Here is a 72,089-nt window from a genome sequence, read left to right as displayed (position 1 = left end):
CAGAATGCCAACATTTTTAGCTGATATAATGATGTGGGTACAATGTTATAGAACCATGAAAGCCACATTTTAGAGACAAACAAGTCCTAAGTCCTTCCAAACAAACTCTCGAGACCACATTTGATACACTTACTTCTGTTATAGTAAGAATTGTGAAATTTTAGGTCACTTTGGGCCGGAAAGTGGTCACAGACTTTCTAACTTGTGACCAAGGAATAATCTAGGCCATTAAAGGAGCTTCTTCATTATTGTAAGCATGTTCCTTTTCAATCTACAAAGTCTATAAATCACACAGATGTAACTGTCCACATAGTCCGAGCATCACAGGACTTCAAAGAATTCTGCTTCAAAGCCAGAGGCAGCCTGAGTGTCTTGAATCCGTCTTTGACTCTTCCACCTTAAAAAGCCTTCACATTCAAATGGTTATCAAATGAATAGCTCTGGCCTATTCCTTCTCACATTTGTTTCTCTGTTTCCATTTGCTCTGCCACAAGCATAGTCCTCCCAGGTATCATCTGTGACTAAAGTTCAATTTTCTCCTCTGGTTTTCCCCTTCATTCCAGTCTTTGAGTCCCTACTCACTTATCTCCTTGTACTGCCACTCCATGCTGAACCACATCATGCCCAGAAATCCATAAGCCACGTTCTCCTATAGAAAAAAAACTTGATGTCCTGACTGCAAAGAGAGATTCTGAACTGAATCACCTAGGATGGTGCCCAATCATTGTTAATTCTTTAGAAATTTTTCAGGTGCACTCAATTCATGGCCAGGTCTGAGAAAAGCTGATGATCCTCACATGTCAGTCTATAAGTCCTATGGCTCTTCTCCTTTCCAGTGCTTTTCTGTTCCTCCCTTAGATACCATTTGCTTCTAACAGCCCTTAGCACATGTTGTCTTAACTTACTAAAGCTCCTTCACCCTTGATCCTGCAGAGAAAACAGGAAAGAGCTCACCCATACTCTTGGGGCAGTGACTCCCTAGCCTGGAAGCTGAATTCCTGGCCCTGCCATATTCCAAGGAAATGTATGGCCAAGAACACCTCAGCAGGATAGGTTGGTGCTGAAACTTTGTCTCCACAGTACAGACACACTTGCTCTCTCTCTTCTTCCCTACCCTCCTTACTCTAGTCTTCCTAGAGAATGCACTTGTAAGTCCTCACTACAGGCTTGTTTATGAAGAAACCAAGCTAAAGAAAAACAGTCTTAGCAGAATTAGTTCATAACTTGGTTCCACAATATTTCCTGCAATTATTCATCATCCCCAAGGGAACTATTTTTCTCCTTCTCTGCCTCTGCTTCCTCCGTGCTGGAGTTGAAGACATGTACCACCACTGCCTGGCTTTAAAACAAAGTTCTTAATTCTGTGTTATTGGTTATTTATTCAAATATATCCTAGATAAGAATAGTTGTGGTGCCTACTCCCACATGATTCTCCTGTTATTTCCATCTACACTAGAGGCCTCTTTTCTACATCAATCCTTGCAACTTTTAAAACCAAGTTCTACCCCAATATCTTCCTTTGACAACAGCAAAGGTGACCTGGACTAGTGAGTCACTCTTCATGAAACCTGCTGTGGCCTGTGTACAGCATATTATGAGGCTATCTTTTTTATATGCAATCTTAAGATCAGTCTCACTCATTAATGCATCCAACTAGTATTTGTGTAATGGCTATGCTCATCATATTCAGAATGAAATGGTAAATGAGTATATTCTTGCTTCTATGCTAAAGGTAGACGTATAAGATAATCACACAAATAATTGTTGATTTATGACAAGAAATATGTAAAAAGGAATACGATGTAAGACATCACTATGGAACAAATATTCTTATCTAGAATATATTTGAATAAATAACCAATAACATAAAATTAAGAAGTTCTTTTTAAGCCAAGAAGTGGTAGTGAATGCCTTTAACCCCATCACTTGGGAAGCAGAGGCATGTAGATTTTGGGGACTTTGAGGCCAGAGCCAATTTTAAGACAGCAAGGACTACACAGAGAAAGCACATCTTGAAAAACCAAAAATTCTTTTTAAAGCAATTTTTATTAGACATATACCACCTCACAGAACACTATACACAATTTTTATGTAACTATGTATTATTTATTTTTTGTTTTTAATAGATTTTTTCATACAATATATTCTTATTACAGTTTCCCTTTCCATAACCCCCTAGAGCCTTTCTACCTTTCCTCCCACTCAAATCCTCACCCTTTATTTCCTCCTCATTAGAAATCAAACATACATCTAAAATAATAATAAAACAAAATAAGATAAAATAAAAGTAAACCAACTGAAATAGAACAAAGCAAACAGAAAACAAGAGCCAAACAACAAGTGCAAGAAACATATAGACACAGAGACACACATTTGCACACACAAAAATTTCATAAAAACACAAAACCAGCAACCATACATAAGGTACATGCAAAGGACCTGTGAGGTAAATAAAATAAAATAAAATAAAATAAAATAAAATAAAATAAAATAAAATAAAATAAAATAAAATATGGAATCAAGGAAACAAGATCTTCTAAACATAGCAAGACCAATCTGCATATGCACTTGAAGCAACAGAGTGTCATTCTTTTAGTAGGTTTTTTGTGGATTTTGTTTGGTTGACTGATTTTTGTTTTATTTTGTTTTGGGGGGTGGGTTTTGCTGTTATTTGGGTTTCATTTTACAGAGTTTTATTTTGTTGGCTTTTGAAAGAAGGCATTAATATAAGCTCCAAGGTTACATCAAGCCTGAAATTGTCTTGCCTTGCCTGTAGGTTACTGAGGTTGCAAGAATATTCTACCACATCCAGCTTCATTAACAGGTATTCAAGGACCTCACATTATGCACAGTGCCAATCTGTTACCTAACATGTAACAGTACCTGATTTATTATCTTCTACATGTGCTTGGTTCATAAATCTCCATTCATAGAAATGTTAGCATAATATTAGGAATATATTCATCGCACACAAAAACACTTCTTCCTTCTCATTTTCACCTTCTTTCCATAGAATTCAGGTTCTCAAAACCAAGAGATATTCTTTAGTCATCAAATGAGTAAGGGCTCAGTTTGAGTTGCTGTGATTTTTAGCAACTCTTGGTTGTGTTTGGAGACCAAGAAGACAAAAGCATCAGAATGGAATTTTCACATTAAAATCATCTTGTGTTAGGCTAATGGCCAGCAGCCGTCACTAACTGCTTCTGAGTTCTGGGTCTTCAGGGAGATTATACTATAATTATGAAAACTCCCTGCTGTTTTCCATCCATAGACTTTAACTACTAAGAAGATTTTACAAGGAAGAAGCAAATATATTAATTGAAAATGAGGAATCCTAACTACTTAATCAATTATACTGATCAGTTCATAACAAAAACTATCACATTTTATCTCACATGGAAAATATTACTACCTAAACATTGAAAATGAATATTATGCATTTATAGCCTTAAAATGCACAAATATTTATAATATAAATATTCTCTTAATATATTATAATGCATCTATGTAGATTAATTTTGTTATAATTTCTAATATTATCAATAAATATGTAAATGTAAACTAATATAACAAATATGATTATACCAGATGCCAATACAATTTGAAGTATTGTTTAAATGAAACAGCTATTTCTATAATTCTAACCTGAATCTTGGAATTTAAAATATGCTGAAGTGACATAAAATAGGAATGTAAAATGGGAAAAATAATGAGATGTGGTAAATTAAAGGGCCAAGGAGGCTTTTGAGTTTATTGTATATGTTCATTAAAGGTCAATAGAGAGAAATAGTGGATAATTATATATTCTCATTTTAGTCATTTCCTAAACATCAAGCCAGCATAGTCACAAAGCCAGGTTGCTAGTGTAATCTCCCTTCCATATGGTATTGTGTGTACATATTAATATTTTAATAGGGCACCAATTTTAATCATGTGAGTACCAAATATTAAATTTTAAAGTTTTAATTCTTTTCCTATTGGTTCCTCAATCTTGACACTCACAATTGTGTCATAACTGTACAGACTAAAACGAAAGGCAGTCACACACAGAAACAAACAATATTGATACTCAACAGGCCTCAAGAACAAAATCTAGTGCAATAGACTGAGATCCAAGCCACTCTCCCAACAGTTCATTTGCCATTTTGAATTGACAATATTCTTTCATTATTAGCTACAGAAATAGATGCAGCTATGAACTTACTTATAAGAAGTGAGACCTAAAGAAGACTTTTAGAAAGAAGTATGCATACAAAGTACGTCCCCACACAGGTAACAGTGACAGAATGAGGGACTGTATGTTCCTGATACTGTCATCAGAGCATCTATCCTGAGGGCCCTGGGCATTAGTTAATGGTGTCTGCCAGTTCTGTTTTGTTGGGAACACCACTTTCCCATTGCACACCTGAGTTTCTCCACACTAATACTCGATTCTTTCCTGCTTCTTCAAAGCAAGAGAATAAAACTTTACTGAATTACAATGACTACTTTGATTTAGCTATATTTTTAAAATAATTGATTCTCAATACCAGCATTTCAATCAATAATGACAAATTATCAGGTTAACACTTCATGAGGGATGTGACAATATGCTGATGTAAGAAAGAGTTTACCTCACTTAAGATGATATTTTCTAGTTCCATCCAGTTGCCTGCAAGTCTCATGATTTCCTTGTTTTCAATAGCTGAGTCATATACTATTCTTTAAACGTACCACAATTTCATTATCCACTCTCCAGCTGAGGAACATTTGAGTTGTTTCCAGTTTATGGCTATTATGAATAAAGCTGCTATGAACATAGTTGAGCAGGTGTCCTTGTAGTATAGAGAAGCATCTTTTGGGTATATGCTCAGGAATGCTATAGCTGGGTCTTGAGGTAGACCTATTCCCAATTTTCTAAGAGAGCTCCAGATTGATTTCCATAGTAGTTATACAAACTTGCACTCCCACCAGCAATGGAGGAATATTCCCCTTTCTCTGTATCCTCCCCAGCATGTGCTGCCACTTAAGTTTTTGAACTTAGCCATTCTGAATTGTGTAAGATGGAATCTCAGAATCATTTTGATTTGCATTTCTTTGATGACTAAGGACACTGAGGATTCCCTTTTTAATTGGATCTGTAGTTCTTCTTTGGCAGCTCCTATCATCTCCAGTTACTTCCATCCACCCACACACACACTTTTCCACAAGACTTCCTAAGCTCTGCCCAATGTTTGACCGTGAGTCTCTGCATCAGTTTGGATCCACTGCTGGTGGAGCCTCTCAAAGGACACCTATGTTAGGCTCCTGTCTGAGAGCATAGCAGAATATCATTTATAGTGTCAAGGGTTAGCTCTCTCCCATGAGGTGGACCACAGGTTGGGCCAAGCATTGGTTGGACATTCCCTCAATCTTTGCTCTATCTTTATCCCTGAACATCTTGTAGGCAGGATAAATTTTAAGTTGAAGTTTTTGTGGGTGGGTTGGTGTTCCTCTCCCTCCACTAGGAGTCCTGTCTAGTTTGAGAGTGACCTTTTTAGTCTCCAAGACCCCTGCTACTAGGAGTCTCTGCTAAAGTCACCCTCGTATCTTTCCAGAAGCCTATACTGTCCTAGTTCTCCAGCTTGTTACAGAGATGCCTCCACCCATAGTTTCTCTTCTCTCTACAGGACTTCTGCCCTCTACCCCATTCAAACCACCAGGTATAATCTCTACCTTCTTTTCTCTCTATGTTACTTCTCCTAGCTTGTTCCCTCTCTTCAACTGCTGAATTTTTATTTGGGCTATATGGTATGTTGGTGTTTAACGTCTTGAGTTCTTTATATATTTTCAATATTAGCCCTTTGTCAGATGTAGGGTTGGTGAAGAATTTTCCTAATCTTTAGGGTGTTGTTTTGTTTTATTGGCAGTGTATATTGCCTTATAGAAGCTTTGAAGTTTCATGAGATCCTATTTATTAATTGTTGATCTTAAGTCAGAGCTGTTGGCATTCTGTTCAGGAAGTTGTCTCTTGTTCCAGTGAGTTCACCTCAATACCCAACTACCACACCTGGACATACACCTAAAAGCTGTTCCATCACACAACAAGGATATTTGCTTAACTATGTTCCAGAAACTGGAAACAACCCAGATATCCCCCAAGCAAGGAATAAATAAAGATTACGTGATACATTTACACAATGAAATACTATTAGAAACAAGACAATCATGAAACTTGAAGGCAAATGGACGAAACTAGAAAATATCATCTTGAATGCAGTAATCCAGATCCAGAAAGACAGACGTGGTATGTATTAACTTGGAAGTGGATTTTAGCCATACAGGATAGCCATATTATAATTTACAGACCCCAAGAACCTAAGTAACATGAGAGCCCAAGAGAGGATGCTTGAATCTCACTCAGAATGGGAAATATAATAGACAGCAGAAATGAATAAGAGAGCATACAGGGTAGGAGTTAGTGTTCAGAGGAAATGAGGATAAGGATCAGATATAGGGAGTACATGGTTGGGAGGTCAGAGGCTTGGAGAAAGAAGAGGAACCGATGGCAGTGGTGGTGGTTGGGAATCGCCAAGACAAACTGAAGACCTATGAAGGCGTAGGTTTCTAGGAGGATATGGGTGTGACTATAGCTAAAACTCCTAGTAGCAGGGGTCACAGACCCTAAAGAGGCCACCTTCCAGCTAGATAGGACTTCTAGAGGAGGGAGAAGACCACCAAACCACCCACAAAATTTTCATCCCAAAATTTACCTTCTCTACAAGATTGCAGGAATAAAAGTAGAACAGAGATTGAGGGATTGTCCAACCAAAGCTTGGCCCAACCTGAGACCTACCCAATGGGAGAGAGCCAACTCCTCATACTATTAACAATGCTCAGTTATGCTTGCAGATAGGAGCCTAGCTAAGTTGTCCTCTGAGAGGCTCCGCCAAGTAGCAGATCTCAACAGATGATGAGACTCACAGCCAAACATTAGGCAGATCATGGGGAACCTTGTGGAAAAGTGAGGAGAAGGATAGAAGGACCCAGAGGGGACAAAAACCCACAAGAAAACCAACAGTCAACTAACCTGGGCCCAGGGGGGCACACAGAAACTGAAGCATCAAAAACTATGATTCATGAACTAAATCTAGGTCCTCTCCACATAAGTAGCCAATGTGCAGTTTAGTCCTTAAGTGGATCTACAAGTAAGGGGAGCAGGAGCTGCCTCTAACATGGGCATTGTTGCCTGCTTTTCAATCAGTTCTTTCTGGCGTGGCTGTCTTGCCTGACCTAGTGGAAAAGGATGTGTTCAGTCCTGATTCAACTTGATGTGCTGGTGTAGATTGGTGGTGGTGGTGGTGGTAGTGTGTGTGTGGTGTGGTAGGGAGAAGTTCCTCCTCTTTCTGAGGAGAAGGGAGTGGAGGAGGTGGAAAAAGAGCAAGGGTGGAACCAGGAGGAGAGGATCAAGGGGGGCTATGATCATGATGTAAAGTGAATAAATTTTAAAAAGAAAGAAAAGAAAAGAAATGGAAAAGTTACTAGCCTCAAACAATGATGTTGAATGTGTCTATTTTTACAAAAGCATTATAAAGAGCTCTCTAACAGCCCCAAACATTGCCGATATGTTTTGCCCTTTCTCTTTCCCTCTCCCTTCCTAAACTATTAAATTACATTCCTAAAGCTAGCCCCCAAGGTCTATTCCTTTATTTGGTCACTGACTCATTCCTGAGAATAAACACCAAAGTCCAACAATCAAAATTTATAATTTGGCTACACTGGCTAACCAGTCCAATCAAGATTTTGCAACTCATCCCAGTACAGCCTTTGCTTGTTTTCTCCTTAAGAACCCACTCCTGCTAAAACAACTGTTTCTGCCTTTGTCCTAGGAAGCCCCCAACACACACTTGCTTATATCATCAGGATAATAAATTTCATCTGTACTGAGAACTTTGTGTCTGGGTGTGTTCTGCACCAACTCCAAGGCAAACCCTCTGACAGCCTAGTAAATGTCTAATCTCATTAACCTAGAAATGAAATGCTCACTGGCCACTTAGTAATAATGTACAGCATAATTTTCCTCATGACTGTTGAAATATTATTGTAAGTTTTTGTTAATTACCTAGTAAATTTTAGCCACAGTAGACAGAATGAAAGTGATGATGATTGGGGCAAAGGTTTAAGTCTAATAATATGGTAGAAAAAGTCTTGTATATGCTATATATGTAGGATTATGGTATTTGTATGTGCTGATGATAAAATGATGCTAGAAACCAGGTAATGGTTAGCATCACTGTGCCCCCAAGAGAGCTCACTGAGCTATGGTGACTAACAGAGGCTCACTGAAGTTCACTGGGAAAGGTTCTCAGAGTTCATGTAATTGTCAATCCCAGCAGGTTTGCTCAAAAGAGATTCATACTTGAGTTGCTTTCCCTATGCAAATTAGACAACTCAAGAATTTTTTAATAACAATGGAGTTTTAATTGGCATATTAAATCCCTACTTCCCACACTCAGCAAGCCAAGGCACTCCTCCAGTGACTGTGATTAAGCCTTTTGCAGAATTATGAAGCTGGAGAGGTTTGTAAAAGAAAGAGGGGTTGAACAGCAGGGGGGAGATTTAGTCAAAGATGTCATGGCTTGAGTTCTAACCCCACAAAATCTATTTTCCAAAATTAAAAAAAAAGAAGAAGAAGAAAAAGAAAAGGCTTAGGAAGTTGGCGTAACAATACATTTGATGCAACCCTGCTTTTTCTGGAAGGATTGATTCATGACTACTGTTTGGAAAGTTATAATCCAAAAGAAAATTATTAAAGTCATATGGCATCTCTTTCAGTTAAAATGTTTTATAACTTTCAATCTCTGGGTGACAGTAATAGTCATTTGCAGTTTTTATATTAAAACACAGAATTCCTTTATGTTCTTTAAGTTCCAAAGACACCACTTATATACATCTCTGTTTGTATTGTAGGAGCAAAATTAATGCCATATCCTGTATGTAAGTTATATTCTACAATTAGTGGTGGTCTGTATGAGAACTTGTCTTCTGGGTGCTGTTCTCCCTGGATTCTGGGAATGACACCTGCCAGCACTCTCCAGTGATCCTCTGAGATAAAACAACTTCCTTGCAGATTCAGCCTCCTGGACCCAACCTTCTGGAAAGTCTGCATTCCTGAGACTCACAGCTTTCCCTGGAGAACCGGTCTCCACCCAACTTGCCCAAAGGACTGCATTCCTGAGACTCATCGCCCCAACTTATGGTTTTTTTCCTTACTTCCCTATGACCCCCACTCCTAATTACAGTTTTTCCTTATAAAGCAATTACTCTTAAAGCTCCAGTATCACTCTTCCTATGCTGTTCCATCAAGAAGGATTGTGATCCGAAGCTCTGATCCTGTAATACAGGACCCTGTGTTTGTTGCATTGGTACCAAGTCCTGGTGGTCTTTCTGGGGGGGGGGGGTCTAGTGATCTGGGTAATCTCAGCATAACAGTATGAGTGAAGGACTAGTGATTAGATGGTTGAAAGGTTGAATGAAAAGCAAAAATAAAGCAAAATCTGTAATACGTTTCTGAAGTAAATGTTTTCCAGCATACAGGATAATTTTCAGCTTTCTTTGTGATAAATGCTTGAGATTCTTGTAGTATGTCATCTCTTTAAACATAAACATATGTGTATATATATATATATATATCAAAATAATATTGATTCTATATGTTAATAGGCAAATACATAATAAATTAGTAACCATTGTGATAAAGATCATGATACACTGGTAGCCATTAAATTCAATTAATAGAACTTCATTAAAATGAAGTCAAGACAGAAAAAGAAGGAAAGAAAGAAAATGAGAAATGATTTCAAAAGCTCACTCTGAATCCCACATGAAAGGAGCCTCAGACGTAAACGTGGAACCATGAAGATACCTTTCAGGACTCAAGCTGGAGTGGAAGGTAGCTCCAACCACCATGCTGGACCATGGTGTCCCACCCACAGTGACATGGCATAAAGAACCAACACTTGTGTTCTCTGTTGAGTGCTTATCTTATCTAGAATATATCTGAATAAATAACCAATATGTTAAATTAAGAACTTCTTAAGCACTACCATCACTTGGGAAGCAGAAGCATGTAGATTCTTTGTGACTTTGAGGCCAGCCTGATCTACAGAACTAATTTTAAGACAGCAAGGACTACACAGAGAAAGCACATCTTGAAAAAACAAAAATCTTTATAAAGCAATTTTTATTAGACATATACCACCTCACAGAACACTATACACAATTTTATGTAACTATGTATTATTTATTTTTTGTTTTTAATAGATTTTTCATACAATATATTCTTATTACAGTTTCCCTTCCCACAACTCCCCTACATCCTTCCTACCTTTCCTCCCACTCAAATACTCACCTTTTATTTTCCCCTCATTAGAAATCAACCATGCATCTAAAATAATAAAACAAAATAAGATAAAATAAAAGTAAACCAACTGAAATAGAACAAAACAAACAGAAAACAAGAACCAAACAACAAGTGCAAGAAACATATAGACACAGAGACACGCATTTGCATACACAAAATTTCATAAAACACAAAGCCAGCAACCATACATAAGGTATATGCAAAGAACCTGTGAGGTAAATAAAATAAAATAAAATATGGAATCAAGGAAACAAGAGCTTCTAAACACAGCAAGACCAATCTGCATATGCACTTGAAGAGACTGTTACTCTTTTAGTAGGTTTTCTGTGTTTTTTGTTTGGCTTTTCTTAAACATTTAGGAGGATGTTTTCTGTGCTGTTGTCTTATTTTTTGATGGTTTCTTTTTTTTTATTCCTCTTGAATTTTATTTTTTATTCTTGTCATTTTTTAATTTTATCTCATTAGTATTTTTGCTTCCTATTTTTTACTCCTTTTTTCTTGTATTTTTTACTCACCTATTTACCTTTTTTCCTTTTAAATACTCACATTTTTGTTATTACTTTTTTTAAGTTTTCAGTTTTTAAAAGTATTTTCAGGGTTGACAAATCTTATGTTTCCACTTTCTCTTTAGTCTGCTGTTCTTTTCTCTTCTTTGTATTCTTTCATACTCTCATCTTTTTTCCCTTTTCTTTATCTATTTAACTGTCTACCCTCACCATTGCTTCCTTCATTTCATCTACCATTTCGAGACTTTAAATCATTCCCAACTCCATAGTACATCCTACACTGGTTTTGCAATGTTCATTTCTCTGCTCATTGTTGATGGACTAGAAAAATGCTGTTGACTTGAAGTGTCTTTTTGTATTTCGTATGTCTTGCTTTTGTCTGTGCTACAGTAGTTTGTTTCTTCCACAGTGAGTGGCACTGCTAGTACGACTTGAACCAAAAAGAACAGGATTTCAATAAGAAGAATCTCTACAAAACTCTATAAGTGATATCCAAATCATAATACAGAAGACAAACACCATGATTCCTCCCCCAAAACATGACTACTCAACACCCAGAGATGCCGAAATGGTAAACTTCCAGATGAAATCTTTAAAGGTTGTGTGGTAAAAATGATCAAGGAACTAAAATAGAATACATATAAGCATAGGAATTCAATCTAGAAGAATCTAGAAGAAAGTGGCAATAATATTAGATGATTGGTCATGTGTTTTTATAATGGTCCCCATCTGTTGCAAAGAGACATTTACTTGATAATCAGTGAAGACTGTGGTTATGAGGACAAATATATTTAGAATGAAGTTAGGGATTTTGCTGGTTTAGTAAAAGGTCAGTTTCAAGTTCTCCTCCAAGATCGATGACTTCACTTAGCCCTGGGTAGTTTGCTGAGTTTTCAACACCAGGCATGATTTTCTTCTTGTTGAGAGTATCTTAAGTCCAGCTAGAGAGCTGCTGGCTGCCTTCATGGTATGTGTGTCATTACTACAGTGTTAGGGTTGTCCTGCTCGGCTGGTTGTTTTTGTGGTTCATAGGCATCATAAATAGGTTAGGACTACCAATTATTTCTCTCCTTTGGCATGGGACCTTCTGCAAGTAGAGTTATATAGAAAAGTTTAGAGAAAGTAAAAGAAGGTGAGAAATCATTTAAGAGCACTGTAGGTACCTTCTATCTTACTCCTATGCACTATTCCAGCCCCAGAGTTCACTGTACAATACTCACAACACATTCAAGAAAGATCTACTGTGCTCACTGACAGTGCTAGCTAAAATACTGGTAAGATGTTATGTTCTCAAAAAATAGGTTGTCTTTGAGAAATAATAATGACCTATGCTAAGGAAAGTACAGTTCTCAAGAGTATGAAATGGTCACTGAGAGGGAGACTTGAACTACCACACAATATCCTGACTACACTACACTAAGAAGTAAGAAACAAAGCCACCTGCTCAGACTTCACCAAAGAATGAAGGGCCATTGGGGGACATAAGATAGCCATGCTTCAAATGAAGCTCTAAGTGACTGACAATCTTTTCAGAAACACAGGGAAACAACCAACAAGGGGCAAGCCAACTTCTCCCTTTCCCTAAGCATAAGTCCTGTGCTACCTAAAAATCTATGCTCACACAGGACACACACAAACAACACACACACACACACACACACACCCCACACCACTTGTGTTGTTTATTCTGTAAACTATGTTTCTTGTCACCCCATATAAGGTAATTACAGACCAAATAAGCTTTACCAAACAAGTCCAGTTTTGTAAGATAAGAAATTTCAGAAGCATGAGTTTGAGGTTACTTATAAGAGAAGGAAAATATTATAGATGCCTACATAGTTGAAGATTCTTCTTTCTTCTTTTCTGGCAGCATGTTAAGCATTTATGTATTCCCAGATGGTTGAGGGGCTTTGTGAGCCTTCACCTCACCACACTTGATAATACTAGCAGGCCCGATATCACATGATCCATATGCAGGTAACTACAGCTGTCTTGATGGAAATAATATTCTACACAGAGGAAAAGGCCATACACAACCACTCCATCAGAACATTTATTTGTGGAAGTTAATATTCTTAAGAAGATATAAGTTGTTTGGAGGGAAGTATATCTCCCTGGAAGTTCTAGAGGATTATTTTTTGTCATGACCCCTCCAGTGGAGTCTATGTGACAAATGATACTGCACAATCTGAGGCGAAGACCCTTACCCAGGGAAAGCCTCCTGGAATAGGTCTGATGTTCCTGCCAGGAGTAACTAATTGCAGTTTTTCTTCTTACTACTCATTGTTTTTGAACATTCTGTCTAATCTACCTTTTTATCAGAACTTTTCAAATGTAACTGCATTGCTGGGAGACCCCTAACTTGAGACTGCAGCCAAGGGTCATTCAGGTAGTTTTACCACTAAGTTCCATTCCACTTGTTAATAGAAACATGGCTAAGAACTAACCATAGTTTATATTATGACTTACAAATAAAGTGTTTAAGAAAGCTTCAGATAGTGAAGGAAGAGCTAAGAAAAAACTGTCTTGACTCACAGATGTTTGGCATAATGAGAGAACACTGACCTTTGATAATGAGGGCACATGCATACTGATACCAATCTATTGACTTAGGAATGATGATTCAAGACTGATGACAACATTATTACTTTGCATCCTGTATTTTGCATTGTATGAAAAAAATGTAGCCATGAAAAACACTCCCCATTTCAAAAACGTTTATAAAAACCTAGTTTCATTGTCTGCAAAATACACTCAGATTCAAACTGTACCTCTGGGTTTGTCTCTGTTGGTCACTCAGCCAACTGATGCTTCAAGAACTCTCATTTCCAAGGACCTATTCCTGACTGAGACAGACCACAGCAATTTTGTGTTATAATAACTGATAACCAAAAAGATCCATGCATACTGCCAATGGAGAAAAGTAGTCACTAGCTACTCAGCTGACAAACCTATCAACCATAACCATGACCACTCAGGGATAATATTTCCTGGGGTTGCAATAATAGCATTTACAACATGGGTGTAAACAATAGCTATCTAATTAGACTTAATTCATGCTCAGAAGGAAAAAAACCATGCCTCATAATGTAAATACAGCCAACAACCATGGGTAGTAAGGTTATAGATCTAAGAGACAAACCTACTAGAGTCACTTTCCTCAATCAGTCTAATCGCTAACAGTCTTCTTAATGTTTATGCATATACTCATAGATAGATTTAGCACTCACTCTTCATCAAAGATGCTTCTTTTTGTGGCAGAGGGAGAACATTACCAAGAGCCACAACTGGGTGAAATGCAGAGGGCAATTAGCCTCAGCTGATACGTGTACAATGCAACTCCTATATTTAAGACTCAGAGAACACCTTGGAAACAGGACAGAAATATTGCAAGATTCAGAAACCTAAGACATCTGGTGCAGGATAGTGTCTTCTAAATATTACAGAGAAACAGAAACGGCATCCATGAAATCTCAACAACATTGTTATCTAAATAAGACCTGAATAATGACAGCATCAACTTACGTGCCAACATGGATGGGGAAAACTCAGAAAGCTCCACCTCTACATAGTTACAGCAATTAAACCCCAATGAGAGAAAGAAAATCAGTCTTCTCCAGGGACCAGATCCCTGAGAGGGACTAACCTTAAACAAATGCATATGAGCAACACTAAATGTACTCAGCAGGTTGTACATATATACATGCACCCACACATGCACACATAGAATGCAATAATAATTAAAGAAGGGATCACAGTTTTGAGAGGAAATAGTGAATAGGAAGGGGGTGAAAATGATATAAGTACAGTAGTCCTGTATGAAAGTCTCAAAAATATTAAAATAATACAAAAAATCTCCCAACATGATACCTTCAAAAAACTGAAGGGCAAGAGTGGCAACCTGGCTACCTTGCCACCTACATATGGACTTTCTGTGTCTTAACACTAGGGAAATTCTCAGGAGAGCAAAAATTTTAATTTATGGGCTTTTTTCCCCCTCTCTAACACACATATAGATAAAAATTCTTCCTCACCATCTGTTGTGGTTTGGACAACAGTTCCTCATGTTTCATGACTAACTGCATTACTTTGGAGAATTATGAAAATTGGGAGGCTATCTGCAAGAAGTGGATCACTGGGACATGCTCTTCATCATAGTTTGCCCCAGCCCATTACTACCTCTCTTTTTAGATCCATTGTTCTGTGATGTAAAAAACTTGCTCCATAGACTCTGGTTGTCATGTGTTGTCTTACCATGGGCCAAGGACATCAACTGCCAATCCTATACACCACAACACCCTTAACTAAATTATATCAGACATTTTATCATGGTGGCAAACATCTAAGACAATATCCTTTGATTTTTCTAAGTGTTCATTCATCCGCAAGCCATATGTTTCACAGCCCAAGATGACAACAAAGTAGAAAAAGTAAAAACTATATTTTTCCAACCCAAATCCTTACTTTCAGGGATATAGAAGACAAAAACAGAAAGACTATTCCAGAAATAATCACTAGTAAACAAAATATAAGTTTCCTGTTGAACTATTATGAGTTCTGAGAATCAGTGCCTCACTAGACATTTTTGTTACAACATGCAGCAAGTATAAAATTTGAAAGTGGTTAGAAACTCATACTAAGATTTGACAGAGTAATTAACATATAATATTAAAGCCTCTAGTTGGAGTGTCTATTTATGTGTCGTACTTCCTGTGGCTTACTTTGGTTCTCTTTCAGCTGTGTATCACTTCATTATCCCTCATGTGGTAGATACTTGTAATTAAGACTAGCACTGAATTGCTGGTCTCAGGAAAGGCTTACAGCTCCTCTCAACATAGGTGAGCACTATTCAGTCCTTTGAGTTCCCGAGCAAAACATAATGGTGAAGTATAGAAAACTCACTCCCCTTTTTCTCCTCTATACAGGAGCAGATCAAGAGGATTCAACCATGAGTTTCCCTAGCTGTCAGGCTGCAGGAAACAGAACGACATCAATTTTCCAGGTCTCTAGAAAATAATGAGACTTTCTCATATGCACAGCTGGATATGCCAATTCCTTTCTTTTCTTTTGTTTTTCTTTTTTGAAACAGGTTTTCCTATATATCTTCAGCTGCTCCCAATCACAAGGCTCTCCTGCCTCATACTCTTCACAGAATTAAAGGCATCTGCTGTATGTAGCTTCAAGTCTTCAGAGTATGTGTGTGTGTACTTGTGTGTGTCCATGCCCTTTAGTGGATGTAGACACATTTTTATTTTGAGAGGTCATGGGATCTTTGTCAGGTGGGAACTGCTTCATGTGGGGGGCATGGTCTTTGCCAGTTGGAAAACATTCTGGTGCAGACTCTAAGAGGTGATAAATAGGTGCCTAAAAACAGAGAGACACCACTTCACATATTTTGCATTGCTTCACAGCAATTGACTTCATATCACTCCTAGAGAGATATGGTCTGCAGAAAATATTGAAGAGGTCCTTTTTGGTCCCTGTTGCTTTTCCAATACTGCTTGTTCCTGCTGCTGTGTTTGCTGTTGAAATGCTGATTACAAAGAGTGGAATTACCCCCAAGGCACTGAATCTAAAAAGGTCTACCTTCACTGTCCCTACTAACTTTTCTCTCCTATCTAGGGTAAGTGAGTGGGAAAGGAGGGAGAGGCATTAAAGAATTCCAAATAAAATAATTTTTTTTAAAGATCAAAGCCTATAACGTCCTGTTGGTTGTTTCTCTGGGAAATGCTGTTATCTGACTCATTATCCAAGGCCACTGGTGACGACTACGGAAAACATTCTCTTAAATCATGAGGAAGGACTAAATAAATCAAGTATGTCTGGATTTAGACAAAGGACGAACTGCTGAGACAGACTGGCTTTTTCTTCTCCTGTTGGCCCTTATTCAGTGTTCCCTGTAAGAATTTACCCTAACATGTCTAGAGTGATGGTTCAGTGGTTCAAGAGCCCAGTTCCATTTCCAGTACCCATTTTTGACAGCTTATAATCACCTAATGGCCTCCATAGGTACCTACAAACATGTAGCATGTGCACACACACACACACTCACGCGTGCGCGCGCACACACACACACACACACACACACACACACACATTTTATTTTTAAGAATTTACTCATCAAAGAGCTTTAGAACTAGCCTCTTTAATGACTGTGTTAGTCACGGTCCTCTAGAGTAACAGAACCTATAGAATCAATGTATATAAATATATGTATATATACATTTATGTGTGTATGTATGTATATTATATATATAGGGATTTATTGGCATGACTTAGAGACTGCAGTACTGCTAATCCAACAATAGCCAGTTGTGAATGGAAAGTCCAAGAATCCAGTAGTTGCTCACTCAGTCCGCAATGCTGGATGTGTCAGCTGGTCTTCAGTATATATGCTGCAATTCCAAAGATTTAGTCTCCAAAGCCAGTGAAGGAATAGATATGCTAGCAAACAGAAAAAGATTGAGAGCTTCCTTATTCTATGTTCTTATATAGACATACAGTAGAAATGGTATTGCCTAGATTAAAGGTGTGTTTTTCCACTTCAGTATCTGAATCAATAATGCTCATCTTCCCACCATAAAGGTCCAGTCTAGAAGTGGATTTACCCATTTCAAACCAAGCAAAGGATCTCTCAGAGGTATGCTCTCCATCTCTGGATTGCAGTTCATTCCAGATGTATTCGAATTAACAGCCAATAATAAGCATTACATGGGCTACTCATTATATAACCATTTGCCTACTTTTATCATTAGAAGTTTTATGAGAATATAAAGTACTCAAATAGATTTCTTACCCCATAGGAATAAAAAATGTATTATAATATAATATAATGTAGTATAATATAATATAGCTTGATCAGTAGCTATAATAACTAAGCTGAATTTCTTAGCCCTGAAGAATGAAATTTTGGTCTGGAGTGATAGCTCAGCTGTTAAAAGGATAGACTCACAACCAAAAATATAAGAATGAAAACGTTGGAGTCCTATGAGCTGTCTGAAGAAAAAAATATTTAAGACATAGCTCAGACTCCAATTTTCTCATCAACTGCCTTGTATTACATTAGCTTGCTAGAGCAACTATATCACCAGTGTGTCAGTTAGTTTTGGTTGTTAATGAGATTGGAATCATGTAAGAGGCATGCCTTCTGTGTATGGGTCTGTCAGGGAATTTCTTTCAAAGCTTGACTAAAGAAGGAAGATTTTTCTCAGTGTGGCAGGACCTTTAAACACTGCTCCAGACATGAGAAGGTTTGAGGAAAAGGCATTATTCTTCCCCACCATTACTTTTTTATGGTAAGAGCATCTACTCTGTTACTGCTGTTCTGTTGTCATCCTTTACTGGCATTGAAACACAGTGTTTGCCTTCCAACATAGACTAAACACCAGTGGATCTTCCAGAACTCTCCATGCCTTGAATGCAAGATGAAGAATGTTGATGTCTCTACCCTGATAAGACAGTTACTGGGTTCCAGTGTGCAGCCATATCCTGTAAGTCAATCAAATAAACCCAGCAGTGATAGGTTGTCATCTTATCATTTCTCTTCCCTTAGAAAGCCCTATTACAAAGAAAGTTTTTAGAGTTTTGGCAAATTGGGTTTTATATATTGTTTACAATGAAATAGAGAAAAATACAATTAAAATAAAAATTGAAAAATAATGTGAAGGAAAACTTTAATATTTTTATGTGATTAAAGCTCTGTAGGTAGCAATTGGCAGCAGAAATTCTTGTTTATTTCTCTGCCATAAAGCTGCAGTACATACAGCTAGAAGAGAGATGTCCTCCACACTCCAGCTGGGTAATCTTTTGGGAACTTCAAAAATCTAAGTTAGTATTGTGACTTTAAAAAGTGAAAACTGGACCTCAGACTAGTGTATTTCTTTTCTGAACACTTTGGATTGTGATTATTTTTTCCAGGGACCTTGGCAGTTGGTTATCTGCACATTCTTAACCTAAGTTTGACAAATAATATGATATTTCCTCTCTAAAATACTAAATCACCACTCAGTGCTTAGGCCAGGGCTCAGTAAGTGCCAAGTTTTATTCAGTGCTTCTCTGAAATGTGTAGCTTTTGCTTAAGTGAATTCCACAAGAAATTGAGAGACAAATACTCTTTTCAGAGAAAGTATAACTACAATTCCCACTATGCCCCATAAAAATGAGTGGGTAACTACCCCTACATTTTCTATAGGAAAGGAGAAGGCTGTTCAGGGCTCCCTAAGGAATCAAGTTAATCTACCATAAAACTGTTGTCTCAGAAAAGCAGGTGCAGCTGGCCAGTGCCATATAGAGAATGAGTACATATTCCAGTACTAGTGCATAAATTTGCCATTGTGGGAAGAAAGAGGTATCCCCGGTAATTTAATAGTTTCCTTTTCTTCATGCAAACACAGTGGTTGTTTATCAATGCATACACTGTCTTTAGGTGACCTGTGACAAAATTGTCTTCAGTAAGTCACAAGACTTCCCTTAAGAATTAAGGTACTTCAGATAACTGTCCACCCAAGCAGTGAGGAAACATTTGGAGAATGTGGACTGGGACAAATATTGAGTGCAGATTGTGCTTAATATGTGCCAAACACTCACCCATCTCACTTCCTAACAACCATTCTATGAAAAAAAGAAATATTTTTCTCATTTTCAGTCAGATAAGACTAACTCTCAAAAATATTTTTAAACTTACCATATAGATAAAGACTAATAAAGTGAGGCTATGAATCTTTGTAGTTTTTTCCAGAAAGGAGGAATAATAGTCATTACTCCCTGAGTATCCCATTGTCATATAAACAACTGCCATATGCTATGCTACAAACTATCTCTCAAATGTGCCTAAAAACAATGTCCATGTTTGCTCCTCATTTCTCAGTATAGTGGGGCTTGGAAGACCTTCTATTGACTTTTCCAATGATCACTCATTTGGATTGTTCTGGCTGCAGATCAGTTGTAAGCAGGAACTGATTGGGGTATTGGAAAGTCCCAACTCTTTCTATCTGTCCTCTTAATGTGCTTTCTTCCATGTTGTTTTGACAAGACCTTTCAACCCAGTTTCTTCAGCAAGGTAAAACAGTTCTTAGATGGTATAACACAGCCTTCACAAGCACATAGGTGGAACTTCCTAAGGTTTTAAACAAAGAAGCATCATCTTTACCAACAGTGAGCTACAAAGAATCACAGTCATAACCAAAGTTCAAAAGATAAAGAGTACAAAGGGTAAATTTTGGAAGATTTGGACCACTGCAGAATTAAGGGTCAACTGGCTCTCAGTTGGGCCATATTGCAGTGAGTGTGGGCAACTCAGTCTTCTTTTAACATTGGCACTTAAGTAGTGACCAGCAGGTTTACTCCAGCACTCACAGGCTATCAAACTAGTTTGGTAACAAGGCAAAGAAACAGAGAGCTATTGTATAGTGCAGGTTAATACCTACTAAAATGTACAGGATCTGACCAATGACTAGTCTTCAGCCCCTAACTTTGGTTGCAAGGCATCATTAGAGCAAGATTTCCACTCAAGTAAAATCTATAACAAAAACATTTGCATATTTTACAAAATGTGCAAAATGACCCATATGTGTTCTCATGCACACTTCATCATTCACACTTCCTCAGTCACAACTGATCTAACCATGGAGCACCAACTGTGAATCCTTTCATGACTGTGTTGTCTATAAAGTTAGCCACTGACCTCAAAAGTAGTATGTCAAGATTCTATCCTACAAAAGATGAAGACCTTATCTAGCTGGTGGGAACCTACCAACTCTAGAGTTGCTGCTGCTTCTACCTGCTGTGCTTCTGCCTAGTTCTGTTCTATCATCACTTGACCTTCTACTACCAGTTCTCTCATTTTCTGTATCGCAGCTGCCTTCCTAGCCAATCACAAAGAAGTTGCCTTTTTCCATAGCAGTAAACTGACAGATCATATAATGTCAGTGCTATTCTCTGGTTCTGGTCTATTGGCTGAACAATTGGTTGTGATGTTTGCTTGTCTTCTTGTTTTCTGTACTTATATCTGAAGGTGCACTGAAAAAGAGATAAGCCATGGCTCAAGAGGGTAAGATGCCCAGGTTAGTGGCTGTCCCCGTCTTGCTGCAGTGCCTTCAGCTCCCTTAGCATCATTCACCAGGGCAGAGAAGGAGGAGAGCTATTCAGCAATCAGGTAATTAGTACTTCTAATTCTGTAATTAAATCCTGTAATTGCATTACAATTACACATCATGTCACGATGTTTCTTACATGTAGCTAAGATGACGCTGAGTTGGGTTTCCATTAATCTTTCAGCTTATATGGTCATTGCACTCTGCCATCTGAAGAAATGCAACGTGTCAAAAGAAAAGTAGGGACAAGAGAACCCAGTATACAGACATGTCCACAGGAAAGAAAAAAAAAAGAATAACAATAACGAGTACCAATGGTGAAATTTTCTGCAAAAAAAAAAGGTTATGAATTTTTATCTTGTATTATGAATTCTTTTTCAGGGGAGAGGTTTAAGACAGGGTTTCTCTGTGTAACAGAACCCTAACTGTCCCAGACTCACTTTGTAGATCAGGCTGGCCTCAGACTTACAGAGATCTGCTTGCCTCTCCCTCTTGAGTCCTGTGATTAAAGGGGTGTACCACCACACCTGGCCCATAAAAAATGTTTTTAAACTGTAAAATAAAAAATGAAATTCAGCTTATACTTTAAGAGTTTCTAAATCAGGGTTGAGGAAGTAGTTTAGTTTATAGACTGCTTCCTGAGAGGATCAGTATCAGCCCAGTAACTACAAGACAAAGTTCTCAGCACAAAGGAGATTTATTTGCCCCAGAGGGACAGAGGACAGGGAATAAGAGACAAAGACAGGAGGCAGAGAACAGAAGGAAGAAGAAGAGAACAAGGGAAAAGGGATGGAGATATTTGTCTTGGAATAGGACGAAAACCCACATCTGGGTAGAGAGGAGGCAAACATGGCATATAAGAAAATTGTTGTTTATAAAGGTAAAAGGGGAAACCACATGTTAGGATAAGGTGTTTATAGTTTTAATTGGGCATGCTAATTAGGTAAACCAAAGGGGGCTTTTTATTGCTGGACTTCAAGACTTTGATAGCTGTACCTCTGTAGTCCAGCCTCAGATGAAGGAAGTGGCCAAATAAGGGAATACAGCTTGGTGGTTAGCTTTAGGAACATAAACTACGGCAAAAGGAATTGGGTAGAAAGACAAGGCCTGCCAGAGCCATGGTCACCACACTCAGGCTGGCCATGTCCCTTCACTTTCCTAGTGTGCATGCAGCCGTACTTCAACTCAAAGCACCAGGCATGGTAGCTATGATGGCTTGAATTAAAGTGGCTCCCATGAGCTCACTTGTTTAAATATTTGGTTCCCAGTTGGTAGAACGGTTGGGGAAAGACAACAGGAAGTGCTACTGGGATCAGATTTCAAAATTTGAAAAGTCCCAGGTTATTCTGTGTTTTCTTTACCTCCTGCAAGTGGTTTGAGATATGAGTTCTCAGGTTCTTCTAACACCATGCCTTGCCTCTGCCATTATGGATTCTAAAACTCTGGAACCATAAGTCCAACTAAATGCTTCTTTTTATGAATTGTCTTAATCATGATGTGTTATTGCAGCAACAGAAAAGTAATTAATATAGTGGCACACACCTATTATTCTAGTGGTCAGGAAGTGGAGTGTAGAAACTAAAGAAATTTCTTCAGCTCCATAATAGCTTCAAGACTATCCTGGACCTGGACTACATAGGACCCTTAATTTAAAATAAAATAGCAATGTTTATCTTTTTGATTCTGGTTTTCCTGACTCAAAATGTTAGATTAAATATGGGGCACCAGAGTTTGTGTGAAAGCCAGACCCCACTCTCCACTCAGTTGTGAAGAATGTCCTGTCCATTGGCTAGATCTGTTTAAGGGTTCGAAGTTTACTGCCCCATATTTGACCACATCCCCTGGGTGAGGAGGCCTGGTGACACTCAGAGGAGGATAGCAGGCTACCAAGAAGAGACTTGATACCCTATGAGCATATACAGGGAGAGGAAGTCCCCCTCAGTCACAGTCATAGAGGAGGGGAGTAAGGGGAAAATGGGAGGAATGGGAGGATACAAGGAATGGGATAACAATTGAGATGTAATATGAATAAATTAATAAAATATGTTTTAAAAATCAAAATGTTAGATTAGAATCTTTGATATGTGTGTCTCATTTGGAATTCCCACAGAATTCAGGAAGCAATTTAGTAAGGAGACATTTGGAGGTGGGATGAACTGTCAGGAAGAGAAGATAGAACACAGTGATGCAAAATGGGAAAGAGAAATAATGAAACAAGAGGATTAAATAGGATGGAGGATAGGAGGGCAGGGTAGAGGAGGAAATATATGGAGGGAGGAATAGCACGAAAGACCATCTGAAAATGTTATATGAAAAACATAATGCTGCATAAGCTTCCTAAAACACAAACATATACATATATAAAACAAGCTTAAATTAAGTTTCTCTAAGGAGGGACAACAAATCTCCTACTAGACACCACAGGCTATACATAAAAATCCAATGTCAGGAATAAGTTACTTGATGGTTTGATGAGCAATGTCTTCCATAGTCTCAAGCATTTGAATAGTAGGTCCCCAAGTAATGGTCCTATATGAGAGTTTTGGAAAGTAAGTGCCCATTGGAGAATGTATGTCACTGGTAGCAGGACATGAGAGTTTTAAAGACTCACAGGATTTCAAAGGCACTCCCTTTACTACCAAATTGTGGTTCCAGATGGGCCTGCTCACCTCCTACTCCAGCCTGCTTCCTGCTTCCATGATTGCTTGTAATGACAGACTCTCTTCCCTCTGGAACTGTGAGCACAAATAACATTTTTCTTCCATAAGTTTTCTTGATTATGGTGCTTTATCACAGTAATGGAAAAGTTACAAAAATGGCACTGGAGAGATGAAACACCAGTTAGGACCATAGGCCGCTCTTCCAGAGACGTTGATTTGAGTTCCATCATGCACATAATAGCTCACAATCATCAATACCATTCTAATGGATTCCGTACCTTTTTCTGGCATCTGTGCACACCAGACAGGCACATAGCACACAGATATACATGAAAGTAAGACATCCATATGCAAAAAAATCATAATAAAATTTAAAACATTAACTAGTATCAGTTATTTCTGTTGGAATTATTGGGCAATGAGTTGCTGTAGACCACCAAATATTGCAAGCTATTTTCATTATTCTTGGTTATTCCTCAGAACTTCACAGTAAGACCATATTATTTCTGAAGACATCACATACTTAAGTCATAGAAAATACAAAAATCAAGCTGACATTTACCTGGAAGTTTCAAGCTGATATTAACCTGGAAGTTTCATCCCTATTGACCAGCTTCAGAGCAGAAAATTAATTATCAGATTTATCCAGCTGTGAACTCTTAAAGCTACCATAATTATTATCCTGGTAAAATGTACCAACGTGTGCAGAATAGTGTTGTGAATATCATGAAAGTAACCCACAACTTTCTGATTCGATTTAAGACCAATATCTTGCACTATTACTGGGGACAGTAACCTATGGCTGAATGGGTCATAGGCCATAAGGAAGAACCTACTATTGTTACTTTTTTAGTGTGAGAGTTTTAAATTGAATCCTAGTTACTTATTATTATACCTCAAAATTAGGGCATCTCTAAACTCCTAACAGAGAAGTTTCTTTTTTGTAATAGATAATAATTAATAAAGAGACCACAACTGCTCAAAATGCAAAGAATAAGAGAATGTGGAATACTCATCTCTAAATGAGACATCAATTTCACAGCTTTTTTTTTCAAGACCAGGAATTGCAGCATCAAGACCAGCAAAAGCTAAAATTTCTGGAAGCAGAAATGACCAAATGGGCAGGAAGACTTATATGGGCTCTCTAAGTTCCCTTTACACAGAAAAGAGAACAGCCTTGTTTTATGGTCTGGTATACTTTAAGGGCAAAGTGGGGTTACTAGGAGTGTCTCTTTTTAACTGGAACTTTAAAAGTCATAAGAGCACAGAGATACTTCATGAAAATAATTCCCCCTAAAAACCACACCTAAAGGTAATTTCTTTATAGCTGTCATATTGCCCTGTAGTGATCTGAAGAGGCATGTGTGCACCAAGGGAAGGATGAAATAAATCATGCCCTTGAATTTAGGTTTTTTCTTTAGGAAAGCTTTATAGACTTTCTGTATGATAACAAGGAATTATTGTGGAAGAGGAATTGGAAAAACCATAAAAATCAAAGAGGCTGGTTGACTACAAGTAAACCATCTTTTTGTACCAACAGGATAGTTGTGATATGAATTCAAATTGTTAGTGACAGCATATACAAGATCCAAGCAAGCTCAAACCAAAAAAATATTCAGTCACAGAGTTGGAAGGAAGAGAACAGGTCCTACCCCTAGCTGAAGACATAATGGTATTTGATAGCTGCTAGGAGATGAAGACCCAGCTTTCTTTAAAGGTGTGGCACCTGGTAGGTCCACCACACTCCAGTAGATGGCCACAACCCTAAGAGTATGTGGGCTGGGACTAGAGATGGCTCAGTAGTTAAGAATATGTACTTATTTTATAATGGAACTGAGTTTGGTTCCCAGAACCCATGAAGAGCTATTCAGCTCTGAAGCATCCAATTCCTCTGGCTTCTAAGGGCACCTGCACTTATGTGCACATAAATAAACAACCAGCAATGTGTGTGTGTGTGTGTGTGTGTGTGTGTGTGTGTGTATACCTTTTTAAAGAATATATGAGCATCACTAATTGGATGTGATGCATTTAAAATAGTAAAGGCACAAAGATGGGTGGGTATGGAATGGGGGTGTGGATCTGGATGGAGTTGAAATATATGATTAAATATATATATATTTTATATATTTTATATATTTATTATATAAATATATAAAATTCTCAAATTAATAAAAATGTTTTTGAAGAAAGTTTATTTCATAAAAAGAGTTTGTAACCCCACCTAATGACTACTATGCATATCCTCATCTCCATAATCTCTGGTTACTAGACTCCATCACCACTACAATTCAGGTCCATGGTGGTTTGAATGAGGTGCCTCCACAGGCTCAAACGTTTGTAAATTCAATCTTCAGTTAGTGGAGCTTTAGGTAGGTTTAGGAGCATGGCCTTGCTGGAAATTATCAATGGGGATACTTTGATGTTTCAAAGCCTGGTGCCATTCCCAGTGAGCTTACACTGCCTCCTGCTTTTTAAAAGAGATGTGAGCTGTCAGCAGTTCCTGCCATCATGCCTGCCTGCCTCCTGCTGCCATGATTTCTTAACATGATAATATCTTTTATTTTTTTTATTTTTCATATTTTTTATTTTTTACATATACATTTATATTATACATATATAAAATAAATCACATATAGCAAGAAGAAACACAAAGCAACCAGGGATTATATTAATGTTACATGCACAGAGTTTTAGCTATTTGTATTTGGCAACCTTGAAGAAAACATTTTCCTATCTTGGTGATCCTAAAATTCTTAATGTAAATAAATATTTCTCCTAGCTCATCTCTATCAACTTTAAACATCTACATAGACCTAAATACATCTTAACCCCTAAACAACTAAGCTTAATTGTGTAACTAAACTGTTTGGTCCTCAACTCCATTAGAGACTTGAGAAGGAATAAAATCAATTACCTGAGTAAACATGAAATACAGGTTAGCAGCTTCTAAATTGAAAAAAAAAAATGACAGAAAGTTTGCTGCCTGAACAGTCACCTAAAACTCTCTATAATGTTGGAGCATCATCTTTAGCCTTCTAGCCCAATATATCTGACATACATATTTGTGAGGCAGGAACTATTGAGGACTTGCTTACCCTGTCTTGGCAGACTTTGGCCACCAACTTTGCCAGCATCCAAGCTTGCCTACTTTTAGGCAGAATTCTGTCAGTGGTCAAAATGAGAACATTTTGTAGCTTGTTTGCCACATTTGAAACCATCTCCATAAGAAGGTTCTTTGATGTTTATCATCTTCTTTGAGGTAGGTTGGGTGTTATCAGGAGTTAACCTGTCTTATTGTCAAAGACTCCTTAAAATAATATGAAAAATCTTTCAATGCCATATGCTGTAGGACTCTGAGGTTTTTGAAGACCTTCTTTAAGTATTTACCTTATATATTAATAGAATCATACTTATCTGTTACATCTAGGATGTAAATTTTTGTGATATAAATAGACTAGTAATTGAAATGGACATGATTTGATCAGTTGACAATTAACTTGTCTAACTTACTCATCCTAAACAGCCTGGAATAGCACTTTCAAAGTATTAGAGGTAAACCTTGTATTCTACTTGAGTGGAATGGGTACAATACCTCATATTAGAATAGAAATACATACATATATATATGTATATATGTGTATATGTATATAATGTGTGTGAAGAATAATCTTAAATTTGAATTCTATATTAATGTATTAAAATTAAACTTATTTTGCATCAATATACAAATGTCTATACTAATGAATTAAAAATAACCTTGTGAGCACAGTTAAGGCCTTAAGTTGAGGAGTCAGCTCAATAATCTACTTTTTGTCTTATCATCCCTATATATTTCTATATTCTCCTTTCTTTCTTTTCAACCCCTATCTCTCAATCTAAGAAAGAAAGATAAAGGAAAAAAGAGATATCCCTGAGTCCAGCCTCATTTTCTCTCTGAATAAGACCAATAGTAACTTATAACCAACTCCTAATGAAAATAAACATCTATAGCCCAAGAAAGCAACCAAAAATCTACCCAACCCCCTTAAGGGAAATGGGGCATTATTCTCTTAAGGTTTCTTCTGGCTGATTTGGGATGAATAATGCCTTTGTAGGGGTCCAGATAAAATTGGTGAAAATAGTTAAACAAGCTAGGAATAACATTTGTGGTCCAGTTTCTAAATGTTGAGAAATTCCAGGCTTACTAGAAGTCCTGTGTGTGACAGTCTGAAATGCTGGACCAGTTGGGATTGGAAGCTCTCTTAGAAGCTGGACATGACAAAGTCTTATCCCTCTGAAACTATAAGTCTAAAAAATTTTTCTTTTTTCCATAAGTGGCCTCTATTATGGTGTTTTTTTCAGAGCAACAGAAAAATAGCTACAAAAGAAGGGGAGGTAAAATCAGTTTGAATATCCATTAGAACTGCTTATGTGAATGATATCTAACGTTAAAATGCCTTTGCTATTTTTTCAGAAGAAATATCCTGTCTGCTGCTCTCTGTGCTCTAAAGTTGGAGATATCTAAACTTGACTGAACATGGACATGCTTGTAAATTCATCAGAACTTCTTAATCAGTATCTTTATGTGTCAACTTATTTGGGACATAAGATACTCAGAAATGTGTTTAAACATGATGTCTAGGTGTCTCTGCAAGACTGTTTGTGAAAGACATTATTATTTGAAATCATGAGATGGGTAGACAGTATGCTCTTTTACTTGGAGTTGTGTACCACTCAACTCACTGAAGTCTTAAAGAGAATAGAAAAGCAGAGGAAAGTTCAGTTACTTCTGCTAACTGCTGAAGCTGAGACATCTTCTCCCACCCTAAGAATTTCTGCTTCTAGAAACCAAACCAAAATTAATTCCATTGGTCATTCACCTCCCAAACCATCTAGTGTACCGTCTATAGCAACTTCTCAGCCTTAATTATTCTATGAACCACAAGATTACAATGCATTCTGCACCAAAAGCAAGTGTTCTCCATTTCATACAGCAAATAAAGACACAATTTAATCCTAATTAATTAATAAGCCACACTAATACTATGTGGCTTCAGTAGCTCATCTCATCATTAGAGTGGTCATCCCATCGAAAATTGAAGAGAGGTACAGCTGTTAAATAATGTCATATGAACCTCATACATCTACAGGACAATCAGATTGATATTAGATAAACAACTTACAGCTGTATCTTGTGGCCTCAGGAAAAAAAAGCGAAACCAAAAGTAGTAGATGAAAATAAATAATTAAGCACAGGGCAAAAAGAAATAGAAACAGAAACAAGAGAAATAAAATGAAATGAAAGAAGTACAGAAAAATCAGTGAATCACAAAAATTGGGCTTTTTTTTTAAAGAGGTAAATGAGATTAAAAAAAAAACCTTTACAAATAAATTTATAAGGATAAAAAGACATGTTTAAAAGTTACATTCATAAAACCCTGAAATGGCTATCTTTATACAATATGTTCTTTTATTAATGACAGTTTCACATTTATTATTTGTTTAAAAATCTGTTGTAGCCAACTCTGACAAGAAAGAACTCAAACTAAAACTATTCAGAAGGGATAAAGAGTGACCCTTCATTCTAATCAAGGGAACAGTTAATTAAAAAGATTTTTACTCAAAACGCTAAGAATGTAACATTTATATATTTCCTGCTTGTGTCATGGTTCTTCTTGCTGTAGGTAGTTTATTATATATATATATATATATATATATATATATATATATATATGATAATATAAATGTATATGAAACAAAATTAATGGTGAAAGTGACAGTTAAATGAAGATTTTAAGTCATGAGAAAAAAAGTCGTTTGTTTCCCCAGTAAGACTCCCTTGGAGAAAACTAAATTTTCATTTCCAAGTAGTTATCAATTAAAGACTGCTCTGGGATTAGGGATGGGGCCAAGTGTCCATTTCTCCTGTCAGCTCTGGGACCCCATCTGGTGCAGACAACTGCATGCTATCTCAGTCTTTGTGAGTGTCTATATGAATAAATCATGTTGACTTAGAAAAAAAAAGATTTTACTAATGTAAACATATATCCACCAAACTCTGGAAGACATAATTTTATTTTTAAAAATATACTAATCAATGCAATAACAGTCGGTGATTTCAATACTTCACTGTCTTCAAAGAGAACTCACCAGGACAAAAACAAGAAGATAGGAATTGATTGATATCAGGCATAAGACGAACTTAGCAGATATTTACAGAATATTCCATCCAAACACCAAAGACCACATATTCTACTCAGTAGAAGCATACAGATACTTAAAAAACAACCAAACAAACAAAAAAACAACAAAAAAAAAAAGACCACATCCTCAACAAATAAAACAAATCTTTAAAAATTCAAGAAGTTAATAAAATTTAAAATTGACACCAAAAATAAAAGTCACTATTGAATATACAAATTCATGGTGTATTAAACAATTCATTACTAAACAATGAATGGATCAAAAACTAATCAGGAAAGAAAGAAAAAAATGTGCTATAACTAAATGAAAGTGAGACAAAACAAAACCTCTGAGGCATCATAAAAACTGTTCTACAAAGGAAATTTAGTTTTCTTTATTTTATTTATAAAATAAAAAACAAATAGATTAATGATGCAACTCATAAGCTTGGAAAAACAGGAAAAAACAAAAGCCAGTATGTGTGTGTTTGTGTGCATGCTCACGCGCGTGTGTGCGCGCGTGTGTATGCATATATGTATATACACATACATAAGTATATATACACACATGCATATATGAGTATTGAGTATTTCATATACGTGTGTGCATGTATATATGTATTTAAGCATACATATATGTATATATGTATCTGAATATATACATATATATGAAATTATATAGAGAGAGAGTATCTTAAGAAGGATTGGCTATATATTTTCTTTGAATATCTGATAAAATTTTTTAAATTGTGCTGTAAACCCATTAGTCCCTGAACTTTTTTGAGCTGGAAGGCTTTTAAAAATAAATATTTCTATTTCGTGTGTGTGTGTGTGTGTGTGTGTGTGTGTGTGTGTGTGATTTCCAAACTCCTTCTAAGAAGACAGTAGCACTATAATACTCAAACAAGGTAGAAATAGAAGAAGGAGGAGGAAAAGGAGGACAAGAGGAGGAGGCACAGGAGGAGGAGGAGAAGGAGGAGGAGGATAAAAGGAAAAACCACTATAGTCCAATGTCCTGATGAATATAGATTCCAAAATACTTCCCAAAAAATTCCAAACAAACATACATCATACATAATAAACTTCACCCCCAATGACCAAGTTGGCCTTTCTTTATCCCTGAAATGCAAGGACTGTTTATTATATGCAAGTCAATAAATGTAATAAACCATACAATGGAGACATAAAAACAAAAATTATATAATCCTTTCAATAGATACAGAAAAACTCTATAGCAAAACTCAACATGTCTTAATAATTAGAGAATGTAGGGCTGGATGAAACATATGTCAACATAACAAGAGCTATATTTAAGGAATCTACAACAAACACCATCCTAAATGGAGAAAAGCTTAAAGCAATCCCACTGAAGTCAAGACCAGATGACGATACCTACTATAACCACTTATTTTCAACATTGTGCATCAATTACTAGCTGAAAAATGATGCAAGAAAATAATATAGGCATAGGAACAGGAGGGAAAGAAGCCAAACTCCTGATTACAGGTGGCCTGACATTACACATCAGAGATCTCAAAAACTTTACCAGAAAACTTCGAGAAGCACACAGATTCAGTGGCATGGAAGGGCACAAAATAAAGTTCCACAAATCAAAAGCTTTTCTATACAATTACAACAAACATACAGAGAAAAAGATCGCGGGTACATTCCAATTCACAATATCTTCTAAGAAAATAAACTGTCTAGCAATGAACCTAACCAAGGAAGTGAAGGACTTCTACAATAAAAACGTTATATCTCTGAAGAAATACATAAGAAAGACACTAGAAAAAATGAAAGATACCCCATGCACATGGACTGGTAAAGTCAAATTGTAAAAATGACAAATTTGCCAAAAGCTATTTAGAGATTGAGTGCAATCTCAATTGAAATCTCTATATAATTCTTCAGAGGGAAAGAAAAAAAATCATCTTAATATTTTTATGAAGCCAAAATAGATGTTGAATAATCAAAATAACACAGAAATAAATGAACAATAATAGATTACAATCTGTATCTTAAGATATACTACAAAACCATAGTAGTAAACATAATGTGGTACTTATACAACATTTTTAAAAAGTCTAACATAAGTACACATGACTCTAGCCATTTGATACTTCATAAAGATGTCAAAAGGGTTGGAAATAAGAAAGTATCATCGTGTGGGGCATAGTGGCACACGCCTTTAATCCCAGCACTCGGGAGGCAGAGGCAGGGGGATCACTGTGAGTTCAAGACCAGCCTGGTCTACAAAGTGAGTCCAGGACAGCCAAGGCTAAACAGAGAAACCCTGTCTTGAAAAACCAAAAAAGAAAAGAAAAGAAAACATCATCAAAATATGTTGCTAAGAAAATTCAAATAGCCACATGAAAAAAAATGAAATTAGGATATATTTATCACCTTGCACAAAACTAACTCCAAATGGATCCTAATCCTGAAGCCTGAAACACTGAAACTAATGGATGAAAATATAGACAGTACCTTATAAAACATACTTGTAGAAAGGATTTTCAGAATATACTCCATTTGCCCAAGAATGACAGCATGAGGCTTTGTAAAAGTAAAAATGTTCTCTGAAGCTAAAAAGTAACTAACCAGGTAAAAAGGAAACCCACAGAATGGAAAAAAAATGTTTACCAACTACACAATTAACAGATCATTACTATCCAGAACATACAAAGAATGAAAAAAATAGACTCATGATAACCTATGCAAAAAAATGGGGCTGGGACCTGAGCAGAGAGTTCTCAAAAGTAGAACAACAACAAAAATAGCTAAGAAATATCTCAAAAATGTTCATAGCAATTAAGGAAAGGAAATTCAAATTATCTTTGAAAATTCATCTCACTCTACTCCGAAATGAAAAGATTTAAGGATTTAAACACACATACAAACACACACACATACACACACACACATACACACACATACACACACACACACACACACACACACACACACACACACACACCATTACCACCACCACCACCAACAACAACAAATGATGGAGGGAATGGGTTGTGGGGCCTAATTTATTGTTGGAGAAATTACAACCTGGTACAGCCACTATGGAAATGCATGTAAAGAACTCTGAAAAAGAGCTAAATGCAAGTCCAGCATACAGCTCAGCTAAAACACCTCTTGGCATATGCCCAAAGGACTCAACATCCTATTCCACAGATACTTATTCAACCATCATCATTGTTGCCCTATCAAAAATAGCTAGAAAATGGAGACAGCCTGAGCCACCTACAAGCCACAAACAGATACTGAAAATGTGGTGCACAAGCACCGTGAGAATACTACACAGCTATAAAGAAAAAACACATACTTAACTGTTCAGAAAAAATGAGTGGGAGTAGGAAAGATATAGAATGTTGTAATCTAGATCCAGAAAGACAAACACTGTAAATTCTCTCTTATTGGGGGCTCCTAGCACCAAATCTTCAGATGTGAGTACACAGCCTGAAGTAACTGAAAAACACAGGGAAGTAACATGGGACTGTTGCAAGGACAAGGGCATAGAGGAACAATAGAAAGGGAAATAAGAGGGTACAAGTAATCTTATTAGGGAAGTAGGAAATGGCTGACTATTTAGGAAAAAGGAAGATGGTAAATACAAAAGAGAGAGGAGGATAGGAAGGTAAAGGGAAGTACGAGGGAGCAAATATTCTAATAGGGGCTCTGTGGGGGGGAGCAATGAAGAGAAGTACAGAAGTAGGATGGAATTGGGTAGCATAACAATAAACATTCTGAAAAGGCCATGGGGAACATACTATTTACTATTTAACCCACACCAGGAAAATTATTTCTGTGCATAAATATACATATATAGTTCTTATTAGCTTTTCTCCTCTTTGATGACAATACTAAATCCAAGAGCTAAAGATCACCTCACAGAAACTCCAATATTATACAGTATTAGATGTCAGAAGCTCCCTTTTTAGTTGTTGGGAAAAGCTGTCTACGAGACTGTCTAGAAGTAAGACCCTTTTGATGAAGACACCATGCACTTCAGAAACAGGGCCCGAGACCCCTGAGTTGGAACTGACCAGAATTTCCCCTCCCTGAGTACTAGTTTTCATACTAGAAAGTGACATCCAAGCTTGCAAAGGAAAAAGGCAACCAAGAGTCCTATTTAACTCTGATGCCTCTGAACCATAGCAACAATCAGCATGGAACACTAACCCTCAGATGCAGCAGTGGCACTCACAGCATCACATTAGCCAATAGCTCGCTAATTTGATATAAGACCTGTTCAAAAAGAGGGAAACCATGTCTAGTACTAGAAACCTAGCTAGCTTCACCTACCAGTGAAGGTAGTCATGAATATTGGATGAGAACCTACCATCACTACTTTATTAAACCAGTCTAGTTCCTATTACATTACAAAGATGTGATCTTATACCCAGAGACAAGTGTAGTTCTCACCTTTCATCAAGAAAACTTCTCTTTGCAACAAATGGAGACCCTACTGAAAACCACAACCAAGCAAAAATCAGAACTGGGGAGCCCAGGCCTAACTGACATATCTATAGAACATGCTACAGTGACCAAAACAAGCTCGAGGGCTCTAACCCTATACAGAAAACTACAGACAAGTAAGAAATGCTAAGAGTGGAAGAAACCCTCTTTTTCAAGGAATAAATATTATTTCCAAGAATAATTGATATCAATTGGCCATCTAATACAAAATGGTCAGCTCTAAAACAATAAGCATGTAACATTATACAGACTAAGGGGGAATATATTAGGAATGTATACATATGCATATATGCATGCAATAATAGCTAATGAAATAACAATTAATGAAAGAGGCCATGGATTTGAAAAAGAACCAGTGTGGGTACTTGGGAGGGTGAGGAGGGAGAAAAGAAGGAGGAAATGCTGTAAATATATTATAATCTCAAAAACTAAAAAATTAAAAATAAATAAATAAAATGACAGAAGAATCTAACAGCCAGTCTTAGCTTTTAGAACTTGGTAAGTAGCTTTCACGGGCTCCAACAAATTAAGTTGATATTAAGTCACAGAACTAGAACAAATGTGTTGGCAATTCTCTCAGGCTTGACTGACTGTAGTACTGGCAGCAGCAAGAGTTTGCAAGCCCAGACCACGACATTCGTTCAAATAAGTCTTGGTTAGAAATCCTCTGATGATGAAGGCTGCCTTTGAAGACACCTTGTGACAGAACCTCTGAAGATCTTAAGAGTGCAGCCCTCAAAAGCCAGTGTTTGACAAGCTATAAAAATGAAAGGTTTCCTGCCATGAATTTTTTATCACAGATGCGGCTTTTGGGAAATTTAATAGCTCTTCCAATCCTTTGCAGCAGTTTTTGAGTCAAGCAGATGGGTTTAGCTAAGTGGGGAAGTTTTGGCTGGAACAGGCAACTCCAAGGATAATTTAGGCACGTTTTTCCTCATCATTACCACACTGGCAAGCAGGTTGGTGAATATCTTTAAGAGGTAGCTTTACAACACAATAAGAGCTCCTATCTTTACTTAGCTCATGAAAGTAAACATAACTGAGTAACTTTTTATATCATGTGCTCATTCTTCAAAGAGCTTTTGTGAATTACTATCAAAACCATAAAATCTAAAGCACAACATCTACCAGGTAAGGGATCTCAGTTCATGAAGACAGGGCTAAACACATTCAGCAGTCAGGGTCAGGAGGTGACTTCTAAGCTGCTCTGTCCCGGGATGGCATCAATGGCATCCAGATTTCAGCTGTGTGTCACAAAGACCCAGCACAGCTGGAGGAAGACCATAACATGGGTTTAAACCCTGAGTCTCCTACTGTTAAGTCTGTGACCTTCAACAAGCACTTTTCATTTTGAGTCTGTTCCAAAAGTGTGGTAGTGAGAAGGGGAGAGGTACAGAAATCGCAGAGGGTATTACAAGAACTCAGCGTGGAGACGTACATGAAAGCAACTGACAAGCAGTAGGCTGAAGCTGGTACCAATTTGTCTTTATCTCTAGTGTCTAGTCTGACAAAAGTTTATCAGATATCTGTCAGTGTTGCACATGCCTGAGACTTAGGCCCATCCACAATCACCCTTCCTTACAACCTTAATCATAAATGTTTATTTTTATCAAAGTCTTGTGATACTTGCTCCTTACGAAAAAACAATTAAGGTTTGGTGTTGAGAACTGCAGTCATGATTTGTGTGTGTGTCTCCTACAAATGTAGGATATTCCTCAACTTAGGATAATGGCCCATTATCAGTTGAAAAGACATGTCAGTTTGTGTTTCTACAACCAAAGAGCATAGCTGTGCTTACCTCAGATGAAAACAGGATTCTTACGTTAGTCTTCAGTTATGTAAAAATCAGCTACCATGTATCTTATTTTCTAGTAAAACATTGAGTATCTCACGAATTCTTTTAATACAGTATCACAGATGAATGAAGCAGAATAGCTATGTAAATGCATCTGCTCATTGTTGTAAAAAGGTTCACATTGTGTTGTTGAGGGTCAAGAGCTTTATGTTTTTGGTATTTCCTTAGTGAGGCTTGTTTAAGGTACTCAAATCTAAGAATGGTTTATTTGGAAAATTCTTATAAATGAATTTTGATGAATGTAGTAAGGTAGGAGATCTGATGTTCATTCTTCCTTATTCATTCTACATACCAAAAGATTAACACTCAGAGAGAGTCACTAAAATTAGGTAATTTCATAATTGACTAGGTGGGACATTTTTGTTCACTACCATCCTGACTATATATTTAGAAGGTGGGCATATCACTGGATACCCATTTGTGATTGTGGCAGTAAAGAAAAATAATCAGGACATGAAAGAGTAGACTCTGTTTCAAAGAGTGAACAAAGGATAGGCCATGTTAACATGAAGAGAGTGATGGCACAGCTCCAAGGTGTAAAATTTTAAAAAGGAGTGAATAAAAGCCAATCCACATGATCCAGCCACACATATCCCCAGCAGGGAGAGGAACAGATGCTTCATCCAATGGGTCCTTTTTTTCCCTTTTATTATATTATAGTGGTGTTTTTTTATTCACCCTATTGGGATTTTTCATTTAATTATTTATTTAGAAAAGAGCATATGGGGGAAGTCAGAAAACAACTAATGGGAATACATTATTGGTTTCTATCATAAGGGTCTGTCTTAGTTATTTTTCTATTGCCATATGATGCCACACCCAAGGAAACCTATAAAAGAAAGAACGTGGTTGGCGACTTGCTTACAGTTCAGAGGGTGAATTTCTGACCATTATGCTAGGGAGCCTGGCAGCAAGCAAGCAGGCATGGCACTGGAGCAGTAGCTGAGAGCTTATATCTTTTTTAAAAAATTCTTACTATGTTTCTTTTTAACATATACATTTATATTATCACACATGAATAAAATAAACTACATACAGCAGGAAGAACCACAAGACAATCCAGAATTATATAAATGTTACATTCATAGTGATTTGACCATTTGTATTTGTCAAACTTGACTTAAACATCTTTCCTGTCTTGTTGGGTCTAAATTTCTGAATGGAGATTAATATCTATTATATCTCATCTCTATTAACTTAAAACATCTATCTTGATCTAAACACATCTTAAGCCTTAACCTACTAAGATTAGTTGAAAGACTTAAACTATCTGTTCCTCAAACCTATCAGAGACTTGAGAAGTGATAAACTTAAATACCTGAGTGAACTCAGAGTTCAGGTTAGCCGGTTCCAAAATGAAAAAAATGATTGAGACAGTTGACTGCATGAACAGTCACCCAACACTCTCTATAATGCTGTAGCACCATCTTCAGCATCCTCACCCAATATATCTAATTTCACTTTCTTATGATAAATTTGCAGTATTTTGGTAGAAAAAAAATAATATTATTGTTTTTATTTGGGGGGTATTTTTTATTTAATGAATTTATTCAGATTACAACTCAATTGTCACCAAATCATTTGGATCCTCCCATTCCTCCCTTCTCCCATTTTCACCCTATTCCTCTCCTCTAGGTCTATGACCGAGGGGGAACTCCTCTCCCACTATATGATCATAGGCTATCAAGTCTCATCTTGGTAGCCTGCTTATTCTTTCTTTGAGTGCTACCAGGCCTCCCTACCAACAGAAAGTGGTCAAATATGGGGAACCAGAGTTCATGTCAGTGCCAGTACCCACTCTCCTCATAACTGTGAAGAATGTCCTGTCCATTGGCTTGATCAGAGTAGGGGTTTGATGTTTACTACTTGTGTTGTCCTTGGTTAGTGCAATAATTTGAACAGACCCCCTGGGCCCTGATCCACCTGTCACCATCTTCTTCTTGTAGGTTTCTAGGACCCTCTGGGTCCTTCTATTTCTCTATCTCCTATATTTTTCTTACATAGAGACCCAGTAGGATGTCTTCACATCTATCTCAATCTCCTGTTAAGTGAAGACTTTCATGGGACATCCCTTTTGGGCTAGTGTCCAATTGTAAGTGCATATATACCATGTATTTCTGCTTCTGGGTTAACTCATTTCTAGTTCCATCCATTTGTCCACAAATTTTGGGAATTCCTTGTTTTTAATAGCTGAGTAGTATTTCATAGTGTAAATGTACCACAGCTTCTTTATCCATTCTTCAACTGAGGGACATTTAGGCTGCTTCCAGTTCTGGCTATTATGAATAAGGCTGCTATGAACATGGTTGAGCATATGTCCTTGTTGTGTGGTGGAGCATTTTCTGAGAAGTGCAAATCAAAACGACTCTGGGATTCCATCTTACACCCATCAGAATGGCTAAGATCAAAAATTCAAGTGACAACACATGCTGGCGAGGATGTGGAGAAAGAGGAACACTCCTTCATTGCTGGTGGGAATGCAAACTTGTACGACCACTTTGGAAATCTATCGGGTACTTTCTCAGAAAACTGAGAATAGGGCTTCCTCAAGACCCAGCTCTTTCACCTCTTGGAGAGCTTTTATCTTATCCACAATTAGAAGACCAAGAGAAAGAGAGACAGAAACAGAGACAGAAAGAACTAGAATTGCATGGGTTTTTGAAACCTCAAAGCCCACCTCTATTAGCACATCTCCTTGAACAAGGCCACATCTCCTAGTCTATTTCAAACCACTATTCCCACTGGGGAACAAAAGTGGCAACATATTAGCCTACAGGGGTCATTCTCATTCAAACCACTACAGGGTCCCAGAGATTGAGGTCAAGTCTCTGGCTTGGCAGCAACTGCTGTTACCCACTGAACCATGTTGTTGACCATGTTGATTAGTTTTAAGCTTTTATGTTTTTACTTTGTATTCTCCTTCTTACATTTATCTTATTTTGTTTATGAATTTTAATTATTAAGTCATTTTTCTCTTTTATCTCTTGATCATTCTTCTCTCCTTTTAAAACATTCCCCACTCTTCTTTTTCATTTTTCATTTTGTGCACTTAACCTCATTTCTCCTTTATTTACCTTTAAATTTTCCCATCCTTTATTTCATCTATATATAGATGATATATAAAATAAACTTACTTATAAAGTAAGTTACATATTTATCCATAATATTTTCACCTTTGTGGAACACTCTGCTGTATTTCTTGTTCTATGTTCTATGATCAATGATGGTGTATTTTAGTAAAATAGCTCTTAACTGACTGTAAATGTATGTAGATGTCTTTTAGTGGTGATAATGTTACAGTAGCTTACACTCTCCACTCTGAGTGGCATTGGGGATTGAGTTCTCTCAAATAGAAGAGCCTCCTTGACAAAAACAAAAACAAACAAACAAAAAAACCCAAAACAACAAAAAATTAAGGAGAGGTGTCAAGCCAAAAGAAATGTAAACCACAGCAAAAAAACAAAACAAAACAAAACAAAAAACAATAAGCACATAGATCCAGGGCAACATTACTCCTTATATAGATTACAATGCAACTACTGAAACGGGAAATACCAACTGAATAATTCAAAGGTTTCCTTGTAAAAGTTAGCAATGATCTCAATGAAATACACACACACACACACACACACACACACACACACACACACACACACACACACGGGGCCTACCAGCCACCACATAACAGTGCAGGTAGACACTACTATGGCAAGCAAGTATGTGGTGGAGAGATGGGAGAGAAAGGGTAGCAGAGTGTTTTGTGCAATATTAACAGAGGCAGAATTAGAGATGTGAGAACTGTGAGGAACCTGATGTGAGTAACCTGTGCTGCCACCTGAGACCATGGTGATGTCCTATGTTACCAACAAAGGCAAGGCCAATGTTGATGATCTGGGCTGCCACATGGGGCCATGTTGATATCTAAGGGATGTGCTGATCTGACCCCACCTCTTACTAGTCACTGTACCATGGAAAGCTGGTCCTAATGTGAAAAATACAGATGGTTCCACCATCACCTATGCAAAGCAGGAGGGATGGCATTGTCTTACACTGGGGTGCAACAGGAGAGGTGGTCCCCATGGTGTGGGTGCAGGACACCCGGCAGGCTTACCACCCAGACCGAGATCCAGAGCTTTGAGATGACCCACCCCAATATCTAACCCATGTATGAGCTCCTGGAGTGCATGAAGGTGTCAGTCATGCAGAACCAAAGCTGATGGATCTCCATGACACAGGAAACAACAGTATATACTAGAGCGGTCCTGGTGAAGATCCAGTGTTGATGGTGCACCAGAAGTCATAGGCCTTGAAACAGATCAATGACCATTGCAATAAACTTTTGTTAACTAAAGCTGTTTGGATAAAAGGGTATATTGTGTGACACACCTCAGCTTCCATGGTGAGATGGGGGTTTGTTTTGGTTTTGTTTTAATTTTAATTTTTGTCTTCCTTTGGAAGGGAGGATGCAAGAACAGCAAACAAGCCACTGGGAAAAATGTCCTCATTTCTACCACAGACAGAATTCTGCCTAAAAAAAAGGGCAAGCTTGGATGCAGACAGAGTTGACAGCTAAACTCTGCCAAGACAGGGTAAACAAGTCCTCAACAGCTCCTGCCTCACAAATATGTCTGTAAGATATATTGGGCTAGAAGCCTGAAGAAGATGCTCCAACATAATAAAGAGTGTGACTAATAGAGAGGGTGACTATTCAGGTAGAAAACTGTCTCTGTCATCTTCTCATTTGGAAAGCTACTAAACTGCACTCCAGGCATACTCAGGTAATTAAGTATAATCCTTCTCAAGTATCTGATGGGGTTGTAGGCCAGGTAGTTTAGTCTTACAGTGAAGCTTAGTTGTTTAAGGCTTAAGATGTTTTTAGGTCTAGATAGATGTTTCAAATTGATAATGACAATATGTTATCAAGACTGATTTACATTCAGAATTTTAGATGCACCAAGATAAGAAAGATGTTTTTGTCAAGGCTGTCAAATACAAATAGCCAAAACACTAAGAATGTAGCATTTATATAATTCCTGATGTGTCATGGTTCTTCTTGCTATCAGTAAGTTATTGTATATGTGTGTAATACTATAAATGTATATGTAAAAAATAAAAATGTTTTAAAGAAGAAAATATAGACTAAATAGGTATTTTGGGGTCTTGGCACATTACTGAGTTTAGTATACTTCTAGTATATGACATTAAATTTTCATATACATAGAAAGAAAAATTCATTGATATATTTTAAAGGCAATGTTTAAACTTCCTTTTTCAATATATTTTATTTCACATACCAAAAACATGACCTAATATACACACACAACACACACACACACACACACACACACACACACAGAGAGAGAGAGAGAGAGAGAGAGAGAGAGAGAGAGAGAGAGAGAGAGAGACAGAGACAGAGACAGAGACAGAGACAGAAACAGAGACAGAGAGTTTGTGTGTAATTAAATTATATATTTCTGTATTCAAATTTTTATTATATTCTAAAAAGAATCAATCTTCTCAAACTGTTATGTGGAATTTCTAAGAAAGGACTTGTTTTCAGCCGTGAATTTGATCATTTCCAGATGTCTACTCCTCTTGGATGTTTCTGCTTCTTTTTTTTCTAGGGCTTCCAGATGTGTTGTTAAGTTGCTTCTGTGGGATGCTTCCAATTTCTTTATAAAGGCACTTAGTGCTATGAATTTTCCTCTTAGTACTGCTTCCAATGTGTCCCACAAATTTGGGTATGTTCTTTCATTTTCACTGAATTTCAGGAAGTCTTTAATTTCTTTATTTCTTCCTTGACCCAGGTGTCATTAAGTAGAGAGTTGTTTAGTTTCCATGTGTGTGTAAGCTTTTTGTTATTTGTGTTGTTGTTGAAGCCCAACTTTAGACCTCGGTGATCTGATAGGATACAAGGTATTATTTCAATCTTCTTGAATCTGTGGAGGCTTGCTTTGTGACCAATTTTGGAGAAGGTTCCATGGGGTGCTGAAAAGAAGGTATAATCCTTTGTGTTTGGGTGAAAGGTTCTGTAGATATCTGTTAGATCTATTTGACTCATGATGTAAGTTAGTGTCATTATTTCTCAGTTTAGTTTCTGTTTCAATGACCTATCCTTTGGTGAAAGTAGGACATTGAAGTCTCCCTCCATTAATGTGTGGGGATTGATGTGTGGTTTAAGCTTTGTTAATAGTTCTTTTACAAATGTGGTTGCTCTTGTATTGAGAGCATAGATATTTAGAATTGTGATGTCATCTTGGTTGACTTTACCTTTGATGAGTATAAAATGACCATCTTCATCTCTTTTAATTATTTTTGGTTGGAAGTGTATTTTATTAGATATTAAAATGGTTATACCACCTTTCTTCTTGTGTCTTGCTTGGAATACCTTTTTCTAGCCTTTTACCCTGAGGTAATGTCTATCCTTATGGCTGAGATGTGTTTCTTGAATGCAGAAGAATGTTGGTCTTGTTTATGCATCTCTTCAGTTAGTCTGTGTCTTTTTATTGGAGAATTGAGACCATTGATGTTGAGAGATATTAATGACCAGTGACTGTTAACTCCATTGATTTTGATATTGGTTGCAGTAGAGTACTTGCATGGTTATGGTTTTGCGATGGTGTAATTATCTATTTCCCGTGTAATTTTGGTTGTAGCTTGTCACTTTGGGTTGGAGGTTTCCTTCTAGTAACTTCTATAAGGCAGGATTTGTGGACGGGTACTGTTTGAATTTATTTTTGTTGTGGAATATCTCCTTTTTTCCATCAATCGTTATTGATAGTTTTGCTTAGTATAGTAATCTGGCCCGGCATCTGTGGTCTCTTAAGGTTTGCAGGACCTCTCTACAGGCCTTCTGGCTTTTGGGGTCTCTGCTGAGAAGTTGGGTTAATTCTGATAGGTTTACCATTGTATGTTACTTGGCCCTTTTCCCTTGTCACTTTTAATATTTTTTCTTTGTTCTATATATTTTGTGTTTTGATTATTATGTGATGGGAATATCTTCTTTTCAGGTCTACTCTTTTGGTTTTCTGTAGGCCTCTTGTATGATTATAAGCATCTCCTAGAAATTGGTGGAATTTTCTTCTATGATTTTGTTGAAAATATTTTCTGGACCTTGGAGTCAGGTGTCTTCTCTTTTCTCAATGCCTGTTATCCTCAAGTTTAATCTATTCATGGTGTCTTGAGTTCTTGGATGTTTTGTGTGAGGAATTTTTCAGATTTAGCATTTTCTTTTATGGTTCCTTTGAGTTCTACAATTGTATCTTCTAGTGCCAAGATTCATTCCTCCATCTCTTGGATTCAGTTAAAGAACCTCACGTCTATGTTGCTTGCTTTCTTCTCTAAGTTCTCTCATCCCCATTTTTCTTCTGTCTCTGTCTTTATCATTGTTTCTATTTTCATCTTCAGATCTTGAACTGTTTATTGATTTCCTTCATCTGATCATTTGCATATTCCTGATTTTCTTCCAGTGCTTCTTTATACACTTTCAAATCTTAAACTGTTGTATTGATTTCTTTCATTTGATTGTTTATATTTTCCTGAATTTCTTCCAGTGTCTCTCTATAGGACTTTTTTATGTCTTCCACCTGTTTGGCTGCATCTTCCTGAGTTTGTTTATGAATTTTAATGGGCAGACCTAGAAATTATCATATTGAGTGAGTTATCCCAGACACAGAAAAACTCACATGATACATAGTCACTTATGATTGGACACTAGTCCAAAAGATGTCCCATGAAAGTATTCACTTACCAAGAGACTGTAATCGATATGAGGACCTCCTATTGGGACTTTAGGTGAGAGAAGTATGGGACAATGTGTAAATAGAAGGATCCAGAGGGTCCTAGAAACCTTCAAGAAGAACATCATGGTGGGTGGATATGGGCCTAGGGTGGTCTACTCAAACTACTGTACCAACCAAGGACAATACATGCAATAAACATTGAACCCCTACTCAGATCTAGCCAATGGACAGGACATTCTCCACAGCTGTGTGGAGAGCAGGGACTGACTCTGACATGAACTCTGGTTCCCCATATTTGACCACTTTCCCGTGGTAGGGAGGCCTAGTGACACTCAGAGAAAGAATAAGCAGGCTACCAAGATGAGACTTGATAGCTTATTACCATGTAGTGGGGGAGGAGGTCCCTCTAGGTCACAGATGTAGGGGGGTGGAATAGTGTGAAAGTGGGAGGGAGGGAGGAACAGGAAGATACAAGTGAGGGGGAAACAATTGAACTGTAATCTGTATAAATTAATTAAATAAAAATTAATAAAAAAAACAAAAACAAAAAAAGAAAAGATTTATTTGATATCAGCAACTCTTAAATTATATGATAATTAAAAAAAGAAAGTCAGCAACACTGAAAATAAATTCAGTAAAACACAAAGATTCTGAAGAGAAAAAAGAAAAGCCATGTTGGAAATTTAAAATGTAATTAGTTAAATAAAATACACAGTGGAAAAGCATCACAAATATATTCAGACTACCAGAATAAATAACATCAATAATAGATAATATAGTCAAAGAAATATTTCATGGATACATCAACAAAGGAATATGAATAGGTTGAAAATATGACAAAAATATCCAAGGATTCCGAGATTAAAAGCATGTAAAATCTATTCAAAGAACTTATAGCTAAAAAATTTCTCAAGATTCACTAAAGAAATAAACACCCATAGCCTGGCATGGTGCCACATGCCTTTAATCCTAGCACTTGGGAGACAGAGATAGATGGATCTCTATGAGTTCAGGGCTACCCTGGTCTTCAAAGCAAGATCCAGGACAGCCAGACACATATAAACCTTATCTTAGAAAAACAAAACAAACAAATAAAAACAAACAACAGATAGATACCCAAACACAAGACATTTTCACAACCCAATATACATATGACCAAAAAAAATCTTCTTATGAGACATAGCCAATATGCTAAAAGCAAAATCTAATATTACAAAAGCTGTAAGGTTTATACAGAGTCCATAGTCTGTATCTGGGGGAACTATAAACCCAGAATCCGTATACAGAGTCTGCTATTGTTGTTTTCTTCAATAGACATGCTGTAAGTGTCAAACAGTTGTTGTTGTTGTTGTTTTAATTAATGTCAAAGGCTAACACATCAGAATAAATCCCATCTCTAAGTGGAAACTATGGAAAAATAAGAAAGTTGAAAACATACTTGAAGCTTGAAGAAAAGAACTGTCAACCAAGAGTGTTAGGTGTGTGTGTGTGTGTGTGTGTGTGTGTGTGTGTGTGTGTGTGTGTGTGTGTGGTTTATAAATTGATGAAGAAATAAGGATATTTTTAGGTCTCACAAATAAAAGCAATTCAGTGTAACTCCACAGAATATTCTTAAAGGAATCCTAAACACTGCAGAAAAGGAAAGAGAATCCCAATCAAAGGTACACAGGAAATAATAAACTTCATCAGAAGAATATGTGAGCAAATCAGATAAAAATCCATAGTGTCCTACACAGTAAAGTAGCAACCTCTTACTGCATGTAGCTGAGGGTGAATAAAATAGCAATAACCCAACCCAAAAGGAGAAAAACCAACCAGGTCATAATAATTAGCAAAGCTCTCTCAATAATAGCCATAAGTATACATGCCCTTAAGTCTCTAATTAAAAGATCTACTAACTGGTGTAAATTTGAAACACACATCAGAGTTAGATAGAGACTGAGAATGAAAGGATGGGTCAATTTACGAAGCAATAGCAAAAGAAAAAGAAGCTACCATCATTATTCTGATAACTGATTGAAGCATTTTTCAATCCAAAATTGTTTTGGAGATATAAATGAACCAATTTTATACTAATAAAGAGAAAATCCCATCATGAAGATGGGATGGTAAATATATGGCATCAAACACTGAGATTTCCATTTCATTGATCGGTAATAGACATAAAGTACAAATGTGTTCTGATACAACCATCATACATAACTTCTGCCCCCCAACAACCATCAGTAGATAATCACTATCCTAATTCCACTTATTTTATTGTGATAAAATTTCATGACAAAAGCACATATGGGAGAAAGAGGTTAATTTCACCTTAGAACTCACAGTCAGAGCTCATCACTATAGCAAGCTCAAGACAAGAACTTCAACAGGTAGTCATATCATTTTCACAATTAACTCATAGTGAAATGAATATATCCATGGTTCACATACTTGCTTATACTCAATTCTGTATCTTGGCTCTTACACAACTCAGAATTTCTTGCCTAGGGAATGGTGTCACCTACAGTAGGTCATCCCACATTTATTAACTTAAAGTAATGCCTCACTGGCAGGCCAACCCAATGTAGACAATACTTTATTGAATCTCTTTTCCCAGGTGATTCCAGCTTGTGAGAACTTTACAATAAAGCTTATCATAAATGGTATCCCGACTAAAAATCAACAAACAGATGTGAATAAAGTAAACTTACAGACTATTCCATCTAAAAGATGTGGAAAATACTTTTTTTTTCTTAGAAGCCAATGGAACTTTCTCTTAAAGATATCATATTTTATATTCTAAAGCAACTCTTAACAGAAACAAAAGAATTCTACTTATTTTTATGTCTAATCAGATCATAGTAAAATAAAATTAAAAATAAATTACAAAAAGAACCACAGAAATTACACAAATGTGTTTGAAAACTAAATAAGACATTATTGAATCACCAGTGAGTTGGATGTGGAAGAAATCATGGAGGAAATTTTAATACTCATAAATTCGAAGTAAAATGAGAACACAACTTGTCAGAAAACTTGGAATACAGGTATGGAAGCTCTAAAAGGCAAGTTTATAATGATATGTCTACATTACAAAATTAAAGATATTTTCAAATAAATAACTTGATACTATACTAAAGTCCTAAGAAAAGCAAAATGTAAAATCAATAAAGGGAAGAAAATAATAGCAATTATCAAGATAGACACCAATAAAGTGAAAACTAAAAAATTAAAATACAGAAGCAGTTGAAGTATTAGCTCCTTGAAAAAATAAATAAGATTAGCAATCAGTTCTCTAGAAAAAAAATAACCCATAAAAGAGCAACAAATCCCAAATTAATAAACATTGAGATAAATTTTGACATTATAATATATTCTAATAAGATTGGAAGTATTAAGCAGTACTTTAAATCTTATATTTTTAAAAAAACTAAGAAAGCTAGAAGAAGTGAATACATTATTATGAATATATTGCAAGCTTCATGCAATAAGTTCTCATGGCACCACACGATCTCCAGCCACTTTATTTAGCTTTCTCACTTAAAGTGTGGAAGGAGAAACCATAACATCTTCTATCTTGACTTTTTTTGTGCCTCCTAAGCCTTAGCCTGGTTCGTCTACCAGGTTCATCTGCAAGTTTGGTATGGCCCTTGGCCCCTTAAATGAACATCAGTTTTTATATGCAGTTGATGTCTTGTAGAGGAAAACTTTAGCTCTCTTTCATAAGATGGAAGCTTATTTGAGTTGAGGCTTGCCTGGAAGGAGCCCTTCCTATTCCAATGCAAAGCAGGAAGCTTCTGCTTAATGTAAGTAAGCTCTTTAAAAATTAGTCTCATTTGTCAACATACTCCTTGGATGTAGCATTAAGCACTCTCTCTCTCTCTCTCCATATTGTACATTTATAGTCCTATGTGTCCCACTTGCTCCTTTTCATTGTAGAGCTGCATAAATGTAATCAGTAATAACTAAATCATAGTAGACTCAAAGTTATGCTGTTTGAAATTTCCTCCAACAAGAAATCATAGTTTTATATTTTATTATTTATTTATTTATTTTAGTCCATTAATTTTAAGTTCAACTCCATGTAAATTCCCAGAACACAGGCATAAGGCAGATTTTTTGACAAGCTATCACATGAATACTCTTTAGCTTAGTTGCTGTTAAAGTCTTTGCTTCCCTCTGAAGATGCTTGACTCTACATTGAGTTACTCTTAGCACTATTGTTTTACAGTTTCCTTCTAGAAACACCACTAACCTATGCTTACATTATTCAACTGTTTTCCTAGTTCGACCTTCCAAAGGCTTCCATATTCTTCCAAACACAACATGGTTAAGTCTTTATAGCAGCAACCTCACTCTTAGCACCAACATTTATTTTTCTGTTATTGTTATGCTTCTGTTGACCAAAGGAAACTAGGAAAGAGCTTTTTTTGGCTTAGGATTCCATAGTGCTAGAGACTGACAGTCTTGGAGAATTATGGGAGGAGCAGGAAGCTGGGATTCCCTTTCAATCACACATATAGATATCAAGAATCTAACTTGAAAGTGGAACAAAACTATAAACCCTCAAAACCCACACCAATAGCATAATTTTTTCATCAAGACTCCATGTCCTAGATAGTAATGAGTGAGGCAACCCAGAAGCAGAAAGAGTCCAATGGTATATACTCACTTGTATCTGGACACTAGCCCAAGGGGCATGTCCCATGAATGTCTTTACTTATGAAGAAAGTGGGTCAGAGGGGAGGACATCCTATTGGGACTCTAGGTGAGAGAAGCATGGAAGAATGGGTAAATAGAAGGACCTAGAGGGTCCTAGAAACCTTCAAGAAGAATATTAAAACGGACAAATCTGGGGCCAGGGGTCCTGCTCAAACTACAGCACCGGGCAAGGACAATACATGCAGTAAACTTCAAACCCCTACCCAGATCTAGCCAATGGACAGGACATTCTTCACAGTTGAGTGGAGAGTGGGGTCTGACTTTCACAAGAACTCTAGTGCTCCATATTTGACCACATCCCCTGGATGGGGAGGCCTGTTGGCACTCAGAGGAAGGATAGCAGACTACCAAGAAAAGACTTGATACCCTATGAGCATATACAGCGGGAGGAGGTCCCCCTCAGTCACAATCATAGGGGAAGGGAGTAAGGGGAAAATGGGAGGGAGGGAGTAATGGGAAGATACAAGGGATGGGATAACAATTGAGATGTAATATGAATAAATTAATAAAATATATTTTAAAAAATAAAGATAAGTTCAAAAAAAAAAAGACTCCGTGTCCTAAATATCTAAAACGTCCCCCTAACAATGCCAACAACTGGGGACAATACTTGATCCTTTGGAGGAAAATTTCATTCCAAACACCCTGCAAGAGGACACAAAAACAATCAAGAAAATAAAACTATGAAGCAACTTCTCTAATGAACATATAAATAATAGCTTTGGATAAGTCTCTTGAAAGTTGAATTTAACTACACATCAGAGCATTTACTGTGACCAAGCGGGCTTCATTCTAGGGCTGCAACAATGTTTGAATATACACAAGTGAATGAAGGTAATGTAACACATCAATAGACTTAACAACAGAAATTACAGAGTTATCTCGATCGATAAGGCCTTCGACAAAGTTTAGTATCTGATCATCATAAAAGTCCTGATGAAACTAGAAATAAAAGAAACATATTTCAATATAATAAAGGAAAAATACAAATCTTAAGGATTGTATCAAAGTAGTGAATGAGAAGCAATGTCAGATAGAAGAAAATCATAACAAAAAAAGCCAGTAATAGAGAAATGAGATACATTAAACAGAAAAAAAAAAGGGTCTAGCTGGAACTTTCTCCAAAAAGAAGACAGCTATTGCGTGCAGTCACACTGAGCTACTCATGTTGAGTCAAGTCCCACCAGGGAAGTGTTCATGGACACTAAGGACTGGAAGTAAGAACCAAAGAAAGAACCTTTCACCATCCTGGAAGTTCAAAGCAGAGGCTGAATTCAAAGTGCCCAGAGAGGAGAATTGAGCACAGCAAGAAGGATCCAGACACAGAACTAGAATTATGCCATAAAAGTCTGAAGTTTTGCAATTTTCAATGCCTAGCCTCCCTCCTGGTGAGCCATTGCCTAGAAAAAGGGTGATCAGGACTGGATGGGGTTACTGTGGTGAAATTCAGTACATAATTCATCATCCTGGTAGGAACAACAGACCCCAAGTAGCACAGATTGTCAGAAAAAAATGCAGAGTAATAGAAGACCTCTGAAACTGACCTTTTTAAAACTGGCAACCCGTGACTCTGGCAGAGTATAAGGGATTGCAGGAAGTAGATTTTGCTTTAGTGTCATGCCTGACCACAAAAACTGTAGTAACAGGTGTACACACAACACATTCTCAGAGACCCACACAGAAAGCCCTGCACAGATTGATTGATTGATTCCCCAAAGCACCAGAATAATGTTGAAATATGAAACTCCAAGGAAATCAGATAAGAAAGGTCTAGTATAAAGTGGTATTAGAGTCACAGAATTCCTTCTCTCTGAAAGGATATATTTCTTTCTCTTTGTTGAATTTGGTGTTAGAGCTTACCTACTCCTCCACGCTACCACTTCCTCTAGAGCAGAAAGAAAAGAAAAACAAACGAATGTGAGTATGGATTGGAGGAGAAGGGAGAAAAGAAGCAAAATGCCATGAGAAACCATGCCAGCCAAACTGGGAAAAAAACATTCATTGATAGAATATCATCTGTTTCATTTTATTTGTTGTTTTACTTTTTATTACTTTAATCTATGGTTTTTTATTTAATTTTTAATATTTTTAGTATGTGGTACTAAAGTTTCTGTATTGTAATTTCCAACTCACTACACAAGGATTTTATGTCTGTCCTTCCTTCTTTTAAGCCTAATTATGTAGTGTTCTTTACTGTTTTTCAAATCCCTAAACCATATACTTTCCTTCCCATTTTTTTTGTTGTTGTTTTGGGTTTTGGGGGTTGTTGTTGCTGTTGTTGTTGTTTTGACATGGTTTCTCTGTGTAGACTTGGCTGTCCTGGATTCACTCTGTAAAGCAGGCTGGCCTCGAACTCAAAGAGATCTCCCTGCCTCTGCCTCCCTGAGATTACAGGTATGTGCCACTACGCCCAGCCCCATTTTCATATTCTGCTTCTTTCCTCTTTTCCCATTCCCTCCTAACTTTACTACTTAAAAACTGGTGTTTGTAACATGAAAAACATATAAGCTTCATTCTTCGCAGCCAGGACAGTAGTGGCACTGTCTCTGAACCTCACATAGTACAGAGGTGATGTCTACAGTGCTTCTTCTAAAGTCAACACTGGAGTTGAAGTCAGCAGCATCCTCCCTGGAGATTAACTACAAGTTAATTCTAACTACAATTCAGTAGGAAGACTCATATAAAATATAAGCAAACAACAATAGGAGTGGGAAAAGAGGGGAGCTAAAACCTGCACTGCACACACCACAGCAGACACACAAAACAAAACAAAGAAACAACAAAAAGGGAGTCATGAGACAGCGATTCATTGTGATGTTGTCATAGGAATATGCTTCTCAGTGCTGGAAACTAAGATGAGATGGCTGAGCTGCCAGAAGTACATTCTGAACTCTTCTTTAAAAAAAGGATATCCATGACTCAAAGAAGCATGGGAAGAAAGGTGGGGAGCCAATTACTGCCTAGAAAACAAAGCTGCCAAAATAGGTGAAAAGGTCCCAAAACTTGGAAATGCTTTAAACATGGAGGAAAACTTCAGCAAAGAAATTGACTCACTGAAGGTACCCAAACTAAAAATTCAAGAGATTAAAAAAAAAAATCAGCCAATTAAATAAAAAACAACATAGAAAGCATCAGGCACAGATGCAGTCAAGCAGACAATTGAACTTTGGAAAAAGAATATAAGGTAGTGATGGTAACACCTAAAGAGGATGTACAGAGAGCAGTGACAGAGAGAAGAGGTAAGCACAGCTGTGTCTTCAAAAATGACAGAATGAAACTCATTATCTTGTACACTAACAATAGTGTGTGTGTGTGTGTGTGTGTGTGTGTGTGCGTGTGTGTGACAAAAAATACTAGTGTGAGAACAGTTAACAAACTAACAATTCAATAAAAAGAAAATAGCAGCCTCCAAATGAGTAAATAAGTAAAACCTAGATTTCAGGACAAAGAATTGATGAATGCATGAAAGGAGAAGATATAATAAAGGATTTTTGTTGGTTTCCTATAGTAATAAGGTCAAAAGAAAAAGATTATGAAGAAAAAGTACAGATTTAGGTCAGGGTGATTCTTTCAGGAAGAATATTAAAACTGAAATAAGATGGAAAAATTGAAGTAACAATATCCTAAATCCTACTGAGTTCAACAGAGAAACACTTGAGAAAAGTTTAAAAAAACAAAAACAAAACAAAACAAAACAAACAAACAAAAACTACATTAGCCAAGGGCCAGAGAAGCAACAGGCCACTTCCTAGTCGATGGACAATTTGGTTCTGAATTATGTTGGCCAATCTGCTATACTTTGCTGCATTTGGAAAGTTTCTCCAAAAGTCTATATAGATCCCACCCAGCCCATGGCACTACTCGGAAGAGAGGTCTTGGTACTTTGTAGTCATGGTGTGTGTGTGTGTGTATGTGTGTGTGTGTGTGTGTGTGTGTGTGTATGTGTGTGGTGTGTGAGTGTGTGTGTGTGTGTTGTGTGTGTGTGTGTGTGTGTGTGTGTCTTTGTTTTAAATCTGTCTTAGCATAAGGCCCAAGCTCACCTGGAACTTGCTGTGGTCCAGACTAACTGAAGTCCAAATACCCCTGCCTTGCCCCACCCTCCAGGTATTTGTGTTCTGGGCTTGTGGCACCATGCCTATGGCTAGTGTAACTTTAATAGATGGAACTCAGTAGGTAGGCATCCAGATGGTTAGAGGTATGCTCTCCAGAGGAATTGTGAGATCCTGGTCATTCCCTATTTTCCCTTTTCTGTCACAGGTGGAGACAGGTGTGGAAGGGATGAGGTGGCATTTACAACTAATAGTTGCTAATCCACAAGGCTGGGTGCTTTAGCAATGCAAATCTGACAATGGGTGCTAAGGTGCTGCCTAGAGAACCATGGTCCCAAGTTCATGATGAAAATGTAGAAATGCTGGGGCAACAACAGTACAAAGCAACTCAGTAGCAACAGGGAAGCCCAAGCCAGCAGAGGGTGGTATTATCTTCCTTCTGCTATGCCTTTGTCACATGGGCTACTACTAAAAGTTGGTACCCAATCAGAGTGGGTCTTTCCATGCCAATCAATGTGATCAGGACACTTTCTCAGATGGGGTTCCCTATTCAGGTGATTCTAATTTTTGGCAAATTAACATTAAACCAATGAGAGTAGAGGCCTTCTGCCGGAAAGAAAGGCATTCAAGATCAAATTTCCCAGCACTCTCAGCAAAACACATGGAGGGGAGTAAGATGCAATTTTTCCTAGATCACTGCATAATTCTAAAGGAAATGGAAGAGGTAATACCCACACTTATAAAGGACAGAGTCTCTGGGGTGACCCTTTAAAAGGGTATGAACTAAAGTAAGAAGGCTCTTCCCAAGCCTGACACTAAGAGCCTAAACTTGTGTCTAAAACCATTTGCTTCTCACTTCTTGAAAAAGTGAGAAGGAAGAAAGAAGAATGGAAGACAAGAATAGGATTTTAAGTGCAGCAAAAGAGTGTGAAGGGACTCTCCTTGGAGAATCTGAAAGGAAGAACCAAAAAGGAAATAACAGGAGCGTGGTATATAATTTGTATGTTCCAATTCTGTCTACAAAACACAATGGCCTGCTTTGCACAGCCATCCTGCCAACTAGGGGCACTGCACAGACTAGCTGCCTTGAAAGGTCACCAGTAAATGCAGAAAGTCTTCACCTTATGGCTTGGGGTATTGATCCTTGTATATGATCCTAGAGTCTTAAGTTGGGGAAGAAGTAAACAAGCTGAGTGAAGAAAGAAATCCAAGCCAGCATTTCATGAAGCTATCAGGTACGCAAAGAGCACAAGCAGCTGCCCTCTGCTCACTACCTAAGGAGTCCCCAATCCTTTGGCCTGGCCTCCCTCAAGTGTGCTCAACACAAATGTGAACACACATACATGGAATGCACACAACCATCTGCACACATCTTAATCTCTGACTCTATACTGTGAGGCTTGGTCTATCTTTCAGTGAGATCAATTCCTCATGTTTTCTTACACATATTATTAGAGACAGCATAAGGCTTGCAGATTCTACTCCCATCTGCAAAAGTTACACTTCAATACTCTAATGCTGTGAAAGGAGAGAAATCTGCAGGGTGAATCCAGTAATCAGGTGGCCTTGAGTATCTCAGTCGATGTAACTTAAGCCATTTAAAAGAATGACTGCAAATTAAATTAGTTCATTCTAATTATGCAAAAATGATAAATTCAAATAAGCAAGGTAATTCACGTCTAAATTAAATTTTTTCAATCATTTGGCATTTCAAATCAAAGCAAATGGGTAATGTTACCAATTATATCAATTTGACTCTTAAATTTAAATACATAAACATGTGATGATCTGAATTAAAATTCTTATTTGATATGCACCTAACTTACTAACATTTGCTCTAGGAAAGGGAACAACATTCAGTAAGTAAACCCAGGTCATGCATGACCTTGAAAACCTCAAGAGATGGTCACAGGAAAACCTTTCTGAGAGTCTAAGACCAACCAGAATGAGTCCATGACAAAGAATTGAGGTAGAAAGCATGGGAGAATAGCAAAGTAGAAGGATCCAGAGGGTCCTAGAAACCTACAAGAAGAACATTATGAAAGGCAGATTTGGGCCAGGGGTCCCACTCAAATTAAGGCACCATCCAAGGACAATACAGGCAGTAAACTTTAAACCCCTACCCAGATCTAGCCAATGGACAGAACATTCTCCACAGTAGAGTGGAGAATGGGGTATAACTTTCTCACGTACTCTGGAGCCTCACATTTGACCATGTCCCCTGGAGGGGGAGACCTGGTGGCACTCAGAGGAAGGACAGCAGGTTACCAAGAAGAGACTTGATACCCTATGAGCATATACAGGGGGAAGTAATCCCCCTCAGGAACAGTCACAGGGGAGGGGAGTAAGGGGGAAATGGGAGGGAGGGAAGAATGGGAGGATACAAGGGATGGGATAACCATTGAAATATAATATGAATAAATTAATAAAAAAATTTTAAAAAGAATTGAGGTAGATCATAACAAAGAAAGGAGCACAATGGGAAGTCAAACAGTTGTTAAGGGAAATACTTGAAACATAATTAAAATATATAAGCAAGGTGTGATGGCACACCCCTTTAATTCCAGCACTAAAGAGGCAGAGACAGGTTTATTGCTGTTAGTTTGAGGCTAGCCTGGTCTACAAAGTGAGTCTAGGAAAGGCAAAGCTATGCAGAGAAACTCTGTTTCAAAAAACCAAAGTAAAGAAACTGCGACAGAGGAGAGGGCTAGGCTCCAGAGCAGAAGATTGCACAAATAAATGTCCCCAAAAAGAAGGACTTTTTATATAGTAGCCTGAGAAGTCACAGAAGGTCACTTCCACAAGACTCTGCTAATTGAGGTAATCTACAGTCAGCCAAATTGTGGAGGGGAACAAGACAGCACAGGTTTCATGTGAAGGGCAGCATGCTCATAGAAGTAACAAAGAAGACGTACATCATTTCTTAGCCTTGTGTTTCCCACCTAGTCTACATCATAAGGTCACAACAAATCACTTTGGTGTGTTTTTTATACGTTTGCGCTTTCTTAAATTTATGTTTTACTTTGACTAAGCATTTGCATATTAATATATTACATTTTATTAGTTACTTTTCTGTTGCTATGATAAAACACCATGATGAAGTCAATTTAAGGAAGAGCTTATTTTGACTTAAAGTTCCAGAGGGTTAGAAGGCTAGGATGGCAGACTGGAGGTGAGCAATGAACAGCTTCCGTGTATGCAGGAACAGGGAGCTAAGAACTAACCTCTTAAACCTCAAGCACAAACCATAGAGAATAATGAGAAATAAAGCCAGGCCCTAAGCCCTCAATGACTGCTCCCAGTGACATACTTCTAACAAGTCATACCTGCTGAACCTCCCTACACAGTACTACCAACTGGGAAATACATGTTTAAATATCTGAGCCTATGAAAGGCATTTGCATTCAAACCACAGTGTGTACATTAAATGTATTTTCCAGGTAGCATCCTACTCACCCTAATCTTACCTGTCCATCATCCTTTCCTCCTAAGCAGTTGTACTTCTGCTTTTCTATAATTTATGCATGTGACATGCATGTGTGTGTGTGTGTGTGTGTGTGTGTGTGTGTGTATCTGTTTTGTGTATCTGTATAAAATATACCTAGGACAGAAAACACAGTATATATTTTTCTGAAATTAACTTAATACACTTAACATGATGGTCTACTTTTTCCTGCAAACCATACAGGCTTATTCTTCTTTAAGCATATATATACATATACATATGTGTGTGTGTGTGAGAGAGAGAGAGAGAGAGAGAGAGAGAGAGAGAGAGAGAGAGAGAGAGAGACAGAGACAGAGACAGACAGAGACAGAGAGAGAGAGACAGAGAGAGAGAGACAGAGAGACAGAGACAGAGAGAGACAGAGAGACAGAGAGAGAGACACACAGAGAGAGAGACAGAGAGAGAAAACATGGTTCCACACTTACCTATGGTGGATAGGGCTGTAATATGCACTGATGTCCAAGTATCTCTGTGATGTGTTGACTTGGAGTTCTTCAGTCAAACATCCTGGCCTGGAACAGTTAAGTCATATGATGGATCTATTTTTTTTTTTAATCTTAGTAGTGATGTCCATAATGGCTAGTTTAGGTTTAATATCAGTGTTTATTAACTCTAAGGATTTTCTGATAGGGTCTTCAATACATAGACTCATGCCACCTACAAATACTTTCACTTTCCTTTTCTTTTGATTCCATTTATTGACTCTCTTGACTTATTACTGTGATGAGGACTTCAAGTACTGTATTGAATACGAGTGGTGAGGAAAGCAAAAATACCTGTCTTGTTCCTGATCTTAGTAGAAAATGTTTGGCTTTCTCTCCACATAGTACAATATTATGTATAAGTTTCTGTTGTATAGTTTTTATTAAGATATGTTTCCTACATACCACATATTTTAAGTACTTTTGATCAATAAAGTGTGCTAAGAAAACTGGATATTCACCTGTAGAAGAATGAAACTAGATTCTTCTTTCTTACCATGACAAAAACTAACTCCAAGTATCTTGGAGGCAGAAGAAAATTTGAAACTCTGAAATGACTAGAGGTAAGAAGAAATATATTGCATGACATAGATGTAGGTAAAGATATTCTAAATAATATCCTGGTCATTCAGAAAGTAAGCACAAAACAATTGATACTTTGTGAAGTTAAGACATTTCTGTACAGCAAAAGAAACTCTCAAAAAAAAAGTAAAGATGGAGCTTATGAAATGAGAGAAAATACTTGTCAGCTATACATCTGACAGAGGATGAATATTCAGAATATAGATATATGAAAATCCAATATCATGAAAATGACCAACTCATTCAATATATTGTGCTTTAACTTAATATGTGAAACCAAATAGAGAGTTGTGAAAACAAGAAATATCAATGGATTAAAAAGCCTTTAAAAGGTGTTCAACATCATTAGTCGTCAAGGAAATGCAAATGAAAACCATTTTGAGATTCTATCTCACCCTAAGGAAGAAGGCTATTAACAAATATTCAAATGACATCAGACACTGAAAAAGATGTAGTGAAAAGGAAACCATAATTCACTGTTGGTGGGAATGTAGGCTAGTACAAACATTGAAATGAGTGTAGAGAGGTCACAGGAAGTTAGAAATAGCTGCATATAGGCATTGATTCTTTTAAACCTATTTTATTGGGGTTCCTTAATGCCTCTACCTACCTTTCATCCCACCAACCCTACATAGGAGAAAAAGAAGGTTATTAGGGACAGAGGAATTAGACCGTTTTAGAATCAGTTCCTTTGGGCAATTCCCTGGACTATTCACAGCCGGGATTTTAGCAGTCCATAAGTGCAATAGCAAATACAGCAGCAGGAACAAGCAGCAGTGGGAGCAACAGCAGGCACCAAAAGCAGCTGTTTCAGAATGATTCTCTCTAGGAGTGTCTCAAAAGTGAAGCAATGTAAAGCCAAGAGATGTGATGTGATGCAAAGCAAAACAATGTGAAGTGATGTCTCTCTGTTTGGGGGCTCTTATTTATATCTTCTTCAAGGCCCCAAGAGGATATTTTCCAACTGGAAAAGACCACTCCCCTGCATGAGGCAGTTCCCAGTTGACAAAGGTCATGTGTCCACATGGTCACATTTACTACAATTGTATGACTCAGCTATATATAACCAAAGGACTATATCCTCTCGTACAATGATATTTGCTCATCTGTGTTTACTGATAATCTGTTCACAATAGCTAAAAAAAATAGAATCAGCCTAAATGTCCATCGATAGATGGTTGGATATATAAATATGTACACATTCACACAATAGAATTTATTTAGCTGTAGAAATAAATGGAATTTGTAGGTAAAGTGAGTTAATCCAAGCCCAGAAAGACAATCATTATATGTTCACCCAAAATGTTAATTATAGCTTAAAATCTTGAAGTTTGGATGTTGAATTTAAAGAAGAGAAAAGACTCCATGAAACTAAAAAGGGGCCATTGATGGGAAGATACCTGACGGAAGGCAGAACTTGGGTGATATGAAAGTAGAGAGGAAGAATTCTGGGAGTAAAAAGGATTAAGCAGGAATGCAATGGCAGGAAAGAGGAGAAACGCATGTGGAAAAAAAGATTATGAAAGCTATACTAAAAAGCCATATGCAAATGTACTATTTATTCCTATATTCTCATCAAACATGAATTGCAAGACAACTTAAAAATGAAGTTTTTAAAAGGAGTTATAAGTTAGATATCCTGTATGTCTGAATAAAACTCTTCCTAGAAACCATTGTTTATCAAAAAGAATTCCAGTTTCAGATATAAAATGCCCATTTTGAGTCCTTGGTAAGGAAGGACCACTGTGGTCCCCAAAACAATACAGGTTCTTGCCATTCCACTTGGTTGCCTACAAGAAAAAAAATGAGCAGATCCTATTGGTGAAGACACCATATTCTTTGATTGTAAGTCACAGAGAAATTAAGCTGTAACTAAGCTGGAAGCATCCTCCCCACTGGCCAGCTTTTACTATGCCATAAAATGTTATTCAAGATGCTGCAGGAAAAAAGGTTATCAATGGTCTTACCAGATTTGAATTATACAAACTACAGTCCCAAACTGCTAAACAAGATGTGCCCACTGGTACAATAGAAGCTCAAATGTTATGGGGTAACCCACTGTGCTTATATTAAGTTTGAGTCCCACTCCATAGGAGAGACCATATGCTTGGTAATGTATACCTATTAAAATGCCCACAGCTGGCAAGGTTATAGGCCCTATGTGGGAACTCACCATTGTTTAAATAAGTTGACATGGTGTCAAGTTTCATTTTAAATATTTACATTTATACTCATAGACAATGTTTCCTTTAATCCTTAATCAGAGAAACTTCTTTTTGTAATGAAAAAAATAATAGATACAGAATCTTATGGCTTTTCAAGATGATGACAAAAAAGTGATTGTTGAGCGCTCAACTCTAAAAAGGATAGTTTTACTCATCCCATGTCAGAATACATTGTAGGAAAAAATGAGCAGAGAGAATATAAGAGCCGGAGATAAGGGCAAATGGGGCTCAGACATCAACACTGCTATCAAGCTCTTACAACACTTAAGGTGCTATTACTGGAACTGTAAGAGCCTGGGCCTATAAACCATCAAGTTATGGATCCTTTCCCTGAGGAATTATTGGTTATTGGTACACTCTAGGGGAATTGTCAAAGAATAAGTCTAACCAATAAAAAAGCAATCTCTGGGGAATCATTAAATAAAAACTTCACTGCATAAAACAAGAACTAAGCCATCTATGTTGTGTTACTTCAAGTGCCCAATATGTGGCTAATGAGACAGCTCAACATGTAAGGTTACTTGTCTCCAAGCTTGATGACCTATGTTTAAATCTCACAGTCCTCATAATAGAAGAAAACATCCGACCCTCCCAAGTTATCCTGTGACCTATACATAAGCATTGGGAAATAAATAAATAAATAAATGTAAAAAAAAAAATCTCAGAAGTACTAGTTACAATAATAGAGAACTACACTTAAGAATTTCTATTTATTCATTCTTTCATTTGTCCAACAAATATGTATTGATTTTTGTACCAAATAATTCCCAACTAAATCAGAATATTTCCCAGCTTAAGAAATTTTCTAAGTGCTATAAAGGCATTAGCAACTCAGCAATGCCACCACGCTTTTCAATAGTGTATTAATAGATGTCATTGGCACTCACCCTCACATCTTACAAAGAGAGTAAATATGAGAGTAGCAGAGGAGTGTAGATTAGTTAGGAGGCCATAAGAAAGTATGAGGATGGCAGAGACGAGGAAAGAATAAAGAAACAAGGAATGAATGAACAGAGGCAACACGGGGGAAAAAAGCCTTGGTCCCTGTACAGCTTAGGTTAAGACATATAATCTTCCTGTTTCCCTGTTTCATCATATGATCTTTTCTTTCACCCTCACCCAACCATGGGGGATAGGTTTGAACCTCTATGGACATTGAAGTAAACCAAATTGTACAAGGCTTAAAATAAGAATTAAAACTTGACTAAACAGAATCAAAACTCTATGAACTTGGCCATAAGCAGAGCCTCTTTTTCAAGGCAGTGTCAAAAAGTAAAAAATAAACAATGCAATAGTAGTCAAGGCCACAGGATGAAGCAACAGAGCCAGGGTCTTTGGAAATAGTATCAAGAAGGAAAGACAAGTGTCAGAGATACTTGAGAAGAAGGAAAAAGAAAACTATATGATCTCCATAAAATAACAGGTTCAAAACAAGAACCAGGAAGCACTGCTTGGGTTCTGATTCTGTGTTTTGTTGGTCTCGGATATCTTCATCAAAAGTATGGCATTTGAGCAAGTAACTTTTGTCTTCATTAGATTTCTTCCCACCTACTGGTAGTCAAATAAAATCAACAACCGGTCCTGAAGCTGTGTAGGTATCCTGCTAATAAACCAGCCTAGTCTAGGGCTACTTGGCATTAAGACAAATGTACTCTGTAGAATCAGAAAACCTGAACAAGTGGTATACCTGAACAACAGTTCTAGAACAAACAGCTTACACACTGAAAACTGAAGTGCATATCATTCCTGACCAGCAGGAAGTTCAGTGAGCACTTCCCGTGTCACATGGAGCATGTGCCCAAAGAATATTAATAGACCAGCCTCACAGACCGGAGCTTTTGAAAGTTGTTCCATTTGTGAACAATCACTAACATGTTTTTTGATTCTCTTTACCTTTCCCTCACCTGATTTAACTTGTAATATAATAAAGACAAGGATTATTTTCTTGATATATTCTTTTTAAACTAGTTCTCCACATTTTTAGCCAGACCTCAAAATGTGCACTTCATGTTGTGGAGAGCTTTCATGATTATGGCAGTACCTCCATATTACCTGTCCCACATAGTGAAGCAACTCACTCAGTCAGCCAGAAGCTGTATCAGGTATGAGTGTCAGTATTCAAATACTGATTTTATTTATTCACTTACTTTTCTTCCTTCTATTTAGAAAAAGTAGAACAATTAAAATTTTCTGCTAACTATCCCATACTCTACAGGGTCTTTGTAGATATTTCTATATACGTGTGTTGCACGATATAATATGTATGTGTGTGTGGTATGACATGTATATGTGTGTTTGGTGTGACATGTATGTTAGGGGAGGTGATATGAGTCGTGTGGTGTGTATATGTGTGTGTGGTATGGTGTATATATATGTGTGTGTGTGTGTGTGTGTGTGTGTGTGTGTGTGTGTGTGTGTGTGGTGTGGAGTGTGTGGGTGGCATCTATGTCTATATGGCCAAACAATGTGATTGCCAATATCAAGTGAAAACAGAAAGATTGTTCGTGCACATGAAAATTAATGTCAATAAGATGAGAGGACACATAAAAAGGAATGTAATTTTGGTGATATAAAAGTGTGGGGAAGAATTGGAGGAAGAAATACAACCAGAGTCATTCATCTGAGGGTAAAGGGAAGCTCATGATTGAAGTTTCCAAGTCTAGGCCCTAGAATTGTTCATTCTAGTAAGAGAGGTAGCATCCATGCCCCTCTTACCTCCCTCCCTCCCCCATTTCCCTGGTGCCCTTCCAAGGCCTCTTCTATTGGCGTCCCAGTCCTCCCCCAGGGGAGACCATCCAAGGCCAAGAGGGCCAGATGGGTCTGCTGGCAAAAAAAAAAATTACTGATCCAGCTCTTTCAGGTCTCATGCTCTGTCTGCTAATGCTTTGGGTGATGAGAGGGCCTGGTCCTGATGAGGGCATAGTTCCCACCCTGAAATAAGCAGCATGTGTACTAGCAAACAGCTGTGCACCTAGCTGCAGTCCTGTGCTGCGATATCCTGATCGTTGCTGCTTCCATTTCACACTTCACACACCAGCTTCCTCTCAATACAGTTATTTGATCACTAACCACTTTGAATATCATGATCATCGGCTCATTTATTTTTTCTATTTTAAAGGATGGTGTGGGCAGGATGCTAGGGTATCGATTTCCACATTTGCTAGAGCATCCAAGTGTGAGCTGCCTATCACCGTGCCGACCTGAAGAAAGGGTTATTACCATGCTCATTATTTAGCATTTATATAGCTCTTCACACTTACTTTAGCTAATATTTCTCAGAGCACCCCTGTCAAGTATTAGCAATGCCCATGTAAAGGCAATAAATTAGGGGTCTCAGAAATATTTTAAGGATGTCAAAAAAGACATAAAATGAATTACCACAGAACTGATAACTCTCGCAGCTTTCAGCAGTTTATTCATTCCACAGTTCTATTTCACAAAGCTTTTTAAGGGACTCTTCCTCTTCTTGTGGGTTACAACTCAAATATGCCCTCTGTGGTGACACCTTTTCTGGTTTCTCTATCTAAAGTTTTAGTCCCTCCCAAAGCATTCAGTGTTCCATCCCTGTGTCTTGTGAAACTTGCTAACTCAAATTATCCCATGTGTGTATTTGTGTTCTTGCTTATTTTTTGTCTTTATGGTGCAAAAGCCATCTCAGTGACAACAGAGGCCTCATCTGGAGTGTTCACTGAGTTTCCCATGCTTAACTAGTACTGATCACTCTGAATTTACCACTAGTGAGGACATGAATTGCTGGGAAACATCAGCCTTGTGGCAGTATGCTATGTGGAGCTGCTACTAGCATCATTTATAAATGTGAACTGACTTTGGGGAAGATTCTCAAAAAGAAAAAGAGGCAAAAGAGAAAGGTGAGGAGGGAGAACAGATAGAGAAAGAAGATTTAGAGCAGGAAAAGATTTAAAAGATGCTTAAAAACTTGCACTGTAGCTAAGGAAGTAGATGGCTCTGGTGTCCACCTGCCATTGTTTGAGTCTAGACTCAATCACCTGCTGGCTGTAAGCTCCCTGAAATCATAGGCTTAGTACCTAGGTCATACTGTTTTTTTAAGAACCAAAAATCTCAGCCAGACATGGCAGTTCACATCTGTAATCCCAGCATGCAGGAGGCAGGATGTATCACACATTCAAAGCCACCGTGAGCTACACAAAAAGACCCTGTCTCCAAAAGAAACCTCATTTCTGTTAATGTCATAGTACTAGAGTTCATAGTATATGCTCAGTTAATAGCATGCTTGACAGCATAAATTTGAAGTTCTTACTATATTGAGTAATTAAAAGTAAATGAATTACCAGGAGGCACACTGTATTGGGCCCTTATAGAGGGGGCACTCACTTTGTAGTGACTTTGTTCCTTCAGTGCTGAAGCTCAAGGTCAACACCATTTTTCATGTATTCACTCCAGTTTTACTGTGGCTTCAGTTTATTTCATATTAACTTTTATCCCCATCCTTTTCTTATTCAGTCATTTTGCTACTTTGCACTATTTCAGGTCCTTTGAAGCCTGTGCACTTCTCCCCATTTAAGGAGCCTGGGAAACAGACTAAATATACCTTTTTCCTCTGAGTCTTAAATGTTCTTGGCCAAAGGAGAGTGTGTTTCCTTTGGTTGAGTGCCAAGCAATTTGGGGAGTTCGGGAAGAATTTTTAATGACAAAATAATGGCACTTTTAAGCTCATTACTTTTTGGTAGATGAAAAATCAGCATATGAGAACATACAAGAATAAAAGCACGTTACTCTGGCTACCCATACAGAGGTAAGAGAGGAAATGGGGCAAAGGGAAGGCTGAGAAGGTCTAACAAAGAAGAATGGCCTCGAAAACTCTAGCACAGAGGTGCTGCATCCACCTCCTCTTTCCTATGTGGAGGGAGGGTCCTGTAGTAACAGCCCTTAAAACTGGCACCAAATGAACAAGTTCATTATGCTAAATATTTTTCTTTTGGCTGAATCTACAGCAGTGCCTTAGGGAGTAAGTTTATAGGCTGTCATACCCCAATTAAATCTGGAAAAAATGTGCACTGTGTAAGGATATGGGTAACTGTAGCCATAGCTTTGTTGTCACCAATTATTAAGCATTTACTATCTGCAAGGAACTGTGCCGCTTTAGAAATGACACCATTGAAATATCCCAGCAACCTTGTGAAATAAAGACTGTGACATTTAACTTGCATATAGACATCAGACTACGTATTTCCATCACTGCTGATGAATTGCCAGTGGATTGGATCCTGCAGCAGTGCTCAGAGGGACACAATATCAGGATTTATGACAATGAAAGGCTGCGAATGAGAACTACTCTGTGTGTGTGTGTGTGTGTGTGTGTGTGTGTGTGTGTGTGTGTGTGTGTGTAATTAAACAATATATCAGATTATTATTTTTCCTCATGACACATAATGGATGTAAGATAGGAATGTCCGTTTCCTCCCATTACAAGCTGAACTACTATAAGATCCTGTATAGGTTATTCTCTCCCTGTGTTGCACAGCCTTGGCAAAATCCTCTAGGTTGGCCGCTGTAGTGATTTAAATGAAAAATGCCTGCCCCCATAGACTCAAGTATTTGAGCACTTTGTCCTAAGTTGGTGGCACGTTTTTGAAAATGTGGAACCTTTAGGAGGTGTGACCTTTACGGAAGAAGTACATCACTCACTAGAAGTGGACTTTGAGGGTTTAATAACCTTACTCTACTTTAAGCATTCTCTCTCTTCTTCATATTTAAGGTTATAGATATGTTCTCTCTACATGCAGTGCTTCCTTAAGTTTTTTGGGTCACATGTTATCACAGCAGCAGCAAAGTAATGAATTAAAACACCCAGTTTTATATCTTACTTTTACCATCTGTTTAAGAGGTGCTGAACTGACAACATTTTCACAATAAAGGTAATACTTATATATGTCTAATATTTTGAGAATTGTGACACACACATGATATTCTGTCACTTGCGATGTACAACCCCATCTCCACCTACATATTACATTCAAGGTCACTCTGGGTTACAGTAGACTATGTATCACAATATAAAATTTGAAAAAGTGGTTAGCAGATTTATTTGTACTTTGGAAAGGCAACCTATTTGCATCAGGACATTTGCACAAAGTCACATCTCCATCTGAAAAACTGACTTTATTTCTTACTGATGGATTTACTGTCAAGGAATCTTTGCTTTTCTCTGGTACATTCTGTGAGACGCTCTGGCAGAGCTTTCTTAGTAACTTCCCAGGGAAGATGCCTTTTGTTTCAAGCTCTTTGGTATCCAAAGAAGGCTATAACCCCTTTTAAGTGGAGAGGATCTTTTCAAGGCTGGTCATAACAGGATCCAAATCCAGTCTGTACTGTGTACTTCAAGTGGATGTACTTTTTCTATTTGGTTAGTCTTGACTGGGATAAGACAGATGTTCACTAAACCTAAATTTAAATGGAACTCAGAATAACTATGAAGATGATGACCTGACATTTCCATGTATCCTATGTCATTCTAGAAGCACCTCAATTTATGGGTATACAATATCCAATCCAGCCAGGCGTGGTGGCGCACTCCTTTAATCCCAGCACTTGGGAAGCAGAGGCAGGTGGATCGCTGTGAGTTCGAGGCCAGCGAAGTCAGCGAAGCCAGGACAGTCAAGGCTACACAGAGAAACCCTGTCTCGAAAAAACAACAACAAAAACAACAACAACAACAACAACAACAACAAATATATATATATATATATATATCCAATACAATATTAGAGCTGCATATCAATGTCTACAAAAATGTTAATTTTATATATTTCAACTCAATATCTAAAATTCAAACATAAGACTATTGCTAGATAAGTTGTCACTGTGATTCTGTTTCTGCCACTTTTCTTGATATATATTAATATCAAAAGATTCACTATATAAATAGTAAAGCATGTAAATTTGGAACAAATATCCTTTCTTTATCACTCAGCTTTGGATTGTCTGAGTACATAAGTGACACCTCTTTGGGGTCCCTTCTACTACCCAGCTTCATTTAATATTCACAATGTAAAATGCCAGAGATATAAATCAATTTACTGATAAATTTCTTGCCTGTTTATAATTTAACAGATCAGCAGAAAACTATATTTTTAGCTACTTGAGGTTTGTTTAGCTTGTCTGGGGATGACATTGACAGCACTGAGCCAAGGGACCTCTCAACAGTGGTCATAGCAGGGCTTGGTTTGCATTCCATCTCTGCTGATCTGGATGAACTGTCTCTTTGTTTGTGTGCAGTGACCCAAGAGCCACAAGGTTAAGATGTCAGTGTGTTAGTGACAATATATTTGCTGATGTGTACAGCAACACAAGACAGGTTACACTTATTTTCTAAGGGGAAGTCTTTCATGACATAAATCACTTATCAATCACTGATGTGGGCAGAAAATGCAATGTCTCAACAAAGGTTTCTTGTCTAATGAGTTCATAAGATTCCCTATGGAAAGGATTCCTACCATTTGGTAGGCTAAGCTGCACTTGAATTAATGATCCTCCAACCTCATTCTGAGAAACATAATTAAAACCTGCTGAAAATTAAGCTGTAAACAGTGTGAAGAAAGCCATAGCTCAGTAACACTTTTTTCAGCAGGACTGGATGTCAACCTGGGAGAGGAGAAACCATGCTAAAAAACAATGCAATTTTCCCCTAAGAAAAAAGGGGTGATGATGCCAAGGTGCAGGCTCAGGTCCTTCAATTTTTGCCATTTTGTAGTTTGCTCTTCTCTGGCAGTGAACCCCAACACTACTCGATTTATTTATGCAAAATGAGTAACACCAAGGACTGGACTACACTACAGTAGTAAACTACTTGATGAGCATGGTAGAGGGAATGAGATTGTTCCCGTATCAATAAAGTTTAAAAAAAATGGATGATCAACTAAAACATCCTTTATGGTGGCTTCAACGTTCCTAATGCAGTAACTCTTTAATACTGTTCCTTGTGTAGTGGTGACCTCCAACCATAAAATTATTTCTGTTGCCTTCATAGTTGTAATTTTGCTACTGTTTTTAATCATAATATAAATATCTGATATGCAGGATATTTAATATGTGACTCCTGTACAAAGTTCATTTGACCTGTAAGAGGGTTGTAACTCATAGATTTAGAGCACTGTCCTGCAATACATACAAAAGTGCTGAGCACAAATTGGTAGTCAGAAAGCAAAAGGAAGGCAAATCAATTTTTTGTGTTTTCTGTGTTCTGAGCACATTTTGCTAACTTTACATGTATTATGTATTTTCTTAATAATATTAGAGCAAGCACTAATAACATATCCATTTCTTTTAAAATATATTTTATTAAGTTATTCATATTACATCTCAATTGTTATCCCATCCCTTGTATCCTCCCATTCCTCCCTTTCTCCCATTTTCCCCTACTTCCCTCCCCTATGACTGTGACTGAGGGGGACTTCCTCCCCATGTATATGCTCATAGGGTATCAAGTCTCTTCTTGCTAGCCTGCTATCCTTCCTCTGAGTGCAGCCAGGCCTCGCCATCCAGGGGACGTGGTCAAATATGGGGCACTAGAGGTTCGTGTGAAAGTCAGTAAACTTCAGATCCCTACCCAGATCTAGCCAATGGTCAGAACATTCTCCACAGTTGAGTGGAGAATGGAGACTGACTTTCAAACATATCCATTTCATAAATTAAATAAAACAGACCAATAGACTGTCACAGGTATTAAGGACAATAGTTGGGACCCAAACTCCAACTAGCATGACCCCAGATGACTCAGAGAATATGAGCTGACATCAACAAACTCACTGTGATCTCTATGCTAACACCCCTAGACCCTCACAGCCTTGACTTTTCATGCCTTCTGATAGGCACCTTGGATTTTCAGTGGGCCCCACATTCTCAAAGGTTTTTGAGTCCCAGCTAAACTTCTCTGAGCCAGCAGAAGATCTATCAAGACAGTGCTTAGCCTAACCTCCTTTGTAGTTGACTCACCCTACTCCAGACCATAGCCTTCTGTGAGAATGTGCAAACTAGGTACACCCAAGAAATAAGAAAGCTACCAATGGGTGTTTTCATCAAATTCCTCCCCTCAGAGATCAAGGATCTACAAAGAAGAGGATGCAGAAAAATTGTAATAGCCAGAAGGAATGAATTCCTCCATGGAAACACTGCCTTCCAAACACAACAGAAATCACACACTTATGAACATGCGCAAGGTCTGCACAGGTTCAAGCCAGAAGATTTCCTAGTGCTGAGAGGAGGAAGTAGACACTTGCTTCTACCCTTAACCAACAGTCTATCTGCAGTTGATGTCTCCTTGCAAAAAGAACATTAGTTTTCATCAATGAAGTCCCACTGAGTATATTACCCACACTTAAGTGTAGGCCCCATGCCCAGCAGTAGATAAATGGCCAACACAAAATGAACTTAATGATATTTTCATAGACTTCATATGGCTCTGTTTGAAACTTTTTGTCTTACTGATCTTTTGCTTATATATTATGATTTCAGATTCTGTGTTTTTATGGGTTCTTTTTATGTGTATACTTGTGTGTGTTTCTTGTTTGTTTGTTTGTTTTCTTTTCATTCTTATTTTTTACTCTAATTTGTTTGCTTACTGCGTTTGCTTACTTGTTTTCTAAACTTTGGAATCTAAAGAGAAAGAAAGGAAGCAATGTAGAAGTGGGTGGCTGGGGGAGCTTGGAAGGATGTGGGAGGAGTTGGGGGAGGGAAAACCGTGATCAGAATATATTATATGATTTTTTTCTATAAAAAAGAAAGACATCAACTGAATATATAAATACCAATGGTATAAAACAGTGAGTCACTCTTCACATCAGAAACAATGGTCTACATGTGTTTTGAATCATGTAGTATAACATACATAATGATAAGAGACAGCTGGAGGCCTCAATCCCAGTCTTAGCTGCGCTTATAAGACCTTGAGCACTTTTCTCAAATGCTGAGCCTATTTCCTAGGACAGTATAAGGAATACTGCGTTACCTCTGTTTTATGGGTTTACTTAAATTCAGCAGTATCTTTTACTTAATATTTTTCTCTACCTTCCTAATGCTGAGACTACAGGTATGTACCACTACTGTCAACTGATATACATTGTCTAAATGAATACACTGAACTCAGGCAGGGCCTTAATAAGTCTTCGGTGGATTTTCTTCCTCTGTTAAGTAATAGTATTGATGTAAAATAAATCAGTAAATTTATATTTCACAACTGCATTGGTATATAATGAATATTAAAATATGTTTTGGGGGTTGTCTTATTTGGGGGGTTCTGTTGTTGTTTTGTTTTGGATTTTTTTGTTTGTTTGTTGGTCGGTTTTCTTTTGCTTTTCCTTTGAGACAGGTTTTCACTATGCAGACCAAGCTGGTCTTAAACTCACTACGTAGAACAGGTGAGCTTCAAATTTCCAGTGATATTCTGGAAACTGCTGGGCCACCATGTTTGACATGAAGTTTAAAATCATCATTTTAAAAATGGGATTGGGGTGAGTGAAGGACTTTAGAATGCCTCATAGCTTAAAGGTATTGGCTGTTCTTCCAGTGGACCCAAATTTAATTCCATGCACCAACATGGTGGTTCATGATCATCTTTAACCCCAGTTCCAAGGAATGTGATGCCCTCTTCTGGCCTCCTTGAGCACTCCACATGTGATGTTCAGACATATATGCAGACAAAACACCCAGACACATAAAGGAAATAAATAAATAAACTTGAAATGTTTGAGCCAGAAGAAAAGCTCAAGAGTAAAGTTCGTGCCTAGTATAGGGAGTAGCCTGGGTCTTGTCCTCAGCACTACCCAGTGCTATTTTGAGAGCAACTAAAATGACTGTGTGCAGGGACTAATGCTTCATATGACTTATAGAAAACACACCCTGTAGGAAAGCTGTTTTATTTTACTTTTATTTTTAAGTTTTGATCAACACATATTAGTTAAGTAGAGCACTGAGTTTCATTGCGACCTTTTCATACATGTGTACAACACATTTTGATCATATTCACCTTTAGCACCCTCAATTGCTCCAATCCTGCCCTTGCTGCACCTTTGTTCTTCTCAGCTAATTGCCTTCTCCTTTCATCTCCTTCGTTTTTACCTTGTAGCCCAATGTATTTAATTACAGAAACATGGATAAAAGATTTTTAAACAAAAGCATAAGAAACTTACTCTTAGCTGTATCATTGTAGGCAATGTGCAGACTTCTACTTCCATGTCATATATACATACATACATTTATTTATTTATATAAAATCTGTGTCTCTAAATTTCTGTATTTCTGAGAGTGGCACAATTCACTGTTTCTTCCACAGAAACCATGAACCACCTATCAATCCTCAGGAAGGGGGTGAGGCCTCATACACTCATTTTTCTTCAGTGCTGGTTCATTATTTGTCAACTTGACACAAACTAGAGTCATTTGAGAAGAACTTCAATTGAAAAAATGCTCTCATCACACTGCCACATAGGCAAGTCTGTGAGGCATATTTTTTAAACTAACTGTTGATGTAAGAAAGTCTAACCCACTATGGGCAGGTCCTAGGATGTATAAGAAAAGTAACTGAACATGAGCCTGGAGAGCAAGCCAGTGAGGAGCATTCCTCCACGGCTTCTGCTCCAGTTCTTACCTCCTGAATCCTGTTTTCATTCCTACCACAGGGAAGATTTCATTCATGATGAACTATAACCTTTAACACAAGTAACCTTTTTCCTTCCCCAGTTGCTCTGGTCTTAGTGTTATATTACAACAATTGAAAGCAAACTAGGGTGCCTTCCCTGAATGCTGACAACCCAATCTTGTGTGCAGGTTTCATCCAGATAATCACAGCCACTGAAAGTTCCTGAAGATGAAATTTTATAACACTATACATCTTCCTCATCATCATTCTTGCTGCACACGCTACTGTGATGCTCAAAGAGTCTTGAAGGTATGATATAGATGTCCCTCTTATGCTGAGCATCCAGCTATCACTTATTCTCAGCACTTTGACAAATTCTAAGTCTATGTAATAACTACAATCCATTACAGACCAAAGATGCCAGCACTAATCTATGGATACAAACATAAATATTTGGAGTATAATTTGACAGGCATATCATATTCACTTAGCGAAACAACCACTGTAGCTTCCAGATTAAGGCCTCGGACTTTCCCAGTCACACATTTACCAAGCTTATATTCCAAGATAAGGATTCTTTTCTGGATTGTAGCTTCAAGCCAGTTAGACAGCAGTTGCTTGTCCCCATAATAGTCATGCTACTATTGTATCAATGAGCTCATTTTGTCTATGAGGTTGGTAGGACCATATGCATAATGTACAGTTTAGTGAGACTGCTAATGATAATTCTCCCCAGGAGCTGTCTGTGGTGCTCTGGATAAGAATTGCCTCCCTAGGACCATATATTTGAATGCTTGGTCATTAGAGCATGGCCCTACTTGACATGAATTAGGAGGTATAGCCTTGTTCAAGTAGGTGTGGATTTGTTGGGGGAAGTGTGTCATGGGGGGTGGGAGATGGGGTTCCCCCCACCAATGCTTTGAATTTTCAAATGTTCAAGCCAGGCCCAGCCCCCTGCCCTTCTCTCTCCTGCCAGGATGTTAATGAAATAAACCTGTGAAACTGCAAGCCACCCTCAATTAAATGTTTTTCTTGGTGAGAGTT

This window comes from Acomys minous (assembly GCF_964271855.1).
Source record: "Acomys minous genome assembly, chromosome: 1".
Lineage (NCBI taxonomy): Eukaryota > Metazoa > Chordata > Mammalia > Rodentia > Muridae > Acomys > Acomys minous.
This window is presented reverse-complemented; position numbering follows the sequence as displayed.